Source organism: Maniola jurtina, chromosome 6 (genome assembly GCF_905333055.1).
Source record: "Maniola jurtina chromosome 6, ilManJurt1.1, whole genome shotgun sequence".
NCBI classification, from domain to species: domain Eukaryota; kingdom Metazoa; phylum Arthropoda; class Insecta; order Lepidoptera; family Nymphalidae; genus Maniola; species Maniola jurtina.
In genome coordinates this window covers 9,177,616-9,249,704 of record NC_060034.1, presented here as the reverse complement: position 1 = coordinate 9,249,704, position 72,089 = coordinate 9,177,616, and the positions used below count along the sequence as shown (strand labels likewise).

The 72,089-nt window shown below is 36.1% G+C and overlaps 5 protein-coding genes across 9 annotated transcripts in view; 2 read left to right on the top strand and 3 right to left on the bottom strand.

Moving 5' to 3' along the window:
• LOC123866151 overlaps positions 1–6,282 on the top strand; it is a 10,862-nt gene extending 4,580 nt beyond the window's left edge. The window contains exons 1-3 of one of the 4 annotated variants that reach the window (XM_045907519.1): positions 1,545–1,691; positions 2,509–2,584; positions 5,802–6,282. In XM_045907519.1, coding sequence (XP_045763475.1) covers positions 1,630–1,691; positions 2,509–2,584; positions 5,802–6,137 — 474 coding nt within the window. In that variant the 5' untranslated portion in view covers positions 1,545–1,629 and the 3' untranslated portion in view covers positions 6,138–6,282. Of the gene's footprint in view, positions 1–1,544; positions 1,692–2,508; positions 2,585–3,425; positions 3,887–4,400; positions 4,584–5,287; positions 5,364–5,801 lie in introns of those variants that run through there. The other 3 variants (XM_045907520.1, XM_045907517.1, XM_045907516.1) reach the window with 3 other exon arrangements.
• Positions 6,283–25,136: 18,854 nt separating this feature from the next.
• On the top strand, positions 25,137–30,810 carry LOC123866112 (ribose-5-phosphate isomerase). The gene is made up of 2 exons (XM_045907471.1): positions 25,137–26,090; positions 30,602–30,810. Exon 1 carries the CDS (start codon positions 25,217–25,219, stop codon positions 26,006–26,008), a length of 792 nt encoding a protein of 263 aa, XP_045763427.1. The 5' UTR covers positions 25,137–25,216; the 3' UTR covers positions 26,009–26,090; positions 30,602–30,810.
• LOC123866115 (caltractin) lies at positions 26,280–29,200 on the bottom strand. Its single transcript, XM_045907474.1, has 3 exons — positions 29,041–29,200; positions 28,570–28,945; positions 26,280–28,264 (listed from the first exon to the last, which is right to left on the bottom strand). The coding sequence occupies exons 1-3, from the start codon at positions 29,041–29,043 to the stop codon at positions 28,101–28,103; spliced, it is 543 nt and encodes a 180-aa protein (XP_045763430.1). The 5' UTR covers positions 29,044–29,200; the 3' UTR covers positions 26,280–28,100.
• On the bottom strand, positions 30,054–42,924 carry LOC123866100 (sterol regulatory element-binding protein 1). 2 transcript variants are annotated; one of them, XM_045907456.1, is made up of 17 exons: positions 42,705–42,924; positions 42,016–42,636; positions 41,268–41,527; positions 40,505–40,735; positions 39,613–39,805; positions 38,926–39,113; positions 38,015–38,202; positions 37,186–37,422; positions 36,693–36,885; positions 36,082–36,217; positions 35,426–35,576; positions 34,812–34,911; positions 33,844–33,921; positions 32,587–32,760; positions 32,075–32,210; positions 31,051–31,307; positions 30,054–30,842 (listed from the first exon to the last, which is right to left on the bottom strand). In XM_045907456.1, exons 1-16 carry the CDS (start codon positions 42,769–42,771, stop codon positions 31,090–31,092), a joined length of 3,171 nt encoding a protein of 1,056 aa, XP_045763412.1. In that variant the 5' UTR covers positions 42,772–42,924; the 3' UTR covers positions 30,054–30,842; positions 31,051–31,089. The 2 variants fall into 2 exon arrangements, with proteins under 2 accessions (XP_045763412.1, XP_045763411.1); XM_045907455.1 differs by having other exon boundaries at positions 30,054–31,307.
• Positions 42,925–46,707: 3,783 nt separating this feature from the next.
• LOC123866105 (translation initiation factor IF-2) lies at positions 46,708–51,384 on the bottom strand. Its single transcript, XM_045907462.1, has 2 exons — positions 50,929–51,384; positions 46,708–49,786 (listed from the first exon to the last, which is right to left on the bottom strand). The coding sequence occupies exon 2, from the start codon at positions 49,767–49,769 to the stop codon at positions 48,282–48,284; it is 1,488 nt and encodes a 495-aa protein (XP_045763418.1). The 5' UTR covers positions 49,770–49,786; positions 50,929–51,384; the 3' UTR covers positions 46,708–48,281.
• Between the last annotated feature and the right edge of the window lie 20,705 nt (positions 51,385–72,089).

Genomic DNA, 72,089 nt, shown 5'->3' with positions numbered 1-72,089 from the left:
TAACACAGATAAGGTGGAATAGTTGTTTCTCTTATAATATTACTCTGATACTATTAATATTATGTAGTTTTTAGGGTTCCGTACCTCAGAAACGGAAAAACGGAACCCTTAGAGGATCACTTTGTTGTTTGTCTGTCTGTCTGTCCGTCCGTCCGTCCGTCCGGCCGTCGTGTCTATCAAGAAAACCTATACGGTACTTCCCGTTGACCTAGAATCATGAAATTTGGTAGGTAGGTCTTATAGCACAACTAAAGGAATAAATCCGAAAACCAAGAATTTGTGGACTTGTTATTCTAAAATAGGTTTTTATTTATTTTTATTCATAATAGTTTTTGATTTATAGTGCAAAATGTCGGAAAAATTACCGGAGTACGGAACCCTCGGTGCGCAAGTCTGACTCGCACTTGGCCGGTTTTTTAAAAGATGGTTGTAGGTATAAAATTTATACCTTTATAACAACTTACCCAGCCACCTTTCAAACAAAAAAAACTAAATTAAAATCGGTTCATTCGTTCAGGAGCTACGATACCGCAGACAGATACACAGATACATAAATACACACGTTAAACTTATAACACCCCTCTTTTTGGGTCGGAGGTTAAAAATCTACGAACGAACGCTAACCTTTAGGGTTCAAACTTCAAAGGGTAAAAACTGAGCCTTGTTAAGGACACTGAGCTGTCTGTCTGTCTGTCCGCGTGTCAGGTGACATAGGTTACTTTTTATCACGGAAAATCAAAGGGTTTTAAAAACCTAAATCCACGCGGACGCAGTCGCGGATATCAGCTAATTTTGAAATAAAACAATTTACACAAATCTTAAGTACACTCATATTGATTTATAAAATACGTAACCCGAAGCCGGAGAAAGTCGGCTAGTTAACTGACACACAACACATGGCATTAAATTAATCTTAAAACCACAAGCTGCTAAGTTCATCATTATTTTGGGAAAACCATTGTTTATGTACTTAATAATATTATTAGCATTATTATTACTGATTTATACTTTTAAACCGCTTTTTCATATTTATCTGTCGGTCTGTCTAAATCCTTAGGAAAATCATTATGCAGAAACTGCATGGATTTGAATATCACTTGACATAATACTAATAAAACAAAATTTAAAAAATCCCCCGACACAAGAACCTCTATAAGAAAACTAGAAAAGAGCTGATAACTTTCAAATGGCTGAACCGATTTTCTTCGATTATAGCTAAGAACACTCTCGATCAAGCCACCTTTCAAACAAAAAAAAAACTAAATTAAAATCGGTTCATTCGTTTAGGAGCTACGATGCCACAGACGGATACACAGATACACACGTCAAACTTGTAACACCCATCTTTTTGGGTCGGGGGTTAAAAATAAAAATCAAGAACGCTATACGTAGCAACTCAATCTTTATTTTCAGAGTAAAAACCAATGTGCTAATTTTTTCCTCACAATAGCTCCTATCCTTATCTTTATCACTGACCTGTGTAGGTTCACTCGATGTGTCATGAATATAATATACTGAATTTCAAACTACGTACCAATATACAGTGGCATTCGACAACAGTGTTTGCTGAACAGATACCCATAAGAAAGCTGGTATTGGTGTTTAAAATAATAATAATAATTAATAATCATGAAAGAATTACTTTTTGTTTCTGCGTTGATGTTGTTCGTATGGACCGACGCGAAACCAGGGTAAGATTAGTAAATCTACAAAATAAATAATAGGTTATTTTGTAGAAGTTTGAAATAAAGAAAGAATCTTTGTTTGCGGAAACTTCGCTACCAAAAACTTATACAAAATTATGTAATAATAAAAAATACATCCATTAAGTACAGTAGCTTCAAACAGGCAGTAACTCAAAATTTAAAAACCCCCGAAACAAGAACCTCTATAAGAAAATTAGAAAAGAGCTGATAACTTTAAAACGGTTGAACCGATTTTCTTCGATTATAGCTAAGAACACTCTCAATTAAGCCACCTTTCAAACAAAAAAAAACTAAATTAAAATCGGTTTATTCGTTTACGAGCTACGATGCCACAGACAGATACACAGATACACACGTCAAACTTATAATACCCGTCTTTTTGGGGTCGGAGGTAAAAAATAAAAATATATTTACATGTGCGCATTACTTTTACTTGAATTATTTGCATAAATAGGTATAACAAAAGTAAGTAAAGTTTGTAAGTTTGGATGTAGGAGGTAATCTCCGTAACTACTCATCCGAATTCAGAATTTGTTTCACTGAATGGAGCACTAGATAGAGCTACATTACTACCTAGTGATACAAACTATAAAACTATATACATATCAATGTATCGCAGACGAAGTAGCGGGCAAAATCTAGTACAGTATTAATACTCTAATTATATTACTATGCGGATCGTGTCAAAGTACTTAAATAAATATTTCAAAACTGAAATTATCTACTGTTATATTATACCTACAGCTAGGCTCCGAATATGTATTTCTGTCTAAATTCTAAAAATCACAATTTACTTTTACAGTGTAGTAACACAGAAACCAGTTGAACTACAAAAATCTGTCAATGCTGAAGACAATCATGTTCGGGTACGGCGAGGGGTACGTAATTAATTTTCGCTTTAAATTATTATTAGAAAGTGTCTTGAAAAAATGTTAATAAGGTTCAAAAATCTCGTAAACTATCGATGTTCTGCTGTCACGTTAATATTATAAAGGCGTAAGCTTGTGTGTGTGTGTTTGAGCGTGGGTGTGTGTGTATGTTTGTTACTCTTTCACGCATAAACTACTGATTTCCGGATTTGGCTGAAAGGAAAGGAGATAGATTAACGCACAGAACTTTTTATCCCGGAAAATCAAAGAGTTCCTACAGGATTTTAAAAAAATCCTTTATCCACAAGTACGAAGCCGCGGGTATCAACTAGTACATAATTGATATATGTAGGAGAAATCTGTTGAATTTTAACTCCCCTATAACATTCTGCAAGGAATACGTTCAGGTACTATTAGGTAACCTTGTAGATCTAGGTATAGCTTTCTCCGACTATGTTAAATACAATAATGCTATTTACGAGTACTTCCGAAATTTGCGGTTGCGATACTTTTTATTGAGGCTAGATTGGATCGTAGAATGCCAAAATCTATTTACTTTCTTTGTCTACTAACGCACAAGCTATAATAGACCAAGAGCTCGATGATTTGTGTGGTACAATTTTGATTCACGGGAAGTTTTTTATTACGGATCACTGACTCTGCAATAACTACTTACACTTGATTGAGGCTGAGATGATCTCTAGAGTGAAAACTGACTTTGCTGAGACACAGTTAAATTGAGACAGGGTTATATCGCTGACATGAATCTGTCTCGTTTTAACTGAAATTTAAGTCTGAGCAAAGTCAAAGTTCTACCGATCTCGTGTTTTAATTATTTACCTTTTTTCAGAACTCAGATTATGGGGACTACATGAGCCAGAAATCGCGCTACCAGAGTGTAGTAGATATTGGAAGTGGATATAATAACCGAAATACACTTTACTTCAGTAAAGGGTACTTCAATACGCATAACCAAAGTGCAATCATAATTGGAAGAGGAACGAATAACACGAATACGGTTTACTTTGGTTTAAAACCTGATCAGTCAAGGGAGACCCTTTCACAGGATCATTTTGGGATGATTAATAAGAATACTAAACTCAGAAAAAGCCCATTTATATTGCCTACTTTAAAAATAAATCATGTTTTGTCAAGTGTTTATAAAAATTGAATATTTATGATATTAAAAAAATGTTGGCTTGCCTTAATTTAACATTACTTGGTGCTATGGCCTAACTGCAACTAAAATTGATTACCAATAATTTATTTAGCTTTTATTTTACTTAGCCGTAGCATAATAGCTCTTCATCCGTTATTTTAAACGCTAAAAAACTACATAACTAGTTATTAGTAGTTAGATACCTACTTATTGATTTTAGGGTTCCGTACCTCAAAAGGAAAAACGGAACCCTTATAGGATCACTCTGTTGTCTGTCTGTCTGTCTGTCAAGAAACCTATGGGGTACCTATTACCCGTTGATCTTGAATCATGAAAGGCAGGTGGTAGGTCTTATAGCACCAGTACAGGAATAACACAACTGACAGGAGTCTGACTCGCACTTGGCCGGTTTTTTACTTAACTCGTTAACGATTACTCTATTTAAGCGTTGACACCACTCTTTCTAAAATATTTTCAATGCCGAATCACAAAAATAAAATATTTTCTATATTTTTGTCTAAAATAAAAAATATAATACAAGACCGCTGTATCTCATTCTTTGTTTTCACAGTAAAAACCAATGTGCTCATTTATTACTCACAATAGCTCCTATCCTTGTCTTTATCACTGACCTGTGTAGGGTTCACTCAATGTGTCATGAATACTACTGTATACTGAATTTCCAACTACGTAGGTGTTACAGCATGACATTCGTCGCCAGTTTTTGCTAAACACATACTCATAGAAACTTACATTGATGTTTAAAATAATTAAATAATTCAAAATAATGAAAGAAATACTATTTGTTTCTGCGTTGACGTTATTCGTATTGAGCGAGGCGAGGCCAGGGTAAGATTATCAAATCTACTAAATAATTAATAGTTTAATTTCCAGAAATCTCAAATAAAGAATGGATAATCTTTATTTAAGGCAACTTCTGTACAAAACCACTTAGCTTAACTACGTAAAAACGAAAAATATATCCGTTTATGTATAGCAGTATAACGCCTTAAATAGGTAAGCCGCTAAGGTTGCGTTCGGACTCAGGGGTATCAGGCACAATCCGCTAGGGCGCGCATCTGAGTTGTCTCAACGCTGAATTTCAGTAACCACTCTGTTTATGCGAACGTCATTGGCATAGTGTAGCAAGTGTAAATTAAAAAATAACACCCCCGACAAGTGAAGGTTACAGTAACTAGAAAAGAGTTGATAACTTTCAAACGGCTGAACCGATTGTCTTGAATTGTAGCTAAGAACACTCTCAAACAAGCCACCTTTCAAACAAAAAAATAATTTAAAATCGATTCATTAGTTTAGGAGCTACGATGCCACAGACAGATACACAGATACACACGTCAAACTTATAACACCCCTCTTTTTGGGTCGGAGGTTAAAAAATAAAGTATTTTCATGTGTAAGTATGTTTAACTTTTATTTGAAATATTTACACAAATATTACAAAGAGCTAAAGTTTATTCTGGATTTAGGTAAAATTTATAAGGTAGGTAATCTCCGTAAAGCCTACTCATCCGATTCCAAACTTACTTTTTCAGTGCGGTGATACAGAAACCAGTTGAACTAGAAAAATCTGTCAATGCTGAAGAAAATCGTGTACGAGTACGGCGAGAGGTAGTTAAGTTTTTCTATTTTATTAAATTAAGCATAAGAAAGTGTATGATAAACGTAATAAAGTTCAAAAATCTCGAAAACTTTAAACTGCCATAATAATGATGATATGATGTCTTCTGTCCACCTATAGTGGGGGCTCTTCCAACACAACGCTGGACTTTCCGGTATGAGTTCACCATTCCAGCACCTACTTGTAGTTTGGGGTCCAAGGTGCTGGAATGACGTCTACCATTTTCGAACTATGTGCCTGCCCAAGAAGGCAATCTTCTTCATCTTCGCAACCCGCTGAGCATTGTCGGTTACTCTCTTTCTCCAATGGATCTCTTCATTTCTGATTCAATCAATTAATAGAGAACCTCCAAGCTCCCTCCATCGCCCGCAGAGTGACTCTGAGTTTTCTTATGAGGCTTTTACTTATTATGTTCTACCTTTTTTCAGTACTTTGATTATGGTGACTTCATGAGCAATTTTTGGGAGAATATGAACAAGTGCACCAACTGCAATACGCTTAATGTTGGAAATGGTTATAAAAATTGGAATAAAGTTGTCATGGATAAAAGACAGAAATCGAGCAACCAGAACATTGGTATGTTAAATATTGGAAATGGATATAAAAACCGAAATACGGTATTTCTTGGTACAGGGTCGAATTCGCCCAACCAAGACATAGTCAGTGTTGGAAATGGATCTAAGAACACGAATACAGTTTACTTTGGTGTAAACCCTGGATCAGTCAAGGGAGACCCTTTCACAGGATCATTTTGGGAAGATTAATAAGAATACCTTACACAGAAAAAGCCCGTTTACATAACTTACTTTATAAATGAATCATGTTTTTTCAAGTACCTACATATTTAGGTATACAAGTTGAGTATTATAAGATAGTATGAATGATATTGTAAGACCATATAAAATAGAACACTGCCTTAATTTAACATTACTTGCTGCTGTTGCCTGTAAATAAAACCTATCTGCAAATAAAATAAATTTATTTTGTATGATAAAGTTGATGTATAAAATTTATTTAATTTTCAGTCATTTATTTAGCTGTCTTATTTTACGTAGTGCAAGTAAGTATAGCTGTAGCATAATAGCTCTCCATCCGTTACTTTAAACGCAACAAAAAACCAACTTAACAATCATAAGTTAGGTAGATATATTTTAATTATAGAAAAAGATTTATTATTAGATATATTATTACAAGTACATTTGAATTTCACTAACTACTGGTTCGGAATGCCCTTTCTACCGAGAAAAACCAGCAAGAAACTCGGCAATAGCTCTTTTCAATCAATTCAAAATATTTTTATGCGTGTCGTGTGCCAGTTATGTGATTGCAATCCCGCGTACTGCTGGAGCAAGCTAAAAGTTAATTCTATGCTCTTTAATCAATTTAAAAAAGTACAATGTTATTTAATGCCACTTACAATTTTTTTATTCGTACAAAATCAAGTCTTAATCAATTTATCTAATACAAACAAATCTTTCCTCTTTATAGTATTAGTTTAGATATAAAAATTCTAATATATTATAGTAGGTATAATGTATATGTAGAAAAAGAAATTTTGGTTACACATCTACTCACCTTACGAAAACTGTCCACTTAAGTTGAATAATGATGTGCGAGGGAAAGGGATCGGACGTCTAGTGAACCGGAAAAATGCCTACCCGCCACAATCAACCAATCTAAATAACCATAGTAGTAACTGAACTAGAAAAATATCCATAACAGGTACTTTTTTGGTTCAATTACTTTTAACCCATCTAAAGAAAACCGGCCCAGTGCGAGTCAGTCCTGTGCACCGGGGATTCCGTACCTTGGAAGGGCACCTTAATTTAATAATTATTTTTTATTCTATAAAATGTATAAAAAATAAAACTGACTGAGATTTGAACTCGTGAACCGTCATAATGAAGTCAGCATTTTTCCGAATCGACTGTGTAAGACAATTATTACTAAAGCGGAAGTCCTTTTTAGGGTTCTGTACCTCAAAAGGAAAAAGGAACTCTTATAGGATCATTTGGTTGTCTGTCTGTCGCGTCTGTTTAGAAAAACTATGGGTTACTCCCTGTTAATAGATAGGTCTTATAGCACAAGTAAATGAAAAATGCGAAAACCGTAAATTTGTGGTTATCAAAAAAATGTGTTCACGAAAAAATAATTGTAAGTTTACTAAATCACATTTAGATGGCGCTGTCTGTTATTAACTTGCAGCGTTGAAGATAAAATGTTAGGTATATCTTATACGATGGTACGTTCTCCCTGTTATGTTCTGTAAATGCTCATGAATCGGGTAACCCGCCTGCTCATTTGCTGACTTTAAATTTTTTTAAATTGAGCGAGATTGTTCTCAATCTCTCTCTCTCTATCTCGTTAGATTAAAATAAAAATTATAAAGGTAGGCGCTATTATTAGTTATAGATTTTGTTAAAATGAAAGCAACCCAACCTAATAATAATAAATGTGAGTATAAGACGAGCCTGAAGCGGTGTGTAGCCGTGGAAAGGAAACAGTTTTCTTTACGAGCTATTCCGCCGAGCCAATATTTCTTCGCGACAGTACGCGCCGCCATAAAATAAAACGAAAAATTCCAACGTAATACCTTCAGCCGCTATGAAAATCATAAGAGGCGAGATTTTATGAGTATCGCTACGGACAATACGCTTCCACAGGTGATTAATAATAGAAATAGCTGTTCCTTTTCATCTGTGAATGTTACGAAAGATATGAAATGGACAGCTGTGGTAGCAATTTAAAAAGCAACGAGTCTGTAACACTGAAATATAGTACGTAAAAAATTACTTCTCACGCGCCATTTTAACTTTGTGTCAAATATCATGTTAAAAATACGATTTTAGTCCTTCGTACCTACTTTTGACATGACAATTATTGACCCTGACTTAAAATGGCGCGTGAAAAGCCATTTTGTACGGTCTATACAAAGTATTTTTCAATCTTTCATGATACATTTTTGTTCGGCCTACCTATAGAGACAAGATGTCTAGAAGAAAATGTGTAAGTAGATACATACTACATATATATAAGACAAATAAAAAATACCAACATTTGCTTGAGTTCATCATCATCAACCCATGACCGTCCCACTACTGAGCACGGGTCTCCTCTCAGAACGAAAAAGGTTTGGCCAAAGTCTATCACGCTAGTCAAGTGCGCATTGGCAGACTTCAAACACATTAGAGAAAATTATGGAGAACTGTCAAGGATGAAGGTTTTCTCACAATGTCTTCCTTGACTACTAAGCAAAAGCACATAACTCCGAAAAGTTATAGGTGCGTGCCCGGGTTCGAAACCTAACCCACCGAATGGAAGGCAGACGTCTTACCCATTAGGCTATCACCGCTTTTATCGCTTTGTTCAACGTTATCTCGATGTAACGACCTTTACGAAACCTATGTCTCGACGAAAATACGTACGTAGGTCGGTATATTATATAACAATTTTAAAAAGCTATCATGAAAATGCCAATGTTTGCTTCAGTAGACTGTACGATATTATGAACAAAATACATGCTCCTAATTTTATCTTAGTAGACCTACTCGGTAACAGTTGCCTGTTTCCATACCCGTGCAAGTCACAATATCACCTTTAAATGGCAGATTTTCTGAAACTATAATTATGTACCGGTGCGGACGTATGAAGTGCACTTATTATGTCGTATAGTACCTAGCCGAGCTCGCTCGTACGACAAATGCTTGACAAAATACTCTGCCAATTGTGTCGGAGCACCGCCCTCAATTGTTCGAGATGAAAAATGGCCTATTCGGATTGTTCGCGAACAAATGCGTGCCGTGCGGGTCATTACGCTTTGTTTTAGAAGTAAGTACGACAAAAAATTCATAGGGAAAAGCTGAAATTCTTGCTTCCGCCCTCTTGAGGCACGAACCTTGGCATTTAAAGTGCGACATATTGTTTCGTTTGACAAATCTTTTTTTTTTATTTGCCTTAAAAGGAAAACCTTCCCCAAAAGAACTAATCTCTTACATATAAGATAAAAGGTCGCATTGCGTGAAAATGATACCTAATTCACAGTAGCGTAGGTCTGTACCTTTTTAGGCACACAGTCTGCTGAGCGCCGCGTCGCGTGTACAAACTACAGGCCCATGAATAAGGAACCCGGACAGATTTGAAACCAGTCGGATATGGTCCGACGAAAAATTTAATGTAAACCGGTTTTTACATTATAAAAAAATTTTGATCGTTTATTAAACGCTAGAATAAAAAATATTTCCAAAATTTTTATACTTAGGTACTCAGGTAGGTACCTCATTATTTTAAATCAAACTTCAAAACAGATTATAACCTCATCACATTAAAGTTAGTGGGAGATGAATGGGCATTAATTAATTAAACCGAGCCCTTCGCGATTACTCCCTGAGGATCCATTACTTAATTAACATTTCTCATGCACTGATTTGAAACAACTTTTCAATATAGACTCAACGAATAAAAACCCCGTTTCTACCTAGTAGTAGTAGGTACCTATAGCTACATATAATAATTACCTTTAGGTGTGAAAAAATTAAGTTGTTTTATATGACTGTGATAGGTAGATATTCTAAATGACTTTACCGCGTGGATTTTTTTCTTTACGCTAAAGACTGAATCTACATGCAAAATCTCAAGTTTCTAGAAACAGTTTCACTTTTCAGTTAGGTATTCATTATTTTGTCAGTAAGTCAATTCTTCCTTGTCGTGGACGTGGAGACACTGGGGCCACGGAATCTAGTGCTAAAATAAAGTTGAAAACTAAAACCTGACTGCGATCGTTTTACTAAACTCTTCTTAAACATTATAGTAAAATTGTTTTTCTGTCGCTTGGTAAATTTTAACGTTGTAGGACATTTGTATTTATGAACTCAGAATTTTTTCCTCTTTCATTTGACACCCCACTCGATAGGTACAATAGCAAAAAAAAAAATTTTGGAGACCCCTACTTTTTTTCATCCGCTATATCAATTTTTTGGTATAAAACGTAGCCTATGTCACCCGGACCTTTATGACGAATCGATTGACACCTCATTCAACAAAATCGGCCCAGTACTTACTTAATTATTTTAGAAAATCCATATTATAAGTATTTTATATTTTCGCACACAAACTTGAGTGGATTTTATTTCACTTCAGAAAGCGCATTATGTTGGTATTAGTTAAACAGACTTTACTAATGCATTTTATGGTCCTGGCTAATATTTATGAGACCCAGGTGGGCGCGAACGTAAAGATACCCAACTTTTCTAAGCGTATTATACCTATATTGGAACTTATTGGAACTTGTACTACGTACCACGTTTTGTATTACAAAGTTGAGACTGCGCAAGGAATAGGTAGCATTGTTACGATGAATGATAGATTACAGGGACAGAAAATAAAAATATTTTCTGCATGTGAGGCGTGCCTACTTTTTATCTCGGATAGAAATTAAAGAGTTCCCACAGGATTTTTTAGTAAATTCGGATATCGCGGGTCTCATTTGTATAGCACATAGGTAGCTTGCATCCCGGAGAAGGCTACTTCTAACCCGGAAAATCAAAGTTTCGATTTTGTCAAAAATTTCGGGGTTTCTGACAAAATTGAAACTTACGCGGCGAAGTCGCGGGTATTACCTAGTTTCTAATGATTATCGTCCTCAGCCTAGTAGGAACACCGACGCACATGCTCCTAGAGTGCACGGGCGTGGCAGAACAACGAAAGCGCCAGTTGGGATCCCCAACCTCATTTCATGAAGCCCTTGGCAACCTGGGCGGTCTACTTGGCTTCTGGAGCGAGCTTGGATGGCTGGAGACTTCTGCGGGGAGGGGCAACCCACGCACAACAGACGGAAACGTTTAAGTGCGAAAACCAGCCCAGAGAGAAGACAGAAAAAAAGGAAAAGCCTAGTAGGAATTCAGGTTTACAACCATTGACTTGTAAAATGTTCGTAAAAAGTCGCACATTTTGATTTAGAATTTTATTTTACTCGTGAAAGCTCACTTGGCTGGCATTATTCAGAGCAGTATTTACTAATGCATTTTATGGTCCTGGCTAATATTTACGACACCCAGGTGAGCGGGAATACAGGATACTCAACTCTTCGAGTGATTTACTCTACGAAATGTAGTCCATTCTCCTAAAGACATAGTCAGCCATAACCATACTAATATTATGGATGCGACATTGTATCTGTCTATCTGTTATGTTTTCACAGCTAAACCACCAAGAAAATTTTATATTATTTTGGAGACGGAGTAGACTACTTTCAATTCGTAAGATATCGCAGTTCTATTCGAAAACATAGGAATTTTACAAAACAAATTTCGCGCAGACGTGTGGCATACGTGGCAGTAAATAGTTTAATAAAAATCAGTTTCATAAAGATGGGAAAGTAGTGGACAACAAAGGGTAATAATATACTATTTATCTGACGACTGATGAGAAAAACTAAGGTAGAATCTACAAATCTTGACGAAGGGAGACGAAAAGTAGAAGAAAATAAGAGAGAAACCAAAATTAGTGTTTAACATCAAAACACGATTTTCCGTTTAACTTATCCAGACGATGGTCAAGTTTTTACCCAAACGGATAGAAATTTTCATGGTTAATCAATTATAGGTAAGTACGTATGACTGTTATGTTGGTTAGAATACCATAACTTCCTATAAAGATTGGAACAGTCATGGTGAATACTTACAGAAAAAGAGCCGATATGCGTACGTAAGTATATCTCCAATTTTATTTTCATCCCGAAAGCTCACTGGGTTGGCATTATTCAAAGCAGACTTTACTAATGCATTTTATGGCCCTTCGGATATTTATGAGGCGCTTACCTGAAGCGCAGACCACAAGAGCACTCGTCTCATCAGGACTGTGTTTTTAGGGTTCCGTACTTCAAAAGAATAAGGAACCCTTATAGGATCACTTCGTTGCCTCTCTGTTTTTATTTTTCTCAATTTAGATAAGTGTATGTTAATAGATACCTACCACGTGAGATGTTCACAATATGACCGTGATTATTATCTGTAAAAATTATCTGTGAAAGTATGGATGTTTGGATGTTTGTTACTCAATCACACAAAAACCACTGGATGGATTTGGCTGAAATTTGGAATGGAGATAAATATACCCTGGATTAACACATAGGCATTTTATTCCGGAAAATCAAAGAGTTCCCGCGGGATTTTGAAACTATGTAGTAATAGAGATAAAACACTTGTATGTACTTTAATATGCTTTTATTCGACTGTTTCCTTATTTTATTAATTTACAACTATAGCACAACAGCCACTCGCCATTCTACGCGTCACCCAGAGTGTGTGTAGAGTCCGCTAGTACCATAGACTCTTGGAGAACGTCAGAGGGAGCTAGGCCACGCATAGACTATCAATAAACTCCACCTAACAGTTGATTGTAGGATGATGGTCGCAGCCGTTCAGACATCGAATTGAAAATGTAAAGATTCATATCCCGTTCATTAAATTTTATTATATTGTTACAGAAAACGGAGGAATGAAGTTATGTAATTATAGACTACAGGCCCATGTTTAAAAATGGGTGGGTCATATGAACCACCAGGTGACGTAGACAGGACGATATAAGAGCATAAAATAATAAGTTTCAGCACTATGCCGTCACTTGTAAGCTGTCCAACAGAGTGCTGGTGAGAATTGAAAAGTGCAGGTAGAGTGAGTACATTTTGGTCATATATTTTTGTACGGCATTTTTACCATCGATAGATCCATGAAAAATAATAAGAAAGCGCGCAGTGCCGTAAAAAAATGGTGCGCCACAAAGTCAGTAAATGTTTTGATTTTCTGACAATTTCCGGGGTAAATTTGGTCATTTAATTCTGTACGGCACTAGTTTCATACTGTTTCAATACAGCCTCTAATCCATTATTCCGCAACGCCGTACAAAAATCATGCGACAAGGGGAAAAAATTGAGGGTAGCAACCCCCTCTCTTTCCGTGGTCCGGGGGGTGATTTGAGAAAGTACGGCTTTGGTTCCAAAACATTATCTAGCACTCAAAAGTACTATTAAAAATAATGCCGTAAAAAAATTAGTGTTCATTTGAATGTGTATCAATAATTATCTTAATTTCATGGTATACTTAATTTTTAAAGCTGTAAAATCATTTGACTCTGTACGGCAACTTTTTTTTTAACATGATAGTGTAAAATACTATTGTTATATAGTATTGCCGTTCAAAAGAAACTGTTCTAAAAAAAATTATAGATAAATACAAAAACTGAAATTTTTCAAATTATTGCAAAAGTTTAAATATTCATAGATTAATAAAATATAGCAATTTTCTACGCTTTTCCCTTGTTTTAAATAGTATTAAGATAAATAAATTAGGAAAAAATTATGCCGTACATTTTAATGCAGACCATATCTTTTAGGCTGATGAAAATGACGCTATCATTTTAAGGGTAGTACTTTATGGCCATCTGATACTGTACGGCATTAACATATTTTTGAAGAGAACAATTGATAATATGATAAAATCACTATGCCGTCTAACTGAAGTGAACGGGTGTGTATATAATATCCACATCCCCTACAAACCTTTGGACCAACGAAAATGTACGGCATGTAAAAAATATTATCTATGCATAAAACACTTTCAAAATAAATTAATTTTATGTTGTTTCAAATCACCCCCCGGACCACGGAAAGAGAGGGGGTTGCTACCCTCAATTTTTTCCCCTTGTCGCATGATTTTTGTACGGCGTTGCGGAATAATGGATTAGAGGCTGTATTGAAATAGTATGAAACTAGTGCCGTACAGAATTAAATGACCAAATTTACCCCGGAAATTGTCAGAAAATCAAAACATTTACTGACTTTGTGGCGCACCATTTTTTTACGGCACTGCGCGCTTTCTTATTATTTTTCATGGATCTATCGATGGTAAAAATGCCGTACAAAAATATATGACCAAAATGTACTCACTCTACCTGCACTTTTCAATTCTCACCAGCACTCTGTTGGACAGCTTGCAAGTGACGGCATAGTGCTGAAACTTATTATTTTATGCTCTTATATCGTCCTGTATCGTCACCTGGTGGTTCATATGACCCACCCATTTTTAAACATGGGCCTGTAGTCTATTACTAATTGCCTAATTATAGCCACGTTATATCTAATACTCTTTTTTTTTAAACCCTACAGATATAGACATTGTTTCAGAACAAGTCAAAAATTTTGTGCACAATGCGCATGCATCCAATGGAAACCTACCGTTTTCAAATGAAACAATAATATCATATGTTTTCATGGTCAATGCAAATGTTTGTTCTAGCAAAAATCGTTCCTGAAAGCAATCTGGACTGAAGAACACTCTATTGAAGTAGATATTTCGATTTATTTGAATCACGTATTATTACATGATTATTACTCATGTAATCAAATCACGTATTTAGTTAATCAATCTTGTCGTATTTGTCAGTTTAAAATTATTAATATGCAAAATTATAATAATTGTAATAATGAATGATTGACATATCTACAATTGCATAAGTTTTGAAATTGCAAATCGAATTACAGGTGGCCAATGGAAATCCATGAGTAAACGTACATACGTTATTTCATAAAAATAAGTGCAGCGGTGATAAACGTTCAATACCAATACGATGGTTCCTCACGATGGTTTCCTTCACCGTTAAATCAAGTGATATAATTGCTTAAAACACATAACTCCGGAAAGTTAGAGGTGTACCGGGATCGACCTCCTGAATAGAAGACCAATGCTCCAAGCAAATCTGCAAGCCTTAAGAGTTCTCCATATAACGTTCTCAAAGACGTGTAGAGTCGGACAGTGTCAGAATATCGCCTAAGCAGCAATCATTTTGAGAGGAAACCGTGTTCAGTAGTGGGCCGGCGATAAGTTGATCGCGATGATGATGAGATGCAGGCAGGCACTCCAATCTATTGGTTCTACATCAATACGAACACGAAGAGAAGGTACAAATTAATTTTGTACTTAAATAAATTGTCTGTGAACCCCTAATTTAAGTTATAAATTCCTACACTAGGTAAGTACACACTATGCATAGGTACATAGACTTATCCTATTTAAGAATTCTACCTAATTTGTCTTAACACATAGGTACTAATAGCTTGTTATCTTTCTTTTGGCAACTAAGCTTTAAGAAGCTATTCTATAATCCCAGTATTAAGAATTATGCGTGGCGAGGGATTTGTAACGTGTTTTCCGCCATTTTCCGAGGGCATTCGGTCGCAGCCGCTTTCCTCGGGGATTCCATTCCGAAAAACCTCCATAAATATTTCTTACAGTATTTGTATCTTCCTTGGAGGATCGTTAGCGCAGTGTTTTCCTTTTTTTCTTGTAAGTCTCCATCTGCTCCTATAAACATAAATTATTTCTAAGCAAAATCTTATTCGTAAACAGATATTTAACGCAGTAGCAGATGGCATTTTCTCGAAAAATTAGTGTATAAGAGGAAGGGTGACTGTGTTTAGAAGCGTCCTTTTTATTTGTTATGGATATTAGAAGTACCTACCTACATAATATGAGAAAAAATGGGCTTAAAGTGTGACTTAACTCGTAACTCGATCTACACGTGAACTTTAAGTACCCCTAGCTGTAGGAAACTTCCTATAATAATTTCGCGTAATCAGCAGTATAAAGCGCTTTGCGCTTATAAATTTTATCGCATTTGTTTGGAAAGTATCGAAATTCAAACCTAATGGACAATTTACACCGTTCGCTTTTATGCGCTCGCAAACATCTGGCACCTGATTGCTTACGTTTTTATGTTCACTTAGAAACACCTTTAATATTACTTAGGTAAGATCGTGTTACAGCTTGCTTTGATTAAGATCTTTATACCTGAAACGGTGAAACCTAAGTTCATTCCATTAGTAGATTAGACCTCTTTCAATACCAACACGATCCGATCTTTGCAAAAGATTGCGTATTCAGGAAAAAGCTCTATTCAATGCGTGCGTGAAAACAGACGGTTAACAGATTTTCTTAATGGAAATCCTGTTTTTTAAAGTGGAATGTGTTGATGTGCAAAGTTCTAAAGCAAATTACAGATTATAGGATATTTTTGATGTTTATATTTACTCACCAGTTAACAGGACTCTCTCCGTCACTTACTCCATACAATCGTAGTTCCAATTTCATTTGAATATTAAGCAACCAAAGTCCATGAAATTTTGCAGACATATTCTAGAAACTAATATCCGTGCCTGTGGTGTTTTAGATTTTTCTAAAAATATGTAGTTTTAAAATTACAGGGGCTCAAAGATTTGTATGTGAATTTTTAAGACCGCGTAACTTTGAAACTGAATATTTTAACAGAAATCTGGAAAACCACAGGCATAGATATTTGTTGCTAGAATATGTCTGCAAAATTTCATGGACTTTGGTTTCTTAATATTGAAATGAAATTGGAACTACGTTTGTACGAAGCGAGAGCCGGAGAGACCCCTCTTAAATGTTCCTCTCCCCCTGTCTTCCCCTCTGAAAAACTAGAATAGTAATTTATAGTTATAGTCGTACTGGCTTAGTAACTAATAGAAAACTGTGCTAATAGGTATCTGCATAAGTTGGTTGTACATTCGATTGAAACGACTCTCGTACCGCAAGGCAAATTCTTACTTAGATCATTCTAAACTCTAATGCGTTATAATATTGTGTCTATTTCTATTTTTTGCGTTATAAGCATATAATAGGGATCCGCTATTGGTAAATTTTCTAAACTGGGTGAAACCAAATTATTCAATAGCGGTTGTCTAAAAGCAGATTCATGTAAGACGATCCTTTAGGGATTTCATGTAACCGCAACCCAAAGGCCAATGGAAGGGCTTGACCATAAATAGCATTTGACATCTATCGTTGTGTGGAGGCATAAGTATAGTTGGTATAGTAATGGAGTAGGTACGTGGTTCGTTTCATTTGCTAGGTGAATTTTACCATTAGTACACTAAGTGACCACAACGTAGTGCTTGATTTCCCTATGTTACGTATATATTTCATTCATTTAATTTTGTAAACTAATTCTCTTAAAAAATACTTTCTTTGCCGAGGAGACCCTTGGAGTCATAGTGCTAAAAAAAAATTGACGAAACATTTCACCGCGCCTCATTTCGTGACAGAAGGGCTTGCTCGTTTTTTGCGCAAAGGATCAGCCTGGCTGTCCAGCGTGGAAATGTAGCCAATTTCTTGGTAAAATTTCACGCGAGCCTCATTTGATGAGGCAAGCTTAAAGTTTTACTGTAACATTTGATATAAAATAAGTAAATAAAAACACGTCTTAACATCATAGAATAGGTAGGTAGGTGTTCTTCGTTTGCACTAGGGGCGAGTATTTAGCGCTATTATATGATACAGCCTTTGAATGGTCTACGTTAGTTATTCAACGCGTGACTCGGACTGCTGCCTCGTAAATCAAACTCGCCACCCGCTATTCGCTTATGCATTATACAATTTTATTTGTGCGAGTCCGTTGAATAGGTAATAAACTATGGCAGGTGAAACGCTCTGCGCCCGAATGCGAGCAGAATTTGAATCGTACGCAAATACTTGTTTAACGTGGATCCGCCATATGTAATGATGACATTGTGTGCATATAAACCGTTTTCGTGTAAATGCGTGTATTATAATCATCGCCATAAAATAAACGAATATTTTCATGGCCGATATAAATGATTCGATCCCATATCATTACTCTTCCCCATTTCTTTTTACTAGTTAAAGAGGGTGCCACACTATCGATATAAGAATGGTATATTGGTAGGTATATTTCGTAATTATGGTAGGTATTTCAAGATGGTATACTTTTTGGTGTTACACTGGTTGCGTAGAAGTTTGCGTCATGTAAGCTGGAAAAATAATGCCTGCAATAGCGCATGCATCTATTCATAGGTAGTAATTAGGATTTAAATTAGGATTACCTATGTTTATTAAAGTTGCACGTATTGCTCGTAGTGAGTGCATGCGTTATTGCGAGCATCAAAGGGTTTATGGCAATTGCCAGCGAACATGTGGCATGTTCGCTGGCAGACATACGTGTCTGGGTAGTTAGCGCATGCATCGAACGCTAGTTGAAAGCACACTGTCTTCTTAGTGTTCTTAGACCTGCAGAATGGATTTCAAGAACATCCGAAATCCAGGTGTATTTTTTTTATTGTTCACTTGATTGGTGCGATATTTGTAAATACTATCAAATTCCCGGAGTAGGTAGATTTGTTAATTAGTTTTCTACTAACAAACTATACTATTGTTTAAATAACATCGCTAAATAAAAGAAAAGCTTATAATGTCGTATTTCAGAACAGAGCTCGAACGTAGAAAGAACATTTCGTTCGGACTTTATCTACCGTTTTTAGTGGTTAGTTTTCTAGAGATCTTCATTTCGGCGCGCGGTAGAGCAGAAAATTCACTCCCATACACGGTTGCCTATAGACATATCGAACCCTTTTTCCTTACGACGTTGTTTTAACGGTTTTAGTTAGCAAATTCAAATACAAGGTTATATTTTATATTCGATCACATAAATATAAATAACCTGCATCCTAAAATGAGTTACAAAATCTGTAAGTAAAGAATTACAATAATTTTTTTTCGTAATCTCTATGACAGAGTTAAAAGCTGCTCAAGTGCGAGTCAAGCTCGTACACAAAGGGTTTCGTACCATCGTACAAGACTACCGTACAAAATAATAAATAAAAAATCAAAATGGCGTCCATTCAGATTTTTTTATATTTTGTTGTTATAGCGGCAATAGAAATACACCATACCTATTTGAAAATTTCAATTCTCTCCGGTCCATAAGGTACAGCCCGGTGACTGACAGACAGACGGGCGGACAGGCGGACAGCGGAGGCTTAATAATTTGATCCCTACGGGAAAAGAACCCTAAAAAGGAAGAACCGTCAGACAGAAGTAGAGACGAATTGTCAAGCAAGTCACATCAGAAATGACCACAACCAGTCTACCAAGACTATGTAGGCGCTTGAGAAAAAGGAGGGGAAAAAGGAAAAAGAAAAGGCGAACCCTCGATGTCACACAGTAAATGCTACTGCTGCAGCCTAACATTATGTTCCTGGAGGAATATAAGGACTCAATCATCGTCATCATCATCATACTACAAATGACTGACTTATTATTGGGAACTGAAATCGTCATTTTTACTTTCAATTAAAGCTATTGATTTAATTGTACACAATGTAAAGCGCTGATGCTCGTCCATGTTAATGAAATGGCAGGCGAAATGATCATAATTACGTGGAACGTTTTTACTGTATTGTTACAGGACCCGGTTTCAGAATCACCTGGTATTGCCATTGCGAAAATATTTCGAACAAATGAGACCATTTGTTCGGACGACTGGTATAATACCTTTTGTAATTACGATCACCAGAAATCCATGAATTGTCCCTTTGCGTTAATCGAAATAGATAAGTAAAACTTTCATTATATGCTATTGCTGAATCATTACAATTTTCATACAATAACACATACAATTATTGTAGATTTCCTTATTTTCATTTGCAATACCTGAAATTTTATCTTAATAAACTTTCCTGTAAAGTAAATAAATAAAGTGTCTGTACCATAGACAGTAGGATTCGCCTTACCGAATAAAACCTGAATCCATAGCAACGAAGAAACTTCTTACCAATATTAACAATCAGTGGAAAAAGAGATAATAAGATTATCTTACCTTACCTATATCTATCTTAGCTTTAAGCTAAGTAGCTATTGTAGTGTTTGGATAAGTATTTTGAATAATTTGTGACAAATAATTTAAAATGAGCTTCATTTTAAATAAGTTGCCTAAAGACTACGAAATTTTATTCAGCTATTTTGTAATGGCAACGACAGCACTCAACCCCACAAACGACCTTTGTAGGCACTTTGCTACTTAAACATGTTCTGATTCTGAACCTATTGGTGGTTATAGTGTGCCTTTTCCTAGGTACCGAATAATTATAGTAGAGATTCACAGTAGATTCCTCCTTAATTCAAAGAGAGATTATTGTATCAAGTCGCCACCGCTGCCGTTGTTAAAAAAAACATATTTTTTTGTAAAAGATGGTTTTTGAAATTTATATTTTAAGACTTTATCGTAGAATTTTTTTATATACTAATTAGTTTCATTACAGTATAAAAGTTAAAAGCTTTCTAAGAAAATAATACAAGGAAATTTTCACTTTTTCACAATATTTTAAGCAAATGTAAATTATACGAAAATGATACTAAGAAATACAAAAAAGAGAAATACCTACAAAGATTTTTTTTAAAGAGCCGGCCATGTTTATAGTCCTCCCTACCCCACCAGCAGAACTTTTCTTAATGTTTCCCGGTCTAGGTAGATTATGCTAAGAATAACTCAAGAAACATTTGTGGTAAGGAACTTTGCTTAGCGAAAAAATTGAAGGTTCGATCCGATATTCCCTCCACTAATAAATACCAAAGTAACTACCAAAACATAATGTAAAAATTTTGTTAGAAAAAGTTTAAGATTTTATGCTATTGAAACGGTCAAATAAAAATGTTATGAAGTAGGAATATGTTTTACGGAAATTAAGGATAAAATTGAATAAAATTATTCAAAACTGGCTCGCATCTCGGTCAGCAGCTGGTGCCCAAGTTTCGACTCAAAATACTGTCCAAACGTGACCTGACGTTATTGCATCATTTGTACTCCATACCATCTAAATGCATTTTATTCAATGTAATCCAGATTTTCACTTGAATTACAAATTAGATATGAAGTTATCTTTCTATTTAGATAGATATTAAGAAATTAAGATAGGCAGGCATTAATTTGGGATTAAGTGCCAGGATTTTCTGCCCTGGGTTATCATTGGAAAGATGCTAAGGGTCCAACGTCCCTCTCGACATTGACGATCACGTGGCTGTGGTTCCTATTCATCATGATTTGGTAGGGATATAATATAGGTATAGGATAGGATAGGACTTTCTTTATTGGGTTTATTGCTTCTTCACACATCTATCTATGCCCGTACCATAACAGCCTACGCTCTTTAGGTTTTTGTTGTATTGGTGCAAACTGCAGTTCCCTTATGTTAGGTACATAAGAAAATTTTTAAGATTCATTACGAATTTTGTCTAAATGTGTTGCGCGAATAATTTTTTAAAACTTGTTTCTTCAAACAATACCTAAGCATAAATTTTAGAAAATACTATCTTCATAAAACTATGCTGTTTTAAAATTGTCTCCTGTAAAAAAACAAAAAATCGTATTTTTGATGCTGGCCCTTAAATAAAGAAGTGGCCGGTGGAAACCATAAAATTTTTGGCTTTGAGAAGAATGTATTATCAATTTTTATCTTACACGCAGTTTCACCAATTTTAATTAACTATTGTAAATTAACTATTGACTAAATTAACTAATTAATACAATATTGTACCTACTATAAAATTAAACTTAATATGTAGGTAAAATATGCCTTCTTGTCTAAGGTTGATTTAAAAATAAATAAATATGCATAAAATATATACTTACCTACATGAATACCTAAGTTATCAGTGATAAACATCTAAGGCACCCATACCAACCGATCATTGATCTGGTATGGAACTGATTAAAGGGAAACGTAAATGCGGTGTAAATTTTTTCAAAAGCAAGTCTCTTCAAAAAAAACTCTCTCGTGTAATGGAAATCGTGCCCGAGGCCCCAGGGGCATCGCGGATTCAGTTCTCAAAAGGACCCAACAAAAGGTTCCACCGTCACATGAACATTGTAAAATTCCCCTTACACCCCACCCCCGTCACAAACCAATAGCAACTTTAATTCCAAACAGCAAGTTCTATTTTTCCACTCCTGTAATTGTTTTGTAACATTTTTTTCCAATCAGATAATGTGACCTTAGCGTCCGGATCATGGTTTACTACAAATTGTATTAGAGTAGTAGATTTTACTACTTTATGTCGACAATCCAGGCCCTCAGGGTTAAAAACAACTATGTATTTACTTAGTTTTTGAAAAGAGATTTGTTTAAAAAGTTCACCCATATAAAATAAAAATATTCTGTACACACCTTTAGTGTTGAATAATATGATTATGAACTTTTATGAACGATTGAGAATCATAGAAAGTAATAAGAATAACCACCCACTCAATTAATGCATAATTACTAGGTACCTACCTATATCTACTACCTAGCTACTTTGAAAATATAGGTACGTTTTTATAAAATAGGTAGTTTTCTATTAGTACGTATAACATAAAGCTTTAATAAGGAAGCGTAGATAGGTATCGCGTAATATTATCTTAACAAAATCCTTGTATCAAATCTTAAAATCGCTTCGCATTGTTGTCTTTTGTGTTCGGGTTCGCATTCGTTTTCCATCGCACACCATTATTCACATTAAGTGGACAGATCTCGGGTCAGATCCAGGCACAAGAAAAGCACAAAAAGTGCCCGCTTTATCCGAGCATGATAAATCTACTTCAAATCCGAGAATGGCGTCTTTTATGAAGGAAATTGAAATAAACCGACCGTGCGGATAACGGCTAAGTAAGAAGATCGGGATCCTTTAAGAATATATCGGTGAATCATTTTCATTCATCATCAATCTATCATAGCACTCATGCCTATCAGCCATTTACACCTACCATCCTAGGTATTTTAGGTAAATTAATATCGGTAATGCATAAAATTAGAACACAGAATTGCAAATAATTTAGTGTTGCGCTTATGATTTTTGTATAAACTATGCAGTATGAAACAACGTGCATTACATGAAAGAGTCATGGCAATGGAACCTAAAGATGTTCCCATTGGTTTTATCAGATTTTATATTGGAAATCCACAGAGAAACAAAGAAAGCGAAGCTGCTTGAGATAAATCCTACTTGTAGTGCCTATGTAGAAATTAGACAGCCTACACGCTTGTATTATAAAAAAATAATCACCAGCAACCTAGTGAATCTATTGGAGGCAATCACCCGACGTAAGACGATACCCAAATAATAATTTTCCCAGAAAATTAAAATCTAGTATTGATTGATAAATACTAGAGTGACTATACTAATGTTCAACCAAATTAACGCTGCGATAGAGATAGGTACCATAAAATTCCATACATAAGTACTTATAGGTATCTATCTATTCGCAATACCTAAAATAATAATTTTCCCAGAAAACTAAATCTACTAGTATCGATAACTAGAGTGACTATACTAATGTTCAACCACACGCTGCGATATAGGTACCATAAAATTCTATACATAAGTATAGGCATCTACCCGTATTTTAGTGGAAGGGATGAAATCGAGCGTGAAATGGTTACCACACGAGCGGTTGTCTCGCGAACAAACGAATAGTAGATCGCTAGTCGGCGTTTGGCGGAAAATTGGCTAGCAACCGAATACGGCTTGCATGTAAGCTTGGCAAATTGCATTCGGGCCGTCTCGCGTCTGTTACGTTTAAATTTAATGACTAACCGATTCAATTTTATATGAGTTCAAAACTTTAAATCTATATCCATAATAAATTACTATTAATAATTGTGAAGGTGTGTCTGTCTGTCTGCTAGCTTTTCACTGGTAGAGAGTTAGCTTATATCCCGGTGACGGACTTAGGCTACTTTTTATCCCGGAAAATCAAACAGTTCCCGCGGGATTCCAAAAGACCCATCCGCTTAACCGATTTAAACGAAAGGTGCCGAGGTAGCTGCTAGCGTCCTTAAATAATTGATATGGGCAACTATTTATCGCGGAAAAATCATACAGTTCCCACGGGATTTTAAAGACCTAAATCCACGCAGACGAAATCGCGGGTATCCTCTAATAATATTATAAAGAGGTAAAGGTTGTAAGTTTGTTGGTAGGAAGTAATCTCTGGAACTACTGAATCGATTTTGAAAATTCTTTCACCAATAGAAAGCTGCATTCTTCCTAAGTGACATGGGTTATTTTATTTTCAAGCACCCGTGCGAAGCCGCCCCGGGCGGTCGGTCATACCAAGTCAATGCACCTACCCTATACATAATTACATACTAGGGATAGCTAAAAGTAGCTACCCAAAGCTACGAGTAGCTACCCACGAGCTTTTACCCATTATATAAGATAGAAAGATACACGATACACAGAAATAAGTACGTCACTCTATCTACATTAGCGGTTCTCGTTGGCTCTTCAATCTACTCGTAGTATGCTGATTAGCCTACTTTTGTAGAGTCACTCTCGAGGGACTGATCAGCAGCTATATACCTATCTGCCCGATTTCTATTCATTCCTCTTTCCTCTCTAATGAAGCGGTAAGTAGTTATAACAACAGCAAAGGATGAGATTAATAATTGACCTTTCAGATTTTAGTTCACTCCCCAAAACTGAAAAATCATCAGTGGTGTAACAATAAAATGGCAAGCCGGGTAAAATGCCACGGACCCTCGAAACAAGGGGCCTCACGGCATTCGAAGGCCAGGGGCCTAAAGAAAAACTCGAGCTCGTTTTATCAATTCCAAATACATAATATTATATAGATTTGATTTCGGGGGAGCTGCCGAAAAGGAAACAATTGACTAATATGCGCATTCCATGGGCAATATTATAAAAACATCGCACTCACTTCGCTTACATCAATTTTCATGAGTAGTACTAACCTAGATTTGATTTAATTCCGCAATGATTCCTCATTCCACTCTGTTGAATTTTTTATTATTTACATCTGTGGTTTAATTTTTTTATTTTCTCTTCTCAAGACTCAAAAGAGCTAGAGTCCAGAGCCGTAAAGTCAATTTAAAAAAAATCTCTTCTCGGTGGTTCGGCATTCGGCCAACCAAATTAAGCGGCGTAATCCAAATAAAAATATAACCTCTATAATTTCTCATTCATATTTCATTTCATTTATGCAGTTTTTGTACTCAGTTCGCAAACTATTTAATTTTTTTGGATCTAGTAAAATTCGTTCACTAGTAAATTGTGCAAAAGTTATAATGTCTTTGGAGCAAGCGAAACAAGTGGCGGCATACCGTGCGATCGACGAATATGTGAAAAACAATAGTATTTTCGGCGTAGGAAGCGGATCAACGGTTGTATATGCGGTGCAACGTTTATCCGAGAGAGTTGAAACAGAGAATCTCAAAGTGGTCTGCATTCCAACCTCATTCCAAGCGAAACAACTTATAATTAAACATAACCTTTTACTGGGAGAGCTTGATACTAATCCGGAAATAGATGTTACTATTGATGGTGCTGATGAAGTTGATTCCAACTTGACACTGATTAAAGGGGGTGGAGGCTGCTTGTTGCAAGAGAAAATTGTAGCTTCATGTTCCAAAAAGCTCATTGTTATAGCAGATTATACTAAGGACTCAAAAAAATTAGGTGACAGGTATAAAAAAGGCATACCTGTTGAAGTGATTCCTATGGCTTATGTTCCTATTCAAAATAAAATTAAGTCTATGTTTGGTGGTGAGATAAAATTACGCAGTGCAGTTGCCAAAGCAGGTCCAGTAGTGACTGATAATGGCAATTTCATCCTTGACTGGATGTTTCCTAATCAAGACTTGGACTGGGAAAAGGTGAACAAATCTATTAAAATGATTCCAGGTGTAGTGGAAACTGGACTCTTTGTGAGAATGTGTGAGAAAGCATATTTTGGTCAACCAGAAGGAACTGTTGTTGAAAGATCTGCTTAGATTTAATTGTTATTTTTTGTTTACTATTTAAGAGGAAATCCTAAGCTTTCATATATTTTTTCCTTAATCAAAATTATCATTTCTTCCAAGCAAAATAATATGCAAATTGAAACAAAGTGGGAAATTTAGCAAATACATATCATAAGTCAGTCTGCATTATTTTGCATGTTTTCTTAGAGTTAAGCCTAATTGTAGAAAATTTTAAATAAATCATTGATGAAATGATAATATAAACCCATTACTTATTTAGAGAAAAATAATGTGCACTAGAAAGACTGCAATAACACTTTATTCATTTTATACCTATTACATCATGAAGTACTCAACCAAACAGGAGTCAAGTTTCACTGTAACTTTGCAAAAATGTCTTTTACTTAGTTACTCTCAGGGATGATGAGGCAACACATTTGAAAAAACTATCAAAGCTATCTTGAAGTATATGGGCACAGAATACACACTATTCTGTGCCCATACATATACATATAGGGTTGTGCTATTGGTACACTATGTCATTGCATTATTTTAAATAATAATGAAATATGACTTTTGTCTTATTTTGGCAGGGAAGTTGGCTCATCTTTTCCATCCGTTTGGCTGATTACTTTATGTATTTCTTATTACATTATTGAATGTGCTTAAATTTAACTTATCTTAATATGAAGTAGAAAGATAAGGATAAGTACATTGATAGAAAAAATATATGTGATCAATAATAACCATGACATCTGACACTTAAAATTATATTTATTATTTAAAGCTGGTTTCAGTGGAAAATAGTATGTAATATTTTTTACAAAAGCGTAAAATGTAACATTTTACCATAATACTTTTGTATGTAGGCAATGTACATAGTATGTATTTTTATATAATACTTATATTATGATTACCTACTTGTTTAAGATTATAGGTCAACTAACATAGATATGTAAACTAAACATTGTGATTGTGACACAGATAATTATTATATTTATAAAAATATGAAACTACAATATTTAGGATTGTGTAAAGAATATACATGAAACTCAACTTAGTTTTTTTATATTATTTGTTAATATTAGGATATAACCTGTTATTAATGGATTATCTATGTATGTGCTCACAGATTAAACTTATGTTATCTTGCATATGAAGTGAACAATTAATACTAGGCCTCAGTTACGTCTGTAAGTTTTACTCACATAAGTAGCTTACATAATTAACTTACAAAAAAATTTAGAACACTTATAAATACAATTACATTTGTTTTGTTGTAAATTAATCACGTAAGCTCCTGACGTGAGTAAAACTTACGTCAGGTGTAATTGCAGCCTAAAGTAATATTATAGTAGGTACAACAATGTCTTGTCCCCATATTATTTTTTATTATTATATACTTTGTGCTTACATGTTACAAATCAGTGTCCATGGAATGTATCATGAATAAATACCTATAATTTTATCATTGTTTTATAAAATGTAAATGAAAATTTAGTATTTCGTGTGATAGAATCTAGAATAATGAAATGGTTAAGCCCTATTGAACACCATCAATCTTGCAATAGTAACTTGCACCTCAAAACAAAAATAATTTTCTTAAAATTAATACTGGCCTATCATTTATCTCCAGCCTTGGTCATGAACTTGACTTGTTTCAGAATTCAGATTTGAAACAAAATACACTGCTGCTGTGGCTAAATTTGTTGTACACAATCCCTAAACTAAATTAACAGATAAAAATCTAGTGCTATCCATTTCCTCAGAGAACATTGTGAAAGGGATAGCAATATGTACTTGACATTTTAATAATAATAGACTTGACATTTTAGTTAAGAGCAAAGAGTATATAATCACTAATTTTTATGGTTTAAAGCTTGTGTACAACAGAATTAGTCTCCACATTTGCACTCCCTCATACTTCAATTGTTTCAGATCTAACAAAATTCGCACAAAATGTTAGCTGCTGCAAGAACTGTCATGAAAGTATTAACAAAAATAGTTTTGTAAATATAACAGGAACAAAAACTTGCGAGAATCTTTAAATAAAGCGAATTATATCAAGTTCCGATTGGATTCTAAATTTTGTGCTACAAGATCAATTAAAAATAATACAAAATCAATACAGGCTAGTTTTCTTCATGATACGCAGAAATTCCTCTTGGTTGATTTCACCATCACCATCACGGTCAGCTTCATCTATCATCTCGTGTAATTCCTCATCTGTTAAATTCTCTCCTAGCTCCCGTGCCACTCGTTTCAGATTCTTGAATGAAATTTTCCCTGAAAATATAATAGCTATCTAAACAAATTACCACCCATACACTTAATATACATATACCTATGTACTATTTAATCAAAACTTCTGTTTGTATGACGCCCTAATTTTGATAACAGCTGAACCTATTTTGATGTGACTTTCACTGTGTTGAGGCCTAAGTATGCAATAAATAATTACTCTGCTACTTTTTATCTTATGACTTCTGCACGCAGTATCATTGAGATGTGATTTATAACAGCTCATAAAAATAACTAAAATACCTGTAATCCTGCAAGTAAGGTCTAAATGACAAAAGATTATAAAATACCTGTTTCGTCATCATCAAATAACTTAAAAGCCTTCATGATCTCTTCTTTTGTGTCTTTTTCTGCCATTTTGACAGTCATTAACTCTAGAAAGTCCTCAAATGAAACTTTACCATCACCTTTATCAATTTCTGCTATCATTTTTTTTATTTCCTCTTTTTTTGGCTCAAACCCCAAAGCTCTGATAGCAACCTTCAATTCTTTTGTATCAATTTTTCCCGTATTCTCAGTGTCGAACAAATCGAACGCTTCTTTTATATCCCGCCTTTGCTCGTCGGACAACTCGAATTTGGGACCAGATTTCTTTCTTACTGCCCCCGGGTTTACATTATTCGTAGCGGCGCCTTTTTTCTGCGAATTGCATACCACTGCAGTGGACTGAAAATATACAATTATACAATAACATTAACTTACAATATTCACACTATGTATCGCAGACAAATCGATAATTGTTTAAGCCAAATTAAAAGTACCATCACACTCAATATGTGTAGCGCAGGTTGTAAGAAAAAATATTATTGATGTGTTTTATAACTGATAAAGGCAGAAATTAACGTAAACAATTAAAAATAACAAAATGTTGAAATTCAAACAATTTATTCAAAAATAGTTCAAAATCTCGCGCAAGTGTCAACTGTCACACTAATGTCAATGATCAAGACCATTAACAGCTACCATTTTTTTACGGCCTTGGGTTCTAGGCTCTAGCCACAAAATAGGTCGATGACCTGGCTTTGAGCCTCTGGATTGTAGGCAACCCTATTTTAACATTAGGCGTTACAGTGGCTACGGGTAACTTTAGAGACGTCAAACGTGACTGCACACGCTATGGACTAGAACCAATATGAAGAGATACAGTAGATCGATGCCTTTGATAAAATATCATGTTTTGCAGTAAATACCGACGTGTATATTATAGACGCATTGTCCCGCTTTGTTCACCTGACTAAACAGCACGTAGCGTCGTGACAGTGTAGGGAGGCTAGCTGCTACCTGAATTGTCACAAGACTTACAAGGTAGCATTGATAGATGCCTCTAGTCTACAGCCACACCCGAGCCTCAAAAGCATAGAACATTATTATCCTAAGGCGGGCTCAAAAAGCCCTGTAAAAGATTTATTTTACTTCGACGATATCCTATAGCTCAAAATCAACCAATGTATTGAGATGTGCATTACGTATGCTTCATTATATGATTGGTTCATATGCATGACATTTTTTAAGTACTTAAGTATTTATATGTGAAGCTTACAATGTTAGTTACAGTGATTTCAAAACAAGGAGTCCTTTGACTGCATGTTTAAAGAGTAAATCTTAAAAACAAGAGTGAATAGGCATCTTCTAGGTAAACGCGTCCCATCTTAGACCACATCATCACTTTTCATCATCTCTGACCCCACTAACGCCTAAAAAATGCTATCGCGTCGCGACTTGCGGTTAAGTTCAAGAACAACTATTTTATTGGCGCGGAATATAATAAAACTACTTTCTCTACAGAAAATTTTATTTAAAATATCAATACATACATCTTATTACTATTACATATAAAGTATTATTAATACATCGTATTGCTATTACATAGTATGTTGATTAACTTCTAATAAAATCTATGCATAACAATTTTCAATAGGTGTGAGTTGGTGATATTGTTTACTTGACAGTCGATTATTATCAAGCATAAATAATAATTACTAATTAAAACACTATTAATTTATATTAAAAAATAGTTATGTACATAATAATTTTATTATAATATAGGTATTATTAATTGATAGCATAATAATTATATTCCTGAGTTATCTAATTTAAAAAGCCTATAACTACTATACAGTAATAGTAAATACAGCATGCATATTCTGTAGGTTTTTCATAGCTGATGGTCGTAGCACAAATGCAGAGAGAGCATTTTTTGTATGCATACTATGTAAAATATATTTAAAAATGTAGATAAAAACGTGTTTTTTTTAGTAAAATGCTATGAAAAAATTATGTATTATGTAAAAAGAAGTAGATATGTAACAAACGTATCTGTAAAAATTGATAAAACTTAAAACTATTACACTTGGGTACATTTGTACTACACTACTACTCATGCGTTTTGTGTGAATGAATGATTTATTTATTTAATCTTCTGTCTTAATCATCACCGAGCACGAATTACCTATATACGCCACGTAATATGAGCGTAACATGTCTATTGGTATGTCATGGGTAAAATGATTGAAAATTCAGGATATTAAAAAGTGGCCCAAAACAGTAAGAAGACTGAAACTGATAGAAATAAATAATAATTAATAAATAATAATTTTTGCATGATGACATAATATGTTAAAGAAGGTGAGATGAGATGCTGGACTGCATTCAATAAATTTTGCACGCCATGTTTGGCGAGATATGCGATCTTACCTAATCTTTAAGACCAATGTACTCGTAAATAATATGCATGTACCATATTCTAGCAAAATAAACATTTCTTATTCTGAATGTTCTTTTTATCTGCCGACACCTATATCGAGTCTTGTTCAGGGGGCGGCGGGCAGCGAGCCGACGGACTTCATGAGATGGTAGCAGTGCGGCAGGCGGCTGCGGTGGCCGATCTTCTGCAGCATGGCGGCGGCCTGCGCCAGCATGCCGGCACGCTCGCCCGGCGTCGCCAGCACCGCGCCCGGCAGGTGCTTGCATGCCATGTACAGCGCCACCGCGCGTTCGCCTTCGCCGCCGCCGCCTTCTAGAGACCGCTCTGTGGAAACCGACAGGGTTAAAGCATTATAGCATACTTAAGCAGTTTTTTTAAAATAAAAAGTATATTAGTTAAGTTTCTCATACTGACTAATATTCCCCTTTCCCCTCCAACTAAGCGTTAAGCTTGTACTAGGAGCACGACAATAGTGCAACAGGTTGGGTTCGAACCGGCAGCCTTTTAGATTTCAGTCCGCTTCTTTAACCATTGAGCTATCGAGGCTCTAAACGAGGACTGAGGTCAAGGGAGTGCATTCCTCAGTACGAGGCCAATGGGCATCCCACAAGAGAGGCACCTGCGCACGTTCTTTAGAGTTCCCAGAGTTTCTTAAAATTCATAAACTGAGGATGATCGCTGAGGGGAGGTTTTTGTTAAAAATCCCACATAACCTGACCCCTTCCTAAAGAAACCAGATATCTTAAGTAGATTCGCCTCCGAGATGAAACTTTTCAGACAACTCACTAACGTTGTCGAGACACTATAAAGTCAGAGTAAAACAGATCTACAGTATTATTTTACTCTGACTTTACCATGTTTCATTTTTCTATTAAGTGTTTACGCATTGTTCGAAGTCGTACTAACCGTAAAGCGAAAACGTTGATAAATTAAAATCAATGGTACTGAATTTTTAACTTTAAATCAAGGATCTTTAGGCTCATTTAACTTTGACGTTATTTTGATTCGACTTTCAAACACTATCAAAATTGTTGTAAAGTTAAATATCATACTAAGGGTACAGTATTGATTTTGGACAAAGATATTATTACCTTTTCCGCATATAATGGAGGAGCGGTTGAGGCGGGGCCGCAGGCTGCCGTCCAGCAGCTGCTGCGTGCGGCGCGGCGCCGCGCCCGCCATCATGCGGCACACGGCCGACTGCAGGAACACGCGCGACGTCACCCACTGCGCACAACACACACATGTTACAATCTACGATAGAATAGCTGAGCCATTACAAACATTGCGAACTGAGTCATATCAGACCTCTTGTTCACACTTACCGGCCTTATGGAACTTGAATCTGATGCTCTGGTTTTGTGTGTAACAGTAAAAAAAAGGATTTGTCGATAGTCGATAACAGGTTACAAAGAGCTAGGTAGAGGTTAAGGAAATGATCCCTTTATCGTGTATACAACTCTATACTCGTATTTATGACTCAGTTTGCACGTTCATAGTGGCTAACATTAGAGTCCGTAGCCCTCGACTCCCCGCCCCCGGACTGGTCTCCCACACCCCCAGCACTCAATCACAGCACAGCACCTGCATCAGCTGCACTCACCGGCAGTGTCTGCGACAGTCGGCGCAGTGAATGTAAGTCCCTCTGGAAGGCGCGCAGGTGTCGATGCGGCGCAGGCGGCGTGATCGCGGCGCGGCTCACCCCCACCCCCGGACTCGCCTCCCACACCCCCGCGCGCACCTCCAGCACCCAATCACAGCACAGCACCTGCATCAGCTGCACGAAACAACATTCGAATTTTAAATAAATCAAAGTAACACCGCTGACCGAGACACGAAAGCTAATATAGGCAAACGTCCAAATATGGAGTGTAGAGGTAAGGAGCATTAATCTCTTATGAGGAAAAATTAAAAAAGTGTCCAGTACAAACAGCAAATAATAGTTCAAAAACCCTCAAAAATGACGCTAGCATTGGCAGAGATGTGATGAAAATAATCCAATCCACGCTGTTCGGTTTCTTTTTAACCGACTTCAAAAAAAGGAGGAGGTTCTCAATTCGTCGGAATCTTTTTTTAAGTCAAAATAACGTAAAAAAAAAAAACACTAAAACTTAAAAGTTTCTTACCATATCCAAACTTCGTAAAATTATATTTGTGAGTGTACGCGAGCGATGACAGCGACTGCCGCGAGAATTGCCTTGTAGTAATATTGCACAATGTATGAAGAAGTGCAATGCAACTACAATGCACTCCCGCAACAGCCAAGACTAAATAATCTTCATCTTGAAAGCTTAAGAAATAAAAATAGCAACAAAAATAGAAAACTAAATAATATCAATTCAAAAGAATCTGAAACCTACATGCATAAATCTTGTTACAAAAATCGGCCTAGTTCGAATCGGACTCGCACACGAATAGTTCCGTACCATCGAACAAGAAATAACACTTTTTGAATTTTTTATTGTTGTGGCGGCCAATGTTGTAAGCTTATTTAGTGATGTGACGACATAATTATACTGTAGGTAACGGTAAATATCGGCAGATAAGAAAAACACCAAATAATCGTGGTGTGTATTTATCTACAATATAGTATGTTCGTTACGGCGGCCATTTTGAAATTTTTAGTACTTGTTGCAATAGCGACAATTGACCATTTTTCATATTCTATGAGAATTTCAAATCTTTACCTATTACGGTTCACAAGATACAACCCGCTGACAGACGGACGGACGGACAGCGAAAGCTTTGTAATAGGTTCCCGTTGGCGCCCTTCGGGTACCCTAGCAGGTAGATTTGCATTCTCCTTCATAATAGTAAAAGTAGGTAATAATTTTGATGTTAATTAGAAGTTAGAACGTACCATCATGAGTTGCGTCGGCTTACGGCAGCAGTAGTAAGCCAGCGAATCTGCTAACCTGGTTCCAGCAATATCGCACACCTGTGAAAAGTTGCCAAGTTTGAAATAAAGTTCACTGTTAACTATCTTAGAACTTGCTAGAAGTTCGCCCAATATGGGCCGAAGCCAAAGGTAGTTTTTTTGGCCGAAGGTAGCCGAAGCCGAAAGTTCGGTCAGGACACTACTCACACTACCCAAATACGCATTTCAGTTGACATCAATTATTATCTCCGAAAAATGAAAATACAAAATGTTACCAAAAACTTGTGATGTGAGGATATGAGGAATAAATCTCTGAAGCACGCATCTTTCAGTTTAAAGAACCTTCCGAAAGAAAGAAAATTCCGGTAACATACTAGGCTGTAGTAAACTAAATGTAATATCTCTATCTCTATGTATAAACATACATAAAATGCATGGATATAGATGCATGCACTACGGCCTAGAATGTTATCCGTATTTCATTTAAATTAATTTAACTTTCATTTAAAATTGTATTTAAATTCTAAAAAAGAATGCTATATGCTATGGATCAAGGTTGTTAGTTTTATTCTACAAAGTACTCTTTAGAAAGTTTTTGAAAATTTCAACGGTTTTAGCGATAACTCAATAACTACTATTTTGCAGTTAGCCGCATTTCAGAAATAGGATGGAAGACAGAAAAATTGAATAACTCAAAATTTAAAAACACCCGACACAAAAACCTCTATAAGAAAACTAGAAAAGAGCTGATAACTTTCAAACGGCTGAACCGATTTTCTTCGATTATAGCTAAGAACACTCTCGATCAAGCCACCTTTCAAACAAAAAAAAACTAAATAAAAATCGGTTCATTCGCTTAGGAGCTACGATGCCACAGACAGATACACAGATACACACGTCAAACTTATAACACCCCTATTTTTGGGTCGGGGGTTAAAAAACAAACGTACCTTGAGTATAGTATCGGAAGTCCTCTCGACGGAGTGTTCATCTTTGCAATGCGCGAGGCTGAGCAGGCCGCGGCGGCTTTTGTACGCCGCGTGGAGCGCCCTGCAACGCGCAACGCAGCTTGTTTACACCCGCCAAGACAATCGTTATTAATATCACAACTATAAACACGACCGCGTGTTTTATAAACATCGCGCAATTAGAATTTCTAGTCGTCCTACGTTTGAGAGACCATTGTTGTTTCTAATTCTATTCTACCTGATCATCATTTCTCATGTTTAAAAATATCTTCTCCTTTATTAGCCCTTATCTATCCATTGATGGACATAGGCCTCCTCACGTAAAAAGTATACTCCTGAATAGAAAAAATGAAGAAAAAAATAAAAACCGACTTAAAAAATCACAAACATTAACAAGTACAAAATAATTGAATTTATTACCAAATATATGTATACAAAAGTTAATGTAGTTTTATAATAATTTTTTTGGAGCCGGTGCCAATGTTGAGTCACAAAGAAGATGAAGAAAGAGTAGGTAGGTACCTAAACGGTTTATGAAGATCCGAAATCAAAGCAACCAAAAAAAGAGAAAAAATATTCTAGCTTAAAGATCTCACATAGGTAGGGGGTCATCAGAGTTCGCAAGTTCTTCGGGCAGGAGGTTCAGTTTGTCCACGATGTCGGCGGACTTTTGCGAGTCGGCGAGCAACCAAGTCGCCGCTACGCCCACGATGTTTGCCCACCACTCCATAACTGGGTCCCAGCAACCTGGAAATTATTATTTTCAACACTAGGCCACCTAAAGTGGCTGAAATGAGTTTTTTAACCATTTCATTTAGACATAAAGTATTACCATAACAATTTCGTAATACAAAGGAAAATCAAATATTTACTAAGTCGATCACTTTTAATGATGCCTCTTTTATGCATTTTATTTTTCTACCAGATGATGCTTGCGACTTCATCTGCGTGGATCTAGGTTTTTTAAAAATCCTGTGGGAACTCTTTGATTTTCCGGGATAAAAGTTGTCTGTCAATTTCCGGGACGCAAGCTACCTCTGTACTTTCATCAAAATCGGTTAAACTGTTGGGCCGTGAGAAGCTAGCAGACAGACAGACAGACACACTTTCGCATTTATAATATTAGTATGGATAGTATAGTATGGACTACTATGGATTTATTAATTTTTCTTTATATGTTATTTTGCGTGGCAATAAAGAAATTATCTATCTTCTACAGAAGTTAACGTTAAGCAGTGAAGGTAAACTATACCAGTATGATGCGGTGTTTCAGTGGAAACGTCATCAGTGATCAGCTTGACGAGGTCCAGCACGTCCCGCGTGTTGCTGCGTTCATCAGCGCATAGCAACATCTGGAGGCTCTTCTGAAGAATCTCGAGGTGATACGCCTGTAACGATGATGATACTATGAAGACGCTTCCGATTTTAGATTAGTCTAGGAGTATATCAGTTAGTAGTGATGAAGAATTACAGCTTTTAAGACTACAAAAGAGCAAGTTTTCTTACAAGAATAAACAGGACATTAGCAAATACAATAATTTGTATAATGTGCATAACATATTAAATCTAAGGAACAGCGTCGGGCACATTAGCCGTGTTGACATACAAATATAGTAAACAATCGAGATTACTATAAAAACCGGTTAGGTGCGAGTCGGACTCGCATACGAAGGGTTCCGTACCAACATACAAGAAATAACATTTTTAATTATTTTTTTGTGATGTAACCACAAATTCATGGTTTTCGGATTTTCCCTTTAGTTGAGCAGTGCTATAACACATTGCTACCTACCTTTCATGATTCTAGAATCTAGATCAACGGGTACCTTAAAACGGGTACCCTATAAGTACACACAGTCTCACCCTCATAGCATACGCGAGTGGGTCAGTGGAGGTGGGCAGGCGCGAGAACAGCACGTGGGCGGGGTTGGGCTCGTAGGTCCAGCGGCGCGTGCGCAGGAAGTGCTGGCCGCGCGCGCTCGTGGCCCAGCGCACGCGCGCACTGCCCTCCGCGCACGACTCCCAGCACCAGCGCACGCACAGCCGCAGGTAGTATCTACACAACAAAGATAGAAATAAAAAATCGAAGAGGATGAGCACTTGAATGAGGGAGTAAAATGAGAAAACATCGTCATCGTTACCATCACCGCTACTGAGAAAAGAAATATTCTCTCTCGTAATTCCCTTTAACTCTGCTGGTCTCTGCAACCCACACAACCAGTTTCCCAGTTCTTCAGTTTTCTTCTTGTGTTTGTTTTGTTAGAGGTGGTTTGAGCGAAATTGACCGCTTGCAAAGCTAACAACAAGCGTTTGCCTCGACTGCTCTGACTCGAAAAGATCTAAAAATACTACCAACCCACACAACCAGTTTCCGAACTTCGGCATATTGTCCTTGAACACCAAAGCAGCTGTGACGTAGGCCTCAGCGAGCAGGTGTTTGTTAGAGGTGGTTTGAGCGAAGTTGACCGCTTGCAAAGCTAACAGCAAGCGTTCGCCTCTACTGCTCTGGCTAGACAAAATCTCCAGTTGCGCTAACCGGTGGGAAACGCTCGACACTTCCGCTGCCCAGTGTTGGGTTGCCCTTCTTGCTGGACTGTGAATAAAATTATAAAAAACATTCTATGCTAGAAACATTTGTAAAACACGCCATTCGTGCTAAGCTTGGATGGCTGGAGTGAGGACTTTGACGGGGAAAGGCACTGAACGTATAATAGACGGAAAAAAAAGAACAAGCCATCCAAAAACATTTCTACATTTGCCTAGCATCTTCTTCTCTCTGGGCTGGTTTCCGTACTTAAACGTTTCCGTCTGTTGTGCGTTTGCCTAGCATAATATCGCCTTTCTTTAACATTTCCTTACTTGACACAATGTCGTATCAGGTAGGTAGTGTTTCTAGTATTAAAAAATACTGTGAGTTGTCAGAGTTCAATCAAAGAAGTCACGTGGCTTTGGGCGCTAAAAATTACCAAATTTAAAAAAAATGCTGTCGTTTTCGGTCGATTAAATGTCACTTGCTATAAAGGTGAAGGAAAATATCGCGCGGAATGCATGCCTGAGAGCTAATGCATAATGTTCTCAAACGTGTGTGAAGACTTTATTTCATGTCTTAGAGTTTTTTCATTATGATGAATAATAATAAACATGAACCTCACAAAAAATAAGCAACATATTTCACGTTTCTTTACCTGTCACTCCACAAGTCTCCAGCTCGCTTTGCAAGGAACCCGCCAAAAGGCAACCGTTGCAATATTTGTCGCAACATTGCAGATATTAGTGCCGAGTACTTCACATGGCTCTGACCTCCGGCCTGCACGCTTTTGCCACAAGCGGCCAATGCCCTGTGGAGTTCTAAACGAGCATTCGCCAAATCATCCTGCATATGAAAAAAAGGTTAAGAAAAAACACATTTTCATGGCTCCCTGATAACTGATAACATGTTTATTCTAATACGACGCAAAACCACATCTGAATCGTTCAAGTAGTCTTATAGCGTACTTGACTTTGCTAAGACTTAAGTTTCAGTTAAAACGAGACAGACTTATGCCAGCTATATAACGCTGTCTCGTTTTAACAGTGTCTGAAGTCCGTGCAAAGTCAAGGTGTGCTCTATAGATTAGTGTTACTCTCAGACAATAACTCATACTCTCTCATACTCATATCTCTATATGGGTACATTAAAAAACCGGTCAAGTGCGAGTCGTACTCGCACGCGAAGGGTTCCGTACCATCGTATAAGTTTTTTTTTTTTTTTTTTGATATTTCTAGGCTATCTGCAATCAGTCATTTGCCGACTATAATCAGATTGTATGAGTGCGTTGCGGGTTTGGAGAAGGTCACTCCATCAAGAGACTCTTCTCATAGGGCTATCCCTGGCTTTATTGTCCACAAGACAGTTCTTCTATTGTGGCTCGTTTTAGCCTATTTACTCTGCTGCATGTGGTAAGTGACACTGCCAGACTATTCGCATGGACTTCTAGCTTGGCTTTGTGTTTATCGTATAAGATTAAATACTTTTTTTTTTTAAGTGCGAGTCAGACTAGTTTTTATCATTTAGCTTTTTATAAATCATCAATTTATTTTAAACAAATCAACATACCTTTTTCAAATAATTATCTGCTTGTCGCTTATGCTTATAAAAGAGTCCAGCTTCTTTCGATTGTGATTTTGGTACAGAATCTCCATAGACTAACAGTTTTATGAGACAACCTCCAAGTATTACGAAATTCACAAGATAAATTATGAACGTATTCAACAGCCATGTTCCCCATGACAAACTGCTTGAACCTGAAATTCAATCCAACCAAGTAACATTATTTCCAGAAAACCCTTACCATTATATGTGATTAGCTGATGCTCGCGACTATGTCCGCATAGATTTAGGTTTTTAGAAATCACGTGGGAACTCTTCACTTTTGCAGGATAAAACCAATGCAAAAAATAACATCAGTCCGTTGCTCCGTGATTGAAGGACAAAACAATAAACACAATATGGGTAGTGAATAGTGACCCCTGCGGTTGCGACCTTCAGCAATCCATACCAATATTATAAATGCGAAAGTGTGTCTGTCTGTGTCTGCTACGTTTTCACGGCTCAGCCGCTGAACCGATTTTAATGAAAGGCACAGATTTAGCTTACAAGTTACAACCCGGGGGCGGACGGACATAGGCTACTTTTTATCCCGCAAATCGAAGAGTCCCTAGGGGATTTTCAAAAAAGCTAAATCCACGTGGACGGAGTCGTGGGCATCATCTAGTTAATAATAATAATATTATAAAACCTCACCTGAGTCATCTTCTGATAGAATTCTTCTTTGGTCGAATCTAGCAGAATAGTCATGAGATGAGGAGTCAGACATAAAGTTTCCTAAGAAAGAGCTGAAGGGGTTAAAGGCCAAAAGTCCAACCATAAAGGCACACAAGGCTAAACGGGAGTGGTCACCCATGCCCATAACAACTTTTGAATATTTTTCTTCCACCTGTAAAATTAAAGTTTTAATATAAATTAAAAAAAAAACATCATGCAACCAAAACGAGTCCAACACAAATCCTAGAAATTGTAATCCATACTAATATTATAAATGCAATAGTATGTCTTTCTGTCTGCCTATCCATGTCCTTGTCCATGTCCATGTCCGGATAGGCAGCAAGCCTATCCGTTTAACCGATTTTGACGAAAGATACAGAAATAGCTTGCATCCTGGGAAAGAACAGGCATAGGCAATTTTTTATTCAGGAGTAGAGTTCCAGGGGATTTTCAAAAATAGAAACTACAACTATATCAAGGCTTCAAGGCATTTATACTTCACAGAAACTCTGTTGCCATTTTTGAAGCCTGCTCGTAAGTGTTTTTCTACCCAAAAGTGTTTAAACACTGTAGCAGTCTCTATGCAGTCTGTGTCGCTATGCGCATCATAAAACTCTAGACTCTAGATAGACAAAGCTCATTAAAAAAAAAAAGACTAACAAGTCCTTGATTTTCAGTACAAGTAATTTTTTTTTAGATAAAAATAGCGAGCAGGCAGGGCATTTGATGGTAATTGATAACCACCGCCCATGAACATTTTTAGATGAAGAGGAACCGCCAATGTGTTGCTGACCTTTCAGGAATTTGTTGGTCCGACCCTTGAATATTTCAAACTTATGTTGAAATTTTGAACCCAATAATTCAAACTTACCTTATACTCTGGAGAAGAAGGAGAATCACTGTCCGTACCATGTGGTGAATGGTAAGGGGAGGATATGTCACTATGCGGGGGAGTATATGCTCCTTCAAACAACTGTTCCTTCACTCCAGACTTCTGACACACAAGTTTGAGAGCCATGTTCTCTTGCTTTAATCTTGTGTTTTGGTTTTGTAAGTATTTAATGTAATCTATTGTTTTACGTAATATTGCAGACTTGTTTAACTGTAACAATTAAGATAGTATTATTATGACTTGGTTCAGTTCAGAGTAAAACGCATAGATTATACACTAAACTGTTAAAAAAAATTTAATCCATTAAAAATGTGAAAATGTTTTGTCTGTCACTAGTGTCTCAGAGCCCATCTGTTTAACCAATATTGACAAACTTTGGTACAGAGCTCGCTAGCATCATTGCAGACATAGGCTACTATTGTCCTGGAAAATCAATAAGTTCCCATAAATATTAAAAGACCTCAATCCGTGTGGAAGAATTTATGGGCTGCAGGTATAACAAATCGTCTTAATTTTTTTGTGATATAACTGCAAATTCAAGGTTTTCAGATTTTTTCCTTTACTCATGCTATTAGAGATTATTCCCCACCAAATTTTGTTTCTAGGTCAACGGGAACTCTACCTATAGGTTTTTATTCCATTGTCTTGACACGCATGCCAGACAGACAGACAGCGAAGTGATCATACTGATTATTGTTCTTTTTTCCTTCTGAGGTATGGAATCCTATAAAGATTACACTACCTTAGCTTCTTCACCAACTAACATATTCTTAAGTTCAATAATTCTATCATTAATACTAGTTCTATATCTCCTTTCAATAGCATTATGAGCACTTCTTTTGACTTCCTTCACTTTGGGTTGTCCTGTGACAAAATTATCACCATCAAGCACTAATGGTATCCCAGTTGTCAGTAATGTTGGGCCACTGTTACTCGTAAATAAATGTATAGGTTGATTTTCATTGCCAGTTTTAGCATTTGTGATAATACCTTGTGTTGTACCTGAAATAAGAATATTATCTAGTCAAAAAATAAAAAGGAAAATGCTAAACATGTTTTATATACATCATTTAAATTTTAGACCAATGCATCACTTATGTAATGACCCAAAACAATGTATATAATCAAACTTCACAACTAAAATAATACATTAGTGGTTTCTAGTTTTTTGAATTGATTTAAAAAATAATAAGTTTATTATCATAAATACTAATTAAAATATAACATACGTAGATAGGTTCATAATTATTTTTAATACTTACTAACTTTATAAATTAATGGGGCATACTATTTATTTCAAAAGAATAGTTTCTGTAAATTATAGCAGATGTGTCCTTTAGCTTCAGTGCAAACTCACCTAGTTATAGTTTTAAAAAAATTTGTAAATATTTTTCATAAAAATAAGTGTGAAAATGGTTATAGCTACCTATAAATGTAAAAAAATTTAATGTTACAGTTGTTAGCCACCAATTTGAATTGTTGTATCTTACCTTGTACTGGTGCACTGGTATACACAAGTGTCTGTGAATCCGGATTGAGAATATTTGACTGCAAAATCACTGGGGAAAACTTTGGATCTGCACTCTTTAAAAAAACAGGTGTAACACCTTTCACATTATTTGGTAACAGCAATTGTTGTGTTGGCTGTTGAGGTTTGATAGTTTGATTTCTTTGTTTACCATCTAACTGTACAAGGGACGCCCTACTGTCTGGCAGTTTCTGTAAGCTTCCCTGAGCTAAATTAACGTACAGAGGACTCTGTATTACTTGTTGCAGTATCATTGGTGTCTGTGCTGGTTGGTTCTGACAATTTTGCGTCACATCTGGCAAGGGAGATGTTTCCATTTTGGGCTCCAAGTTATAACTTTCTTCCCTTCCATACATCCCCAAACCTGGACTGCTCTTTGGCTGTTGGGCATGAAACTGTTGTTTTCTGTTATGTGGCTGTTGTGACATCAAAGGATTACCCTGAGTATTAAAATAAGGTGATGTCTGAGGTGATGAAACATTTGGACTGTATTTCGTGTCCACGGTTAAAGGATCTGTTTCCACAACCGACAGCTCTTCTTCTAGCTTCTTCATGAAATCTCCGTCGCAACTGTTTAGGAAATCTACAAACAATAATTAATTATTGCGAGTTAATACATAATGATGCAATTCTGCGAAACTGAAACCTTACCTTCTATTTCAGAGATGTCGCGTACATTAAATATATCGTTATTCATAAAGGGCTCCATATCATCCATGATTTCGTTTAACGTTATGGATTATGAAAATATTAGAGCTTAAAAATTTTATACGTATTTTTTTCATTACGCGCTAATAAATTTCCAAAAACACTTCAACACAGTTCATATTGTTTACATTCTGAACTTTTGACATGTGATCGCGCTTAACCAATCATAACAAAGAGTTTTGGTGGCACCATAATAATATTACGTCACAAATAGATTCGTTCAAAAACATGATACGTCATAACAGGGGTTTTTATAAATGAATCACAAACCACAGATGATATTAATAACGTAAATTTATTTTTGCCATAGGTAAATTATATTTCAATTATCGTGAATAGTATTTTAGTTTAAATTTTATTATAAAGAATAGTAATGGACTTCGTCTGTGGTGGCGTTTGCTGGCGCGCGTGTTGTGACTTTTTGGAGTGTTTTTTTTTGTTAAAACTGACTGAAAAGCGCTCTAAGGGGGTGCCGTGCGTATGTCGGCGAGCGGCGGCACAGACGGGGTCCATACTTGTATAGTTTAGCTAACTTGTTACAAATAACAACAAACTTGACATTGGCTAATCATTGTAAAAGCCAGACGAGAGAGAAAAAAAAAAATAGTAATGATTAGTATCAAGTTTAATTATTACTTTAAAATTTTCAACATGGGATTTTCTTAAGCGCCATCTGTTAGAAAATTACTTAATTAATACTCTTCGATCTCACCACTAGATGGCGTTAAGCTACACTAAGTTAAATAGCCGTTAAATTATAAACATTTTTCCTACAAAAAAGTTATCACTAACCTACCACTAAATTACCTACTCCAGAGCAACATAGTACGACTTTAAACAATTTTAGGTACAAGATTACAAGAGGTACCAACTTCCATCTTTCATACCAGTTAATTACTGATTTCTTATTCTGATTTCTATTGGTAATCTTGTACCTAATAAAGTAGAGTCAGTGGAGTCCGTTAAAGTTCGAAAGATAAAATTATCGTAGTCTCAACTGCAGCTGCTATAGTAAACAATTTTTTAGTAAAAATTTTACAAGTGACCTCACAATGGCATATGAAACGCCATATTGCCAGGAAAAGCGTTTTCTTGCACTATATGTAATGGAACGTAAAATATAGATTTCTTTGTCAAATAACTTATTAATTTTAGGTACTTACAAGTTTAGCTAATTTGCGAGTTGCCTAGGTAATAATCGGCAGTCTAAGCGACTACCTACCCACTGCATCTGATCCGAGTCCATGAAAATACGTTCCGGCTTTTCTTTCCCTGGATCTGTGGAGGTAGTCATAGAACTATTTGTATGGTAGCTTACCCACTAGCTCCGACTTCCGTCATCTGAATTCTCTCCGTACTTTGCGTTAGAATATCTCGGATTTAAACCTCGGATCAAATCGAACATATAACGTACTCGTAACGTATTTAGGTACATATTATATGTCAAAGATGTCCACTGAATAGCTTGGATTTGGATCAGAGATCGGATTAGTGCGTAAGCAATATCCGAGTTCGGTCCAAATTTTTTATATTCGTATTTTCACTGACTCCGATCGGATGAGTGCGTAACCTCTCTATACTTAACGACCAAGCATTCGTTAGAATGAAAATAGGCTCTTTCTTTCTGCCCTAGGATATTTTACCATTATTTGAGTAGGTAAGTAGGTATTACTAAATTTAGTTTTATTGAAAATCCCGTAGGAACTCTTCAATTTTCCCGATGCAAGCTATCTCTGTACCAAGTAAATGGCACCCGCAACTTCGTCTATGTGGATTTAGGTTTTTTTAAAAATCCTGCGGGAACTCTTTGATTTTCAAAAAATCAAAAGTAGGATAGGTATCTAAATACAAGTGTATTGTTTAGCCTTCCCAGGGATGCAATCTACAAGTATTAGGTATCTATCTGCACCTACCCGTAAAAATCAGTTCATCTAGCAAGTAAGAAAATAACGTGAGAAATGAGTGAGAGCTGGTGAGAGAGAAACGTGAATAATTAAGTGTACCTATAATATGCGACAGGTCGAGATGGCAATCCGGGTGGAGACGCTCCGCACACCCGCACAGCCCCCGTGCTAACCTGGTGCGGGATAGCGTAGTAGATAGCTGGTAACCATCGATGTATATGGATTAGCCTTTCCCATACAATTCCGTCCGCAAAAATACGCTTGAATCTTACGTCATCGTCATTGACAAAGTCAAGAGACTTTTGCAAATTCTCTTGACTTTTTGAGCGCGGTTTTTATCTTCGAAGGGCCCATCCATATACATCGATGCTGGTAACTAATAAAATTACTTATCACAGTTTCGATATTAAACGTTTAATTTATATTTATAACATTATATTATCTGTAAATAATTATAGTTCTTACTATTGTATTTAGGTACGAGATAAACAAAACTCGATTATATTATACCTACTCCTATAATAGATACATACCTACGTAGCTAATTATTACCACTCATAGGTATTCAGTATTCACTACTAATTCATGATGATCAGAGTCTAGCACCAAAGTATGACAGCTGCAAGGTGATGATTTGGTTGACATGACTTTTGGCTAAAATTCATGATTGCAACGAGAAGATCATAAATTTCAGCCAATCACAAATTGCAATGTACCACAGTACTTCCGTGCTAGCCCTCCAGAAACTTTGGCGTAGCTAGAGGGGAAGTTCAGGCAAGTGGTGCCACAGAATTAATGTATAAGTTGTTGTATGTTTCCATCCTATTTTTTATCTAAATATACTTATAAAATGAAAAGCCGACTGACTGACAGATCTATCAACGCACAGCCCAAACTACTGGACGGGTCGGGATGGAATTTCGTATGCTGAGCTACACTGTGACGTAAACATCCGCTAAGAAAGGATTTTTGAAAATTCAACCCCTAAGGAGGTAAAAAAGGGAATTGAAATTTGTAGTCCACGCAGACGAAGTCGTGGTCATAAGCTAGTTAAATCTATATCAGATTGTTTAGTTTAAGGATCAAAATACGGATTTATTTACATGCGACCACAGGAAGGTAGGCATACCTAGTGTTTGGCGGTCAGTAAGTATGTAGGTAAGTGACATGATTGTCGGTTCCCTTATAATTGCTAACTACTCATTCAATTTTGATATGAAACTTCGTGAGGTTTCTTTTATTAGGAGTCCGATATAACAACTGTGCTCCCCCGTGGCCGGTGGTATTCCATGACGGATTTTCCTCACGGGGGAAAAAGGTGTCGTTAGATTCATCTTAGCGTTCAGCGTTTTATAGGGTAGGTATATGGTGTCATGGCAAATTTAATATGGCGGATATGGCGGCGTCCGTAAAAAAGTGCGTCTATGTACTTATCGATATACCCAGAGGTGACAAGCTACTAATTCGATTTTACCGAATGAGTAAGATGTTGTTAGCTTTGTTTTGCCATTCCACGATTCAAAGGCTAGGTACATGATGATTTATTATATCAAAAATACATATTGCGGATACGAAAAATAAAAATATGAAATGATTTTTTTTAAACTCAAACTTATCACACTATCACACTAATATTATAAAGGCGAAAGTTTGTATGTGTGTGTGTGTGTGTGTGTGTATGTTTGTTACTCCTTCACGCTAAAACTACTGGACAGATTGGGCTGAAATTTAGAATGGAGATAGATTATACTCTGGATTAGCACATAGGCTACTTTTTATCCCGGAAAATCAAAGAGTTCCCACGGGATTTTTAAAAAACTACATCCACGCGAACGAAGTCGCGGGCATCAGCTAGTATTTAAATAAGAATAATCGATAAATTGATTTTGAAATTAAAAAAAGAATCTACCTATAAGGGTCGGGTTTTAGTTTTTGAACTTTATCTGGTTGTAGATTCTAGCTACGCCAATCATTTCTAGATTGTATCATAATGATTACAAGGTGCATAACATCATTAGTATTTATACAATAATAGGCACAAAAGTAGGTATTTATGATATAATCACATAACATCTTGACTAACTAAACAAATTATGAGGTATTTCTTAAGACTTAAAGACTAATAATAATAATTAATATTTATTAATTGTGTTCCCGACACAAACATATCTGTTTTAAAAACCACGCAATAATATCTTGATTAAATTTTTAATAAACCTATGTGTAGTGCTCATAAATATTAGGTACTTAAGAACACAAAGTGTAACTACTGGAATGTCCGCAAAACTCTCGATTTCAACAAACAAGGCACACCGTGACACTTCAGTAGTGCAGTTGCTACACAAACTCGCGATCAACTTAATTAAACACATATGCAAATACTATAAAGTATCTATGGCATTTCAAAACTAGACTAAAGTAATAAATCAGTCTTCAAAGAATTACAAAATAATAAGTTTTATTATTAATAATTAACTTAAACAATGTTATAAAATTATTAGAAAATAGTATCATTTCTTACAAGTTAACATATTGAAAAAGGTTCAACAGATTTAACAGGTAGGTAGGTCAAATAAATATTATAAGGATGTTTTTCGTTAGACAAGGTTTTAGTTCATAGATTTAATTTACCTAATAGTTATTTATTTGATAGTTTAAATAAACTTAACATTATTACGTATTACAAAAATCGTGAAAAAAGTTTTAGTTTAACAAACATGGTCACATAGTTTTAAGATGATTGAGCATACATAGTTACTACGTGTTTGAATCCTTAAATCTAATAAAAACGACCGTGCTTGTGCAAATCAATCAATGTTTGGAGGAAAAAGTGAATAAAAGTACTTAGTTATCAACAATGAACAAGAACTTATGGCAAATCGCAAACAATGACAAAATATATTATCAACTCCATAATATAGTTACATAGAATATAAATACGTCGCTATATTTATTAGGTGATAATGAGCGTAATGCTATGCACGATCCCTTTCAATTCATTCATAGTAGGTGCTGTCTTACTACGAATTTATGAAAATCATGAGGTCGTGCTTTTCAGCGGACTAGAGTTCAACTGTAGCGAGCGTGAGGTAATGGCGGCGTTTCAGTCTATAAACATCACAGTCGCGGACAACAAATTGCACAAAACTCGTCCAGGTGGACCTACTCGAGGTCACGTGTTAAGGCTTCCATAGCCTTCCTGACCATCGACTCTACTAAGATACCAACTTACACAATTTTACATGCGAATTAAAGCTAACCTACACACTAGTCCATTAACAGATACGTAAAAGTTATAAAACATAAAGAAACTACAGAAGAAAAAAAAACAAACATAAATCACAAAAGACACCGACATACCGTCTAACGGAAATTTTATTTCGTTATCAAGTATAAATAGCGTTAGGAAATAAATAGAGAAGAAGAAAGGTAGAAGTTAATGTGGCCGCGGGGCCCATTGCAATCGCCCGGCCGGTCCCCGGTCAGCAAGGCATGCGCGCTGCGCGTCCTACCAGTAGCCTATCATTAAGTGCCTTACTTCTAACTTTGTACGCCTAAATCAGTCTTTTCGAATGCTCTCTATATTTTCACTTCAAATATTTTCTTATTTCACAGTTCAATCTCTTTCGCTTTTGCAATCGAGAGCAAAGTTACGAGGTGGCACAATAACACCAGAAGGTGGGTCTGGATCGCGTCGCCGGGCTATCGATAGATCTTCCACGTGGTCATCATCGGGAGGTGGTGATCGAGGAGACTGAGGCGCTGATCGCGGCGGCGTTCGAGGAGTTAGCGCAGCGTGAGCAGCAGCGGCTAGAGCCATAGCGTGCAAAGCCTCCCGGCCACCGTCCCTCGTAGCTCCTTCTAAGGCTTGTTGCAGAAAAGACGGGTCGATAAGAGGAGTGGAAGATGTTCCGTCATCGTTGCCTCCCGTTCCACTTAAGCCGTAAGGGAATGCAGCGCCATTCGATTCTCGCTTCACTCCGCGACTCATAGGACGACTCGTCGTAATGCCAAGTTTTTTCACCTTATCGTACAACGTACGTGAGGGAACGCCGTATTTGCGCGAGGCTTGTAGAGCGCTCATTCCGTTTCGAACGCATTCGATAGCTGACATAATATCCGACCTCGTGTACTGTTTGTATCTCTTCCATTCAGGTTTCTGCTGCGGTGGAACATAAGGTGCTAGGCCCGCTCTAACATCTTGCTGGAAATTGGTCGGGGGTGGGGAGGGATGGAAAGTACGTTGGTTGTCCTCTTCGAAAGATCGTTCCGTGTAGGGTGAATGTGCATCCTCTGAACGGTCAGAACGATTATAATGCGGAGAAGAAGCCCTCGATGACAACCGACGGGGTCGGTAATCGAAAGGGCGCTGTGGGCTGATAGGTCGTTCAGTTTCATGTGCCGACCCGTTGGAATGTAACCGAGTCGACTCATGCTGACTGAGAGGATGACATACGAGAGACATGGGCTGAGATGAATCTACAGGAGGCGCTTGAGCCAGTACGTTTCTTAAAATCGGAGTGTCCCGTGTGGCTAACATACTTGATAACTTTTTTCGTTTCAAAGGGTTCATGTCAGCAGAATCATACGCGGCGGAGAGTACGGGTGCGGCGGGAGGGGGTGGCCAGCGACTGATTGGTACGGGTGGGGACACACTAGATGGTGCAGCGGGCACTACTCGCGGCGGAGATACCGCTGGAGTCCGTTCACTGCTTCCTGGCCGCCGTCTTAACTCCGTCATGTCGAACAAACCCTTAACTTCGAGTTGCTCCGCCACTTTCATGATGCGTGGTATATGAGCTTGAGTAACATTCACTTCTCCTGTATACATGTACTCGAGTAGAGCGCGCATTTCAAAATCCTTAACGCCTGGAAAAAGAATGCTGCAATGGTCCATAGGCACATCGGCTAGTATCGACTGAAAGTATGGAGAGTTGGCTGCGAGCACTACTCTGTGTGCTTTGAATGTAACTTGGTCGTCAACAACCAATGTACAGTCGACGTAGGTTTCAACTTTGATCAAAGCTTCTAATATTTCTACCAAATTGGTTTTATGGTGGTTCCATTTCAAACAAAAAGTTTGTTGACCTTCGCTGCTCCCCATTTTTCTGAGTTGGGATTCTGTAATTTAAAAAAAAATGCTTAGTACTATTTTCTTATTGAAATCTTATTGGATCTGTTTTGGATTTGGTTTTTACGTAATTGATTCGAAAGTTTTTCATTTCATACCCTTGTGTATTACTACTTATTAGATGGTTATTCTGAAGAAAAAATTGAGTTCTATGAAACTTACAAATTCAGTAGGTATCACATTAACCATTAAATTAAAAGCAAAAGCGAGATGAAGCCCACAAGTTTTTGTGCGGAATGGCCCGCCTAGTGTGTTAAGGTCGTTGATTTTATGTCATTCATAAGAAAGTGTAGTTATTATTGTTGACTCCTAGTCTAGTCCAGTGTTTTGTTGTTAGTTTTTTATTAAGTATCAAAGTATTAATTAAGTATCGTAAAGTAAATAACTGCTAGTTATAGCTGATTCAATTTCAAAACATGGAAGTTTAAATTTTATCATTGAAGTTAATTTTAAAAATACCCTTACGTGCTAAGATAAAATATTAGTTGCAATGGTCAAATGCTTTTCCTTAAAAACTATACTTAAATTTTCAATATAGGTACACGCCTTAGAAACTTTATTTACATAAAAACAGCCTTATTAAAAGTTGCAATTAAATATCTACACGTACCTGGCAATACGCCTTCGTAGGTCGAACCGGGGTACATAGTAGCCCAACTCGGAGAAACAGAGACCACTAAAATAAAGTATTCGCACCGCACGTCGCGAGCGAAACGCACTGTGCCTCCAGTGCGAACTGCGAACGTATGGCACGGAGGAGCGCGGTTGCCCGACTGCACCGCCCTTCCCCATTTACATATATCGCGTTATAGCCCTTCTTTACTGCCAAATTGACTTTTACCTTTTATTCGGCAGGTAAATCGAACTTGGGGGACCGGTGGAACCGGCTACGTGTTTCCCTCGTGTCATGTAAATTTAAAAAATTACAAATCCAATCCAATTTTCGGGCAGCCAAGCTCTTGTTCGCTACACAATAAAGAGCAAAATGTTAAAACTAAACTAATAATTATACAAACCTTTGAAACTTTGAAGACGTCGCTCGTAGCACCTCTACGAAAAATGCAAATGTTTTTGTTTTGGTTTTTTATGTAGTTAAAAATTAAAACTAATTGCTATCAATAACAGCACTGACCTTTAATTGTTGAGTTAGCGATCCAGTTTCAGCAACGGCGAGTTAAATTTTCATAAATGTCCGGAGAAGTTAACAAAAGTTCGCATTAGCACTGCACGTAGTTCGTAGCACGACCGGGGGTTGTTCGCGGTAGCTGCGGTGCGCCCTGTGGGGGCGGTGTGCTCATCCGAGCGGCTGGCGGTGACTGTTCAGTGTTGGTGCAGGCGAGTCGCGGTCCTCTCCGCCGTACCCCGCACCTCCTGCGTGCGCTTTTTACGCACGCACCGCGGCAGCGCGACGCGCGTCGGAGTGCAATGCAATTGCGTGCGGGCGGGCGTGCGGGGCGCGGCGCGGCGACGAATTGCAGCCTAGTGAGGAGGGCGAGGCACTGGTGTGTGCGTGAGTGCGCACGGGCATCGTACGCCGCGCTGCGCTTGTGTGTCGCCTCTATAGATTAAAGCCGAATTCGGCTCATAAAAAGCTATAGCCTCGCCCCGGCCCTTTGTATGCTAACGTTGAACTTCGCGTCGTGCCATCGAAACCGATTCTTTTAGTTCACTTGCTAATTTACATTAAATTCCAATTAATATGCTCTCTACAATTTACATAAGATAAACAGTAGACGCTTTCCTAAATATTGTAATAAAATTTCCACACCTAAGAATTTTGGTCAAACGTTTGTTTTAGGTGCCTGTACCTACCTAATATTTAAGATTAGTCCTAAGTAGGTATTTATTTGTTGCAGTCTGTTGCCTAATTGTCTAGAAAAATAAATTGCCTAGAAAATTGCTACTTAAGTACCTACCTACCTAAGTACTTAAGACCTATTTACTTAGGTACATTTATACAAAACTAATTTATTTATGTACCTATTTACTTAGGTGCATTTTTACAAAACTAATTTATTTATGTAATCTATAACTCGAGAACCCTAAAATCACAAACCTCTCTCTACCTCGAGAATTGATGTCTATTGAATCGCAATCAGCAGAAATCAAAATCCATATTATAGGTAGGTATTAACAAATACAAATCTGCAGTATTAAGGAGCGCAATTTAGTAGGTATAAGGTACCATCGCATCTATTAGGTACTTACTACTTAAGTACTTACCTAATAATGAAATTTATTTTTGTATAATAAGTAAGTACCTACTAAGTAGGTAGATATAACTATAAGTAAAGTTAAGTAACGTAGTCAAAATGCGAAACATAAACTAAAAGTAATGACTGCCATCTGCATTATTAGTATATATACATAGGTAGGTACTTATAATAGTCGACTCGAAATACCGCACGACGACGTAGTCTACGTAAATCGCCCCAAAACTTCCTAAAAGTACGTGAACAAACGCCGCGAAACGGGGTCATTGACATATTGCCTGCGTAGGGAACGCCAAAATAGCGCGAAATGCACTCAAAAATAGACCAAGCTGTGTGCAATATTTTTTGTTAAACACGACTGCATCCGCCAGAAGGAGACACATTCCTAACAAATTGAATTCGTATTTATTTATTAAATCGTAAGTCAACCAAAAGAATAGCGATGGAAGTACAATTTTCTTAGGTCCGAATTCCGATACATAGGCTCAACCTGTGGGCTCAGTACCTATAAAAACTACAAAACATTCCTAAAAAGCCGGCATTGGTGGTGGTAATCACTATAAACATCAGGTAACTCGCCTGTTCGTTTGCTCACTATATTTAATTTGAAAAAAAAAACATAGGTATTCATATACTTTATCATTTATTTCGGAATAAGTAAGTTCATACCTACATAAATTTAACAATACTTAGAAAAAAGAAAAATACATATATAATATTATACTTTAGTATTTAGAGTCTTAGATTGAAATTAAAAATCACTAAAAATTAAAAAGTATTTACAAAAAATATGTGCCCAATAAGCTGGCACTACTACTTCGCTGAATAGCTCAACAGTTAGGCCTGGCCATTCAGCCTCAGGTATTTATAAAATAACTATATGCCTATGTGCCTAAGTTATAGGTGTACCGGGATATACCTAAGTTGAGTATTTCAAATCTCCATATTTATACACATCACAGACAGACATCTCAAGAGTATGGGAATGGATGGGATGTGGATCTTCTAATAGGAAAACACCTGTTAGATGCCCGGTATCGCTGGATAGAAGATGCCCCAGATGTACCTACCTACCTATTAATTGCTGGTTAGTGTAATAATTTATAAAGCAAGCGGTGCAGTACAGGTATGAATGGCAGCTTCTCGTGTCGGCATTGGGCAGCCAAGATAAAGATCATTATTGATTTTCCATTGAGCCAAACAAGCTGTCTGTATAGTTAGCAGGTATATAATCACCCTAAATCACGATTATCTGAACCTAGCCTTAAATAAATAAAATGCACACTTTTTGGAATCATTCAAAAGTATTGCTTCAATTAAACTGATGACGGAAAAGACATCAAATTGTCTCCAATACAATACACTAATAGTATGCCGTGTCAATCTTAATCTATTAATAATTATACGGGACACGCGGATTGTCGATGTATCGAATATCAATAGTAATGGGGAAATGGCGATTGATTTCAAATACTAGTAGGGACACATTGATTATTATTATCAAAGTCTTGTGGCGTTGTAAGTATGAATTATCTTGCATTGCATAGATACCTAAATCTGCGAAATTATTACCTTCGTAGGTATATAATATGGGTCCTATAAAATAGATGATTTATATTTTCAAAGTGTGTTTGTCTGTCTGTCTTACTTTTCCGTGGTTAATACGCTTAACCAATTTTGTCGGGATTTGGTACAGAAATCGCTTGCATCCTGGAGACTGACATAGGATACTTTTTATCCCTATAAAAGAGTAAGTACTTACCTTGCGACCGGATTAAAAAAAATCTAAAGGTCGCGGGCATCATCTAATTAGGTAGGGTACCTACTAATAATTTTCAATGAACAAAATATGGGGTTTTTAAATGCAAATACAAAATAATTTTCCCATGAAATGATTGATTCCGAAAGCATAAACAATGGCAGCAAAATATCAGCCATGCTCTCAAGAGCGATTTATCAAGTGCACTCAACGCAATCGTTTGCATATCGATGACGTTTTCATTGAATACAATTCACCAGCCAAAAATGGTGGCCTTATGGGAAAATTCTATATGTGCCTATTGTTTTAAAAACAAATCGTTAAATAAAATGCAAAAATCTTTAGAAAAATTGTTTACTAGATGATGCCCGCAACTTCGTCCGCGTGGCATTCCGCAAGAAACATCCCGTGGGAACTCTTTGATTTTCCGGGATAAAAACCTGTGTCTTTCTCCGGGATGCAAATTATCTCTGTAGGCAAAAGATAGCGAGCAGACTGACACTTTCTAATTTAAGAATGTTATGATAGATTTAGGATGTTATAAGGACTTAAGGTATATAAAATAGGTATAATAAGCAATATTTAAAATTATTTTAACAATATCTATGGGTAGGTACTTACCTACTTGTGTTAGTAAAAACAGCGGTCAACCACATGACGCGAGCGCGACCGTTGAAATTTGATGATAATTTGGTTATTGCCCCGGAAACACAAATGCAGAAATGCAAATGTGCCTTTGTTAATACTTCTAACAGTTTGACCTTTGATACCACAGAACGTGATTGGTATTTCGCAGAAACCGGAGTCCCAAGTAACTGGGACGTTAAACTAAGAATGGTAACTGCCTGAATTAGTTTGCAATACCCGCTGCTTTTCGGAGACAATTGGTAAACAATGCGAAGCACAAAAAAACCGACCAAGTGCGAGTCAGACTCACGCACTGAGGGTTCCGCACTCGGATATTTTTCCAACATTTTGCACGATAAATCAAAAAGATACATAAAAAAAATCTGTTTTAGAATGTACAGGTAAAGCCCTTTCATATGATACCCCACTTGGTATAGTTATCTTACTTTGAAAATTGAAACACGTTTTAATTTTTTTTTTATGATGTAATCATAAATTCGCGGTTTTTAGATTTATTCCTGTACTTGTGCTATAAGACCTACCTACCTGCCAAATTTCATGATTCTAGGTCAACGGGAAGTACCCTATAGGTTTCTTGAGAGACACGACGGACGGACGGACAGACAGACAGAAAGACAGACAGACAACGAAGTGATATATAAGGGTTCCGTTTTTCCTTTTGAGGTACGGAATCCTAAACATATGCTAATACCAGCATAAAATACTGATGTGTCCGCGACCTATCCCACGGCGTCGCACGCGCAGCAAAAACGTATGCGAAGCGGGGGTTAAAGAAAAAAGTAATAAAAAAGCAATAATGCGACCCCGCATGGTGGCTTGTTGAGACTCGAAATTGACGCGGCTGATGAACCGAAAATAAGGGATCTAAGTGATCGCGACAATGCACATTACTACAAACATCGTTACGGTCGAGAGAGAATATATGTAATACTGAGATACTTACTTGTAGGAAACGATAGCAATAGGCATTACACAAAAATGAAGATTTCCATTCTTTTGGAATGCCTAAATTGCTAAGTGTGTGTGTGTGTGTTTGCCTGCTAGCTTTTTTATTTAACCAATTTTGACATTTGATTCAGAACTAGATTTACATACCGCGGCGGAAAAAGGCTACATCTTGTCCCAGAAAAGCAAAAGTTTCCACGGGAGTATTAAGAAACCTAAATCCACGAATCCACGGACATCGTCTAATACGACAAAAGATTGCATCCTGGAAACGTACATAGACTAACTAGGTTATTGCCGAAAAATCAAAGAGTTCTCTCGGGATTTTTCAAAAACCTACATCCATGCTGAGTACGCATGGATGTATCTTGCGGGCCTTATCTAGTCTTAATTTAAATGTGATTAATTACATTTACCTACTTACTGTTAGCCAAAAACCCCGAAATTACGTACTTAACTAATTTCATAAAAAGTATAGAGCCAAAAAAATCTTTTCAATATTTGCTTTTTGCCACGTAGGTACCTACCTAAATAAACACACTCGTGGTAGTTAATAATTTAGCATAAATAATATTTAATTCATTAACGGTAACGTACTAACTTTGCATAGATAATTATATGAAAGGGGTGGGGTCCATAAAGAGATAATTGTAATTTCACGCGCTCCGTCATTTGTCACCAGCATCCCGCCACGCGCCCTGTACAATTTATTATTTTATATTATCTGAGCCCGGGGATGATATACCTACCCTCTCATCTAGTATAATATTAACTAACAGACAATTAAATAATAGGTTTGTGCTATTGCTCATCTCTTATCTCTATTATCGCTATAAACTCTGTGAGATATATCTAATTAATTAATTGTATAATCATTATAATAATAATTTGTATGGTAGCATTAGAATTAACTTTTAAAAATTTCAAAATTGCTTGTTTGATTTTCTTTCAGTGATAGCGATGTGACAATACTTCCTACATTTCTCTAAGTAAGTACAGTTTACCTAGCTACGTACCTACACCTATTCGTCTTTAACTTTAATGTACGGTTGCCCTGGCATATATTACTTATATCGGAATAATTTAGTGAAAAATCTAACACATTATAATCGGCTTACATCGAAATTTAGAACACAGACTACATTATGTGAATAAAATAACCGGTCAAGTGCGAGTCAGACACGCGCACCAAGGGTTCCGTACGCGGGTATTTTTCCGGCATTTTGCACAATAAATCAAAAACTATTATGCATAAAAATAAATAAAAATCTGTTTTAGAATGTACAGGTAAGGCACTTTCATATGATTCCCACTTGATTTAGTTATCTTACATTGAAAATTGAAAGCACTAATTTGATTTGTTCTTGAACACATTTGAATTTTTTTTATTGTGATGTAACCTCTAATTTTTCACGGTTTTCGGAATTTTTCCTTTACTTGTGCTACAAGATCTACTTCATGTTTCTAACCTAATTGCATGCCTAATTCCATGATTCTAACGGGAAGTACCCTTTAGGTTTTCTTGACAGACACGACCGACTGACAGACGGACAAACGGCAGTGATCCTATAAGAGTTCTGTTCCTTTTTAGGTACGGAACCGTAATTATTTATTTAAGTGATTAGGTTCAATTTGTGATTTACTTAAGTTACATTTAACTTGTCGTTATCTATGTCTCCATGTTCAGTTGACAAAATGTAAATAATTCGGCCTGTTCGTAATCAACGTCTAGTGTCTATAACTATACCGCGGGCGAGTCCGGATGCGGCTCATTGTAGCGAAACTCCCCGGGACCGAGGTGAAACAATATACAGCGCTTTCCTGCCATTGTCTACAGCTAACCCCAAATGCGCTTTTAAATTATTAGGGAATTATAATTATACATCGTATAATTCTTGCATTGAAGAATACCTACTAGATATTGCAGATTGGTAACCGTAGACGTTCTTACTTAGGTACTTAAGTATACATACCCAAAAATAAGTATTTTTAGGGTTCCGTACCTCACAAGGAAAAATGGAATCCTTATAGAGATAGAGAGTACGGAACCCGCGGTGCGCGAGTCCGACTCGCACTTGGCGGGTTTTTTAAGGGATTATTTAATAAAAAAATATCTATTAATTTGTCTTCATTAATAGAGGGTAAATAAAGGAGTAATTCGATAGATATTTTATAACTTCTTAGAACTAAATAGTACTTCTTACTTAAACTTTAATTTGAATTAGGTAGACACATACCTACCTATGTCTAGCGTTCTTACAGCAAAAGTTAGGAAGTAGGGACCTAATGCAAAAGGTACCTACTTACCAAAATATTTTTTTTAGTTGCAAGCCTTTTAAATAAAATAATCGAATTATAAAATATTACGCAATAACACCAATCACAAATAAATTACTACACTAAGATAACGTTTAACGGCATATTCTTTTGCATCAAACGGTTTTTACGTTGTTTATCAATTTACGCGTAGGGTCTATATCAAATTTAGTAAAGATAATATCAGCAGTTGGAAATGGGTCAAGATGGTATAGAAAAAAGTATACTAGGAAATTAGAATGGGCGGTTCTGCTAACTATTATTGTCAAAATATCGGCAAGCACCTGCCTTTGCAGACAGGGAGGCGCGTAACGACTTTTTTTCCTATTCCGATTCCAGAAGTCAAGCGTATATATTTTTTTTCGAATTCTATTGTAGAATAGGTAAAGTATGTGTATTTTTGTGACTTTTTTCAGGAACTGCATTACTTATTTGTAATTTTGCTGTTGTATTTACTTAAGTTTTATTTTCATTTATGGAAACCCGATAAAATTGAGTTACAAACGGTTTGACAATTTTTTTAATTTTATGTTAACCAAAAAAATATTTTTTTTAATCCAATAATGCGTCAGTTACCTATTTACAATTTTTGGATACTTTAAACGATAATTTTGAATATGGGTAGTAGATACATAGATGAAGTAAATAGCTACATAAAAGGAAAATTAGGGCATAAAAGTACAAAAACTCAATAAAAATCTATCTTATTATAAGTAAAGTTAAATAAATAATTTGCCTCTGCACTCGCGGCCATGTTGGTTTCGACTTTCGAGCTACAACAAAATAAAACAACCGCGAGCTGTCGACTTTTTTACTTTTTTTATACAGGATCATTTTCTTACTGGCTGGGTCGGCGGATTAAAACCACACGTTTAGTGAAAATAGATCGTATTTCTTAGGTGATAGAGTTGTAATCACATTTTTGGGTGATACTGAAGTGGACGTCCTTGGACGGACTCGATCTGCTAGCCTCGAGATCGTCCCATCGCCGCACGCTGGTCGTTGCACTGATACGATGCATTTAAAATGCATTGGAAAGTAGAAAATGTGGCTATCGAATATTTTGTGTGTCCGGCAGACCTTTAATACTATCCATAAACTTGGGTAAAGAATGTTCAGTGACTTTGTATTTAATTTGTGAGAGTTGAAAGAGGTAGGTTAGGTTTCTTTGCCTAGATAGGTAAATATCTGTACTGAAAAAAAAAAAGATTTTCAAATGCTGATTTCTCTGGCGCAGTGTTGAGTGCTGTGGTCTTAGGGTACAAGTGGGACGTCTCGGGTTCGATTACTGGCAAGGGCAATTTGGGAATTTATAACAACTTCTAAATTGTCTCTGGTCTGATTGTGACTGGCCGTGGCTAGTTTTCAGTGATCACTGATCATGATCTCCCTTGCCGCCAAGCGATTTAGTGTTCGGGTATACGATGCCGTATAGTATAAAGTAGAAACCGATACTTAATGGGAAGGTCGGGTTTAACATAACTGCCATACTTACCCCTTACAAGTAAGCCCGCTTCCATCTTAAACTGCATCATCGCTTACCAGTTACCACCAAGTGAAATCGCAATTTATATTGGAGTAAAAATAAATACTTACCACAAAATGTCTTATCAACTATAGTACCTACTTACAAGTACTTTAATCTTTTAAAGAATCTTTGAAAACTTAAAGCTTTTTTACTCGGCAGTTAACCATGCAAACTAGGTAGGTACTTAGGTATGTACCAAGATAGGTAAGTATCTTGGTAGGTACAAGATTTACCTATGTTTTTACTCAAGTGACATTGGCAGTGGATGCTGACTATTTTGGCATTATGTTAAGCAGTTAGTGATTTGTTTACCCGCACCCATCACTAATGAGACGTAAAACAGTTAACTAATTTACGACCTCTGTGTCGCTAAATGTTTCGTTAAAAACCACTTTCGTAATGCTGATGAAAATTCCATACAAACTCCGCTCCACTTTACGATCGCTAAACTTTCCAAACCTTCAAAAGACTTGTCTTAAGAAACGATTTGGAATTCTACACTTAGGTAGGTAGGTAGGTACCTACTTTACATAGTCTTCCAATATTCTACTCAAAAAATAGCTTACAAAAGATAAAAATTGTAGAGTACAGAAAAAGTTATAAGATCCTCTAGCCATGCTCTGTCGACTTTCTCACACAATAAGTAGATACATATAAGTGTACCTAGGTAGGTACTACATATTAGATGTCCACTGTCTGGTATAGGCAAAGGCCTATACTAATTACTCTACTGGAAATTGCGACGATAGCCCAGTGGTTAGAACATTAGCGTGCTCTTCGGGAGGTCGGGGGTTCGATCCCGGGTACGCACCTCTATCTTCGGAGTTATGTGCGTTTTAAGCAACTTGTGTAAGATAACTTGGTCGACGTATTGGAATTAGATTAGGTATGCTGATCAAAAGAAAATCCCATTCTGAGAGGAGACCGGTGATCTGTAGTGAGCCGGCGAAGGGTTGACGATGATTATAATTAAGCACAAGTGACTTGTTGAGCACCCAGTTGTTGCTAATTTTCGCTTACCGTACAAACAATAAAAATTAAACGAATCCATAAGTCTTATTTGTTGAGAAATATATCACATAATTCACATGCGTTGCCTTTTACAATTTTTTTTTTCTGTTTATTTTGTTAGATTAAGAATTTTGTGTTTCTTTTATTTAATTAGATTATAATAGGGCTGACATGTACCTACTACATAGTTATAAAAGCCCTTAAATAAATAATGGAGTAAAAAAAAGTTTAGTACAGAAATTTTTTAATATTTTTGTCATAACATATTATGACTAAGCATAAAACATGATTTCACGAATTCGGGAAAAACTATCATTAATTTTAGGGTTGTCCGATGCAGACCCCTGTGTTATGAACAGCAAAACCAAACATGCAAACATGAACGAAGGCCAGTGCGCTTTTTTATACAAAATCAATAACATGGTCATATGCTACTTCCGTCGTGCATACCGCGGTGCGAATAGATGACACCGCGATAGCCGGATAGTGGCCGTAATTACAGGTATCATTCGCAATAACTTGCCCGAGTCGGGCAATACACGGTTCAAAATAATAGTCATAACGGCAATAGAGTACCTACTTACTTATTATACAGTTTTACTTTGTATTAGGCGAGCTTATACTTAAAATAGGAACAGGTTGGAACTAAACCGTTACTGGATTTAATATTTATTTTACCTTTGATATTCATGGCAGTTGAGAAGATATCCCGGTTTGCTAATCAAGTTATTACGGTATATAACTCAAAATTTAAAAAACCTCCGACACAAAAACCTCTATAAGAAACTAGAAAGGAGCTGATAACTTTCAAACAGCTCAGCTGATTATCTTCGATTATAGCTAAGAACACTCTCAATCAAGCCACCTTTCAAACAAAAAAAAACTAAATTAAAATCGATTTATTCGTTTAGGAGCTACGATGCCACAGATAGATACACAGATACACACGTCAAACTTATAACACCCCTCTTTTTGGGTCGGGGATTGAAAAGGTAGATTAGGGCGGTAAAATACAGTAAGAAAAGTCTCTCAATAAGTAGATAAAACTAACAAATGCAAAACTACTACACACAATTATACACAATAGGTAGGTATTTAAATATTACAACTGCCGTATATTTTCCATAATTGACGCGTCATTTTTTTAAAGCAGTAGATCAATGCAAATTAGCATTACTTATAGTTTTTCAAGTGATTGATTTAATAATAATTTCCGCAACTACTGGCTGATAAAGTTAATGACACCTAAAATCTAATAGAAAACAAGTGCTTTTAAACATATGCCATATCAAAAGGCTTACAACTTTACGAGCGCTTTATTCGCAAACACCCCGCAGTAATGTTGACATGGGGTTGTGGCCAAATTGTATTTTTATTATAATACCTACCCTGTTTTATTGAGACCACGTCCGCTAGGGTAAATATTGTAGGGTTGAATTTCACTACAAATAGACAGCTTACGATTGTATGATGTAATTACTCATGAATAATAATTTAAGAGTAGATTTCACATTAACATAATATTTTTAATTCGTTTTTCATACTTAAAATACAAGTAGATAAATTAATAAACAACTTTTCAACCACATAATCTTCGAAATATTGCAAATGTTTAAGTTTTTTTTACGTTTTTTGTTTTGGAGATTTGTGTTAGCTCAGCTTAGTTATCAAAAGGATCGGTTAGTTGCCAATCAAATTCCTTATGAATGACGCCGTGGGTAACCGCCAGTGGTTAGGTATATCGTACGTTAATTTGCGTTACTATCCATAAACAAGGGACTGAAATAAATATCACTTAAGCATGAAATATGCTGACAGTTTTACTACCCAAATAATAGCAAAAAGCAGGCGAAAGTGTCTTCCTGTCTATACCCAATTCGACCCGTTTCAAAAGGCTTAGTGTAAAACCCTTTTTTCGTTTTCGTATCAAAAAAGATTGTCCATGGCTATAATATTGTTGGCAAATAATATGTTGATCCCTTTACGAGATAATATTGTTGCCTCTATTTTTTATGAATTTAACAAAAGAGTTATGAAATTACAGCGAAATAAGATGCAGATTTTTATAAATTCAATGAATCCGAAATGTCGATGTTTGTTTTGACGGGAATTTTCCCAGACCTATCAAGGTGATGAATAATTTGAAGTAAAAGGTAGATAAATTATACCCAAACCTCACTGACATAATGACCTTCTGCAAACATCAACATTTTCTTTAAAAAACTCAGACGAAAGGATTAAGAGAACCTTGCAAAAAAAAACTTAAAGGGGATTCAGTGATTCAGGATCAAAGAAATCTTATTGTACCAAATAAATAGAATTAGAATATCCACATATTACTTACCAAACTTGAAAATCCTTGAAATCAGGCCATTATAATTTTTTTCTTCCTAATAATAATAATAAGGTCATTATAATTTTTTTCTTCCTAAGTAGACTTTACTTTTGATTATTGGCCAAACTAGAGAAGGTATAATTACCTATTTAATTGCAGAAAGATACTACATATGTAAATATACCTACTTCTGATATGGAAACGCCAAAAATATTTCTTATCAAAGAAAACTCATCAAGGCACAGTGCATTTTTGGTTGTTTTTGAAGCTGATATTGCAATTTGTCATTTCGTTATCGAACGTTATCGCGTGCATTAGTTCTCGGTACTGATAGCACTATCTCTTGCTAGTATTCGCCGTATATTGTAATATTCCACCACGTATTCGTACGTTGCTAAACGTTAAATCATATTTAATTTATTGGTTATTAATATTTGTCTGTGTGTTTGCCCTAACTACTAAAAAGTAGAGCTACTTAAATATTCGGTTTTCAAACAATTGTAACCATAGGTAGTTAGGTACTAGGTAATATTGTAATGTCTAACTGCAAAAATGTGTAACTATGTCTGTCTCCTAGCTTTTCATATCTAACTGATTTTTTAAGGCACAGAGATAGCTTGCATCCCAGGGACGGACATAGCTACTTTTAGTCTCGAAAATATTGGAGTTCCTACGAGTCTTTTAAAAAAGCTTAAAACGAACGAAGTTGCGGGAATCATCTAGTTGCTCATAATTTTAGTATTTACATTAATATCAAGGTTGCCATGAACATCATGAGAATATAAAAACAATTAGTAATTACTAATTACCCACCATACTCAGTTGCATTTTTTTTTCAAGTTTATTCTTTAGGGTGTAAGTATGTAACCCTTGAGTAATATTAAAACGATAGTAATATTATTAAGACTGTTTATTGTACGTACATATTATTGGTACATATTTATAAAATTGATCAAGTGCTCAAAGGTATTTAGAAATATCTAAATTTTTCACAATAATTCAAACATGCGTAACGCATATTTGTAATTTCTCAATAAATATCACGTATAAAATAATCATAAGCACGCGTATACGTTTGCGAAAGTAACATTTTTTAATGCAACAATGATAAAAAATGTTGCGAGGAACCGTGCGTATCGCGCGAAATGAAATACGCACGCACGATGCGTACGCGCAGATACAGTGCGTTCGTCCGATAACAGCACTGCTTATTGCGATAACACAACGTCCGTGTTGAATTAGTGATAGTGGTTAATAAATAATAAATCTGTTAGAAAAAATATTTTAACTTTTATTCAATTAAGTAACAGTTAAATTCGTAAATTTTAATCCGTTAATTAATCATCAGTTTATGTCTTTTACTCACACCGATCGAATAGTCTGCATAAATTAATTATTATATGTATATGACTGTGTAGGTATACCTATATGACTCACACTTGTCTACTTGGTCAAGGACTGACCTGTGAATTCGCAGTCTAGTTCTTTCAACTATGAATGAGGGGTATCCCCGACCTGACTCGTCGTGCAAATACTTAGGTACTGTACCGTCCACTTTTGTTGTTCAGTAAGCGTAATGATGACATGACAATGACGAATGTTAAGAATGGCACGTGCTTGTTTGTGTAAGAAATGTTTTTGCAATGTTGTGGGCGACCGAAAAGTTACGTCAATTTCGCACAATTGTACCAGGGGATTATAACTTGAATGAGATGTTTATGTTTTGGTTTCGCAAAAACCGTTGCAAAAAGGTAGTGTAACTTATTTTTGCAATGATAATTACTTAATTCTATGGTATTATTTTTCGCTATCTTTTGTTCGTCCTATTCGTGACTTGATGTTTTCTGTTTCTACTGATTTTAATGATAACAATATTTTAGGAAAATTCTGTAGTTCTACACAGTTTACACAGTTTTAGCCTATAGGTTCTGTTACATGACAGCTAGTTACTAAAGTAAGGTAACGGTTACAAGTAGACATTCAATAAAAGCAAAACGGGTTGCACATTATTATTAATCAGGAATTAAATGTTGGAATCAGGTTAAATCTAAAGTTAAAACTTTAGATTTAACTAGACGATCGACGAATGAATACTAGTGCTACTCAATTTGCTTTTTTCTCAATGTTTAACGTTCCAGAATTTTAAAACTTTACCTTTAAACAGTTTTTTTTTTGTAATAGGTTTACTCTCTGCATCAATCACACACATAGGCCACGGATAAAACAACAGAGAATAAATTAATTTTCTAATCATAGATAAATTATTATATTAGCAAACCATGTGCAAGGATAGCATACACCTCAAGGAGATGGTAAAACCTGTTTAAGTATTGCGAATTATTTAGGGTTCTCTATTATGTATACTTCAAGGTTTAGGAAAACCTTTTCTATATAAGAGCTAATATTGATTTTACCTTGTATCGGCAAATAACCTTGTATTAGGTATCATAAGTTTACTGTATCTCCACATACCAATTTCAATGGCAAAATAACATTAGGTACATTTGCTTTGAGTACCACCTACTTTAAAAGATATCTTTCATTTTTTAAATAATTCATATTATTATACCTATAATGTTAAACTGGATAAAAACACTATTGTGAAAGAACTTCATCTCAGGGGTACCTTACAAAACGACAGGTATTTACTATAGGTTTAATCGTGGTTTCATCAATGATAATTTGGCAAATTTTGTTGTAAAGAATCTATAAATCAAATTAAACTAACAGGTCTAAATATGAAGGGCGAATTATGGAAAGGATAATAATTAATAGATATTATTTAGACCTGTAATTTTAGATTAGTTTAGAAACAGAATTGGCCACAATTTAAAAAAAGAAGTATAGGTAGAAATACTTCGTATCTATAGTGAAAACTTAAAACTTTGTTTACTTTTTAGAGCTATAAGTATCTCTTTTACTCTCATGCGTTTTCATCTTATCTTACTCATCACCAAGCACGAAGTATGTTATTACAGGTAGGTACTATAATATTGTTTATGGTATAAACATGTCACAGGGTTAAATTGTTTTGCCCATCAACAGCTTAACTCTATCTGCACTATACGGAACCAATTAAATTATTATATTATCTAAGTATATAACGATTTATCAACGTGAGATGTACATAGAACTCTATCATTATAACGGTAAAAACTTTTGGCAACGTTTGGCGAAGGGCGTTACCATTTCGCGATAGAGATATCTCGCACACATACAAACTTGGCACATAATATACTATGATAACATTTCTGAACGCCTAGTACTGTAAAAACTTATCGGTGTTACTACTGTATGGTGTATGATATTAATAAACAATGTAAATCTGCTGTTGTTTCTTTTACAATATGAAAGAAAAGGTCTGATTTAAACACAGAATGTATGTATGTAATAAAACAGTCAAAATCTTTTTTTTTACCTATACGTAAATTGAGGAGCATGGCGAACACAACGGTGTATTTACATTTTTGAGGCCACTGAATTTACAAATCTGAACTTATTCCTAGGTAAAACGGCCTAACTAACTGTACTGAAATTGAGTCCAAAGTTCATGATTCCGAACACTGAATACAAACTTGAACTCTTTTTCCAAGCAAAATCTCAAAAAATAGTATATTTCATTACAAGTGCGGAAAGGCTGTCATTGCAAAGAGTTCCGACAAATTTCCGAGTACCCGAGCCGAGGCGTAGCTGAAGGCGAGGGTTGACAGTCGGAACGAGTTGCAATGACGGTTCCGCACGTGTACTGAACGACTATTTTTAATACAGTTGCGAAAAAATGGAGCAATTTAATAAAATAATAAAAACACAATAAACTCAACTAACTTAATTTAATTTAATTTAAAACAACTTTATTGTTAATAGATATAAAAAACTAGGGTCGAAATTACTCATTTTAGGCAACCAACAACTAAACTCGCAAAGAAAATTTCTGAAAAATGGCGCCAACCGTATAATATAAGCAGAGTTTTTTTTTTCTTCACCCATTCTGGTAGGCAAAGGGAACTATGCCCATACAGCCACTAGCCATACTTCAGTAGAAGTTTTTTATTGATATGAAATGAAAATGAAATTTAATGAGATGAAATGAAATGAAACCTAACCAAACTCATTCAATCAAATCATTAAAACTGATATTGAAACAAATTTATATCCTTTTTTTAGAAATATACGTATTTGCATGAATCATAAAAACTTCTATGAATTTTTTTAGTAAAAACTTCATGGTTGGTTTTTCTTTTTAATATTTTGACAGTTGAGAAAGAAAAAGCACGAGTGCGGGAAAGGTAAGAATTATCCTGTGTAAAAGTTAGTGATTTCGATCAAAAGTGTAACTATAAGTACCTACAGTGGTTTCAACAACTTTCATTGAGTTTTCTGCTCCGATAAAATTTTAATTCATGCAATAATACCGTTTTGTTCAACAGCTCCTTTATTGATTTTGTACTTTAAACGATTTTAAATGACTAGGTACTTAAGTAGGTATACCATAGGGTTCTTGCTGTCTGCGGAGGTTAAAACTGGCAGATTTATTGCCAAAAAGAATTTGTTTTACCTGGGCATACCTACTAGTTTTTATTCTTGTAACTTTATTAAATTAATAATGGCGTTCGGAAGGAATTATTTGTCAAGTTAAATATTGATCTAAACAGTTGCGATATTTGTGGCCAACAGATTGTTCAACAACACGAGCTGCGGGTTGTCGAGGTTGCCGGATTTTGGGCCAAGGTTCCACCGCTAATATGTAGATATTTTTCTGTAAGATAAAATGTGTAGAAAATACAAAAACTGGTTTCGTGCATATTAAATTATCTTAGAACAAGAATTAATAATTTAATTGATTTACATTAGGTATACCTACCTACCTACCTTGTGTGCTTTAATGAAATTTGGCCGTAAAAATGCAAATGATGATAATAGTTAGCTATTAGGTATGGGAGTTTTATTAGCTGTCAAATTGTAGTAGGTAATAGGTATAGCATAATAATAACGGCATGCGTAAAATATAATGCAATTAGGTAGGTATAGGTACAGTCAAAGGCCGTAAGTCATTTAGCACCTTAATGATCATATTCCCGTGGCACGGCTATGCAGCAGTATTACGATAGAGTCCAACTCTGCTGACGTCATCAGCATATCTTCGATGTGATCGATGCGGCTGAATTTTGCTGCATACAGTGCACACGTCACACCGATTTTCAATAGGTATTGAAAATTTTCAGAGATATCATTACTCCTATACCATCGTCATTACCAAGAGTGCTTGGTTGAAAACGTTTAAAATCCTCTCCTAAGACGGTATTTCCAGAAACTACTTAAGTATCGTGTTTTAATGAATTCAAACCCTTTTCAAGGATATGTAGCGGCAAATCATAGAGGGCCAGTGTGGCCGATCGGCCTCGTGACCAAAATACGTGCGCTGAATTATTGAAGAGTTCACCACCACCCCACCCCACTAACTTTTAATTTTTAGTACTTCAATGTGGCTATGTTGCAGACAATCTCAAAACTAAACTAAATTTACAGGTCTAAATGTACTGTTATCCCTTTCATAATGCTCCCAGGAAAGGATAGCACTAGATTTATGTCCGTTTACGACCATTGTACGACAGAATTAGCCACATTGGCAGGTGAATATTTACCTACTTGGTTTGTTTAAAGTCAGTTTAAAGTGTTAAGATTTTTGACAGTAAAAACGACAGAAAAGTCTACATTTGACCAGTGACCATATCTCTGAGTCTCTGATCCGTATCTACGAGTACGTCATCACGGGCAACACGCACTGTTTGAAGACTTTGATATTCAGACACTGTAGAGGACTAAAGAGATCTCGAAACTTCCAAACGTTTCCAAACGTTTTCCAGCTGGGTTGGATTCAGTGGAACCTCTTTATTGAAATTGTACCTACCTATCGTGTCTCCCAGGTCCCATCTATCTATGATTCGCGAATCATTTCGGTCTATCGGTCATCGATGTAAAATGTTATTTCTTTATCAAAGTTAATATTTTGTGCGCCTAAATAGTCGTATATTTCAAATTCACCAATGACTTTACAAGCATTTTAGGATCCCATTTCTTTAAAAAACATACCTAACAGGTAGGTAGATGTTTTTTCTAAACGCTTTACATGAACATAGTACTTAAGTGTTAGTACCGAAACATATTGACTTTTGATGCGTTAAAACGTCTATTTGTCTTCCACACGCAAATGTGGGGAAATTTGTGTGAATAATTGATAGCCAGGTGTCATTTGGCAACCTCCTCCTACCCTCTGGCCACCCTAGGCTTTTGGCTAGCGGCCTCGTGCCGCTAATGTCAACATGTCGATTTTGAAAGGACTGGACGTGTACTAAATTATTTTGAGCAAAGAATACTTACCTTTTACAATATTATCTGCCTGGTAGACATGGTTGATTAGTGCCTATAAAGGTGGCATCACAATACGCCGAAAGTTATACAAACCCAAACCTTCTCTTTTATAAGGGACATGTTAAATACGCATGTAGAGTTTATTATTTTTTTATAATAAGTATAATTAGTAAATTAAATCAAAAATAATATTTACGCAAGAGTATTCTTCTGCCATTACTAACAATCAGTACTTATCCAGTTTATTAAACTTCTCATAATTCAATTGATTTCTCTGGCGAAAGAGTCCTGTGAAGTATGTTTCTCCAAGTTTACTGTCTAGGTAGGTACTATAAGCTGCCTTATAATTTCGTAGCTATGATGTTTTCCCATTCTAACCTTCTTTTTTCTGCAATTTTACCAATTTTTGCATTTTTTTTTAAATCGTGTGGCAAAATATTATGCCTTAAGAGATCTTACGCTTCTTCATGGTTCTAACAAATTCGGTATTCTTCTGTATGACTCCTCCATAGGTGCATAGATATAATATTTCAGAATTAATCCTTGCTATCGACCCAGTATTATGGCTAATCTAGCGAACTTAACTGAGGGTGACTATAATAACAGCCAAAGTAATGCGCAGGTATTTAGCTATATAAAGTAGCAAGCAGATACAAAATATACCTACGTAGACTCCTATATCTTAGGTCATTAATATCCGCTCTAAAACAACATTTGGCCAGGGATGTCCACGCACGGAGGCGATGCCCCACATCGATATTTCGTACATTATTGAGTAGTCGCGTGTTACCTCCAAAATTTCCTATGTTTGGCGATTGATGTATAGATTGACTTTTGTCATTTACCTCGGCCATGTCAAACAGTAAAAATGTTTTTCTATGCCGTCTCCTCAATTAAGGTGGTTCGGGTAATGGACTAAGGCGATTTAAATATGTACTTTTTATTTCTTCTATCTGATTGGGCATGTGATGGATGGCAGTTATGCATTGCTTTCCCTATATAGGTATAACTCATTTTACTAAATTATAATCGATTACCATTTCAGGCGTATTTTTCTATCAATTATGTTTATTGACTAATTCCCCAATCTTATTCTCAATATAAATACCTAATCCATACTAATATTATAAATGCGAAAGTGTGTCTGTTTGTCTGTCGTGATAAGGTAGCACCTTATCACGGTCCAACAGTGTAACCGATTCTGACGTTTGGTACAGGGTTAGCATAAATCCCAGGGACGGAAATAGGCTACTTTTTATCCCGGATAATCAAAGAGTTCCCGCGGGATTCCTAAATACCCATCCACTTAACCGATTTGTATGTAAGGTACCGAAGTAGCTTGCGTCCCTGTAATCGAAACAGGCAACTTTTTGTCCCGGAAAACCAAACAGTTCCCACGGGATCTATAATCCCGTGGGAACTGTTTGGAAAAATCGAAATCCACGCGGACGAACTCGCGGGCATCCTCTAGTACAATATAAATACCTAATACAATTGCTTATTATGTCTTTTTTCACGATAATGTTATTTTGCATTATAGTAGTAATAGTATGCATATTGCATTTGCATACTAAGTAGGTACGAGCACAAAGTATACCTTACTACTCAAGTGCTAGGAGTAAGTATGTTACTGTTATTAATATTATTAAACCGAACGGCTATTAGTAACCTTCTATTATTATCTACCTTACCTACCGAACGGAAATTCGATTCGATCTGTATCCAAAGACTTTTCTTTGCTTTTCTTTGTAGAAAAGTGACCTTTTAAATCACACATGTTTTAAAAAATATTTTTTGTTTACGTAGGTATCTTCTTACGCTACGAAGTAATTTTTTTACCAACGACCTCATTCAATTTCAACATTTTACTTGAATGAACTCATTATGTAGACCGTACATTATCTCAAACTATTGTGTGCTTTGCAAAAGTAAGTATGATGTACACGAAACGTTCAAATTTAGACCTATGCAAATAGGTAGGTTCATGAAATAGTGAATACTGATAAGTTATCCATTAGTGCAGAGTGTCTAAATCTGCTGTTTTCGAAGGACTGTCCTTGGTGTCCGGCGTCAAGCTCGTTTTTATCAATAATTTTCAAATAAGCCCCTAAATTAAGAATTTCACTAATATTCTGTATCTACCTATATTAAAGCACGTAACCTATTTAATTAATTTTCCTCGTTTCTAATTCGAACCTCATCTAAGATATAAAACACCCTTCCGGCATTAATTTTCCCCTTCACTTTTATAAGGCAGGTAATTATACCTTTAAGCCAAGAGTGAATACCTACGCATTTTCTAAACAAGTATCATCACTTTCCAGCAGGTCTCATTGCAAAAACTAGCCAAGTGCGAGTCAGACCCGCGCACCGAGGGTTCCGTACTCCAGTATTTTTTCCGACATTTTGCACGATAAATCAAAAACTATTATGCATAAAAATAAATAAAAATCTGTTTTAGAATGTACGGGTAAAGCCCTTTCATATAAATACCCCACTTGGTATAGTTTTTTTACTTTGAAAATTGAAACACATTTTTTTTTGGTGATTTAATCACAAATTGACGGTTTCAGATTTATTCCTTTACTTGTGCTATAAGACCTAGGTACGTACCTGCCAAATTTTATATTTCTAGGTCAACGGGTACCCTGTAGGTCTGTCTGTCTGTCCGTCTGTCGTGTCTGTCAAGTAAACCTATAGAGTATTTACCGTTGGCCTAGAATCATCTAAGCCAAGCTGGAAGTAACTAAGCCAAGCTTTTCAACTAATATTCCACTTTGTGTCCTGTCTTTTAGATTTGGATAATGGTAACCTTATGGGTGATGTTGCCTCGTGTGCGAGCTTTGAACATTTCAACAAATAGGTAGATACAGTAAGTAGTATGTTAGAAGAATGCCTTGTGCAATTTTGCATTTTTTAACCGTTTTAGATTCATACATTAAAGTTACCGTTTTGTTTAAAAGCACCGATAAGATTAAAATACCTTTTAGTTGTGCAAATAACGGCTAGTCAGAGAAACACGTCATAAAGGCGGTGCCTTTGCTAAGGGATGATATAAAAATAGTCGGCTCTTTTGAACTGATGGCGCCGAATAGGAACGTCCATTGAAAGAAAGTTTTATTTCCAAGGATAGAAACAGTTATTTCGATATTTTCTAAGTTATGTCATC

Bases quoted from the DNA above. Each gene is read 5' to 3' on its own strand.
- LOC123866112 (XM_045907471.1), top strand. From the start codon at position 25,217: ATGCAGTTTTTGTACTCAGTTCGCAAACTATTTAATTTTTTTGGATCT.
- LOC123866115 (XM_045907474.1), bottom strand. The intron at 28,265-28,569 runs GTATTTTATAAT...TTATATTTTCAG, and splicing joins ATTTGATGATGACGAAACAG to GGAAAATTTCATTCAAGAAT.
- LOC123866100 (XM_045907455.1), bottom strand. From the start codon at position 42,771: ATGGATGATATGGAGCCCTTTATGAATAACGATATATTTAATGTACGC. The intron at 36,218-36,692 runs GTGAGACTGTGT...TCATCGTTACAG, and splicing joins CACTCGCGTATGCTATGAGG to GCGTATCACCTCGAGATTCT. The intron at 34,912-35,425 runs GTGAGATCTTTA...TGCGCGTTGCAG, and splicing joins TCTGATGACCCCCTACCTAT to GGCGCTCCACGCGGCGTACA.
- LOC123866105 (XM_045907462.1), bottom strand. From the start codon at position 49,769: ATGGGGAGCAGCGAAGGTCAACAAACTTTTTGTTTGAAATGGAACCAC.